We start from the raw sequence: 72,089 nt of genomic DNA, 5'->3' as shown, positions 1-72,089 counted from the left end.
GCTATCACACTTGAGTATGTAGCTATGATAGACCAAACAGTTTAAAAAATGCAATTAAATTAAAAATGACTAAAAACAATGCAGAAGGAGTCTATTAGGCAGAATGAGGTAAAGAGATGGGACTGGGGGGAGTGTCCCAGATCAAATCTACAGTGGGGGCGGGCAACTACAAAAACGTCCAACTTTAAACAACAACACAAGAATAGAGAGGGTGGGTATGGGAAAACCAACACCTTCAGCAGAGATCTGAAAAACTATACAGTGAAGCAAAAATAGTGCACAACTCTGAAGTCAGCCAGCAATGATATAAAATTAGTCAAACAACAACTACCAGTACACAACTCTGAAGTGCCAGAAAAATATACTCAGCTCTGTATATCTCCAGATAGTTTGAAGAGCACTCTTTCAGGACACAGGAAGGCTCCAGCAATGATGTATTTAAAACTATAAAAATACAATATTGAGTTATAACCCTGCCCATAACTTATGCAGATGCATCTTGCACCTGGATGCCAGGTATATCTATATGATAAAAGTGAGAGAGGAATTAAATTTTGTAATGTGCTAGTGATAGTAGGACTACATACCTGGGGCATCATTAATTAAAATTCTATAAGGCCTATCCATCTCTACCCTGACATCCAGTACTGTTCTGTGGAATTCTGTGGATGTGGAACTACTTTTAAGTGATGCCAGAAACTCTTCTGTCTTAGTAAAGGGTGGTTCAGTAGATGGCCCATCACCTTTCATCCTCTGTTCTTATGCCATGGCCTCTGCTCTGTGGGTGGCACCACAGATCATATCAGTTGCTCTGCAGCAGAACATATCGTAAGTACAATCCTGACCACACACAGCATTAACACTGGTGACATCCTCCCACCAGACATGGTCACTAAAGTGTTGAATGGTGAAATGCGCTGCAAGGAGCCATCTACCATGGAGATTGAAGGTTTCTGGTACCACATCATTTTCAACCTGCATAAACTTGGGCTTTAGAGTCAATGTGGCTTTCTGTGTCTGTTTTTAGGAATAGCTCTGTCTGTATGGAAAACCTGGAATTAACAACTGTGGTTCTACACAGGTCTTAGAAATGCTAAAATTAATACTGTAGTAATATACAATCTGCTACACTTTAGTAGGACCTAACATTAATATATGTGTATCCACAAAATAATCTTTACCTTAATGTCAGGCATTATTGTGTCTTAATCACAATCCCTCACCTTCTATCAAAAATACCAGCACATGACTGTGACTTAACAAGCACACAACTTAATAAGCACAGGATAGTTAGCCATGACCTTTGTAAAAATGAAATTGTAATCACTGCATGTTTAATGTACACAGCAATATACTGGTGTATAGCACACTTCTGTTGCTACAACCTCCTGTTACATGCCTGCATGCTACTATGGCCAGTACACTTGCAATGCATTCCCAAAAGAGCTTTGGCCATTACACACAGGTGCACTGAAAAACTGACAGCACTTCTAAACTTTACAGTAAACAGAACATAAAAAACTACCCCTGTCCAAAGAAATAGCTGTAAAAAGTGCCACATATCTTATGTAAGCAGATAATCTTGTCTAGCAACAAATTGTTGTAGTAATAAGTTGGATTCAATCACACGTATGTCCTCTGTAGTGTTACGAGTATATGTGATCCCACTGCACTTATATCATGTAGATTACCACCTCCGGGAGTGATGATTATGCTAAGTAGGGTTCATCTCATTATGATTTCAGAATCACTGAATTGGCAAGATGAGCAAATCTGATAAACATCATGTTGCCTTTATACGATGCTGTATGCATGCCTGAGCACCTGAGGCTAGCTCTGCACATTCTTGGTAAAACAGGATTATAAGGACAGAAAAATTGTTATGCTCATACCTCTCAAGTATGGGTCATTATGAGGAATGTTCCTGAATTTATTTTTTAAAGAGCCATCATAGCAGTACTTTGCATTCATAAATTTTCCAGCTACAATAGATCTGTTTATAAACTATATCAGTCTCTCCCATGAAAAGGGTGGCTGCGGTGGTGCAGCAGTTAGCGTTTCTGACTCACAGCAAGAGTTTCTCCAGTTCGATCCTCGGCTGGGGTGCCTTCTGTGCAGAGTCTGCATGTCCTCCCTGTGGTTGTGTGGGTTTCCTCCAGGTGCTCTGGTTTCCTCCCACATCCCAAAGACATGCTGTAGGTGGATTGGACGCTCTAAATTGGCCATAGGTGTGAGCGTGTGCGTGTGTGTGCCTTCAGTGGAAAGTTGGGTGCCGGCCTGGCAACTTAACACTATAAAAAACTCCACTGCCACTCGTTCTGTGGACCGTTGTTCAGCTGTGATGACCCCTAACTAGGAAATGCTGAAAAATGAAGAAGACCCCACTAAACTTAATTAACTTCAGTGCTCATTCACATATACCCGAGTGAATTCTTATCTTCAGCACTTAGTTTTACTTCCAAAAATGTTTTTTTCATAATAATAATAATACCCATTTGTTAAGCAGATAGACCCACTGGACACACAGTACCTTTTCAGAGGCATCTTGGGAGCAATGTCTGGTTAAGTGAGTTGCTCAAGGTCACACATTAGGTTGAGGGAATCAAACCCTGTACCACAGGACTCCAGCTTAAATTAACCGTTGCTCCAACTGCCAGATAATTTTATTTTAACATACATACAGTTTCTAGTCTACCCTCCCTTTTTCATCTTACCTTAACAAAAAAAAAAAAAAACTCCTCAGCTGCTGTCTATCATCAGCAGCAATAATAAGGATAATCTGCCTCATTAAGACATTATCATGTTAGCACACAAGTTAAGTTCGGGTTTAGGTCTTGTGCTGGAGGAGAACTTTCACTACAACAAAATACCAGGAATGAAATGCAGCTATTCCAGTTTTTAGTAGCCTGAACACTGCCATGGCAGGGATCAGAAAGAAAGGCTCTTCCCACAGAACAGTACAAACCTCACTGCATTGCCACATTGGGTATTAATAAATTAAAGCCATGTTACAGCCTCGGAAATAATGTCTTGTACAACTCTGCTAGGGAGCATGCCTAAAACTCATCTATTATGCAATGGATAACTAATTGCACTGCCCTGCTAAGGACAACTTATGCAGCCCAACACATTACCAATAGTTAACACACTGTGATGTTGTTCTAATAATCACACTCAGGGCATGGTCCACAGCAAGATGATAGCACCTTGCTTTGCTATGAAAAAAACATGCATGAAACACATAAGGGTGGAGGGTGAGCATATTTTATCAGTATGTCAACAGTTATGTAACATGCCCCTCCATCTGTGTACTAGACAGCACACTGAATTGCCATACCAGGAATAAGAAATGTGGCATTTTCTCTTGATTTTAATGTACATATCAATTGTATTACAACATTTCATGTCACGCATGAAGACCAATGACAGAACTGCTCAGATATCAAATTTTCCTAATAAGTGTTGATTTCACACAAGGCTTCTCTATCGTTTAATGAGCAGTTAAGAAGGCCAGATTTTAGTTATCCTGACACTGCTTTTCTGTAAGGCCACTGATTAGGGTTCTACACAGTACATTAGAGGGTACTATGTGCCACCATGGCCATTTCACAAACAGAATCCATTTTAAGTCTTCCTTAGCAGAGCACTGCACTCCACTGCTGGTTATCTTACATAAGTACCATTCCACAGTTCAGCATATAGCAAATGACTTGGCATGTTAGTAAAGACTCATGAGGTAAATCTCATATTACCGTTTGTAATATGGATGAGAAGCTCAGACAATGGATGTTGAATGTTGTAAGAAAAGAACGATGCACTCCCATGGTGTCAGTATACTGACAGGAATTTGTCAGTCAGCAAAATAGCCATCCTTACCTAGGGGAAGTGATGTAAGTAGCTGGTCTCACATAGTAGAAAGTTATTGTGCTCAGCCTCTACTTTCTAATAAAGGATATATTATAGACACATATGGTCATGTACAAGTTCTACAGTGGATTTGTGTTAAATGCTTCAAAACTTCCCAACTAACCAACTAAAATTGCTCCAAACTACTGTTTCATAACCATATTCACTCGTTCAATCCTTCTACAATGCCTGCCATTTTTGACTACTAAAGGCCTTTATAATCTGTTTTTTTATTATTATTTCTAGGGAATGCTTCACATGATTCAATATTCAATATTATGTTTTAAATATCTTGTGAGTGATGTAGTTGATAATGGTTTACAATTCTGTAGATGTCTATTGCAGTTTAACTTATTTGAATTATTATTTCCTGGAAGAAGCACTACTAAGTTTGTTAGGTTCATAGGTTGGTACTAGGCTATCGGCCCTAGGGCCTATACAAGCCTAGCCATAACAATTACCTGGCTAGTTCTCCCACACTATTTACTTCCTTGGACTCCTGTCTAGCAAGGCAACTGACGTGATCCCCAGGGTGAATTTCCTTTCTCCCATCCAATCGTTAAGGTTCCTTTTGAAGAGGGCCAATGAGACGCTCTGCTTGACATGTATGGGCAGTCAATTCCAAAGTCTGGGGAGTCTCTGGGTCAGGAACCTATCCCTCCAGCATGTTTTCTTTATTATAATGACAAGGTTTAGATCCCTGGAGTGTGTGGCTCTGAGGGATTGGGATTTCTTTAAGTGTAGCATGTCCAACAGCTCTGAGTTTGACATGGACTTGTATGTTAAGCAGAGATCGCCTCTGAGTAGATGATATGCGACAGAGTATAGCTGGAGTTTTTCAAGGCGGTCAGCGTAGGGTATCTGCTTTAGGCCTGTGATTGTTTTAGTGAGGTATTTCTGCGGCCTTTCCAGTTGTTGTAGATGTCTTGAGAGGTACATACCAAATGGGGTGTTGTATTCTGTAATGGGTCTAATGAGGAATGAGTACAGTGGGACAATGACCTCCTTTATTCTGGATTAAAAGCCCTTAGTGATGAGGTGTGCCACATAGAAGGATTTCCTGACTGTTGTGGTGATGTGGTTATCGAAGGTGAGACCACTTCCACCTGTGTCCCTAAGTCTCTTATCACATCTCTTATCATTAGCTTTTGACTTCACATTTTTTTCCTCTCCTGTAAGAAAACAGACTTTTCTTTTGGTTTGCAGTGCTTGCATGTATGCCTGCCAGTGACCTGGGTCATAGCTGGAAACGATGGCTCATGGGGCATTCATGTGACAGGTTAATGAATAAATATAAATAAATATAATTTAATAACCATTGTTGATAAAAGACATTAGTAATACAACTCATTTATAACATCAGTGAACCCTGCTATGAGCATAAAATATTAAAACAAATTAAATGTAGTGACTAGAGGTAATAAAATGAAAACTAATACAAATATATTAAGCTTTCTTGTTAATTCATCTCTTTAGAATAATATAAATTGAATATAGCAATACATTTCACAGTGTAGTACCCATTTACTGATAATTAATTATAGAAACGCTTGATATTTCCATTGCTGTCGCATTCAAGTGAGACTCACCACTAGATATTACTTTTCTGTTATGTACAGCATTATATTATCTCTGTTAAATCCATCTGCAGACAGAATTCATGATGATGGCATCAATAAAATCTCTAAGGTCAAACAAAGAATGGTAACCAGATAAAAAACAAATTCTTTATTCCACAAACACTTTGAATCGATAAACAGTAAGCCCTTTCGTCTTTTGGCTAAGACTTCATCAGACTAAAGACATTTACCACTGCTCAACATTTATATATTAAAAATCACACGGTACAGTTAATCAATTAATGTTTGATTCTTTTTCTTTTAAGGAAAGCCTTAAAGTTTTCCTTATCATTAAGCCCTGGTGGTAAACAGGTATCCAAACAGACTTGCCTCTAAATGCAAGAATGGATGCCAACCACATGCAAGAAAGCTAAATAAAATAAAAAGGAATGTAGATATCAAGGCATATGCAGGCTAATACACCTCAGGTCAAAAGTTCTATACCACTTATTAGGCTATACATTAGTCTGTGGGCTATACCTAATGAATACATCTTACTGGGCAAGTTTAAACATTTATTCAAGCCTGCCTCTAAGCAATGTTCAAGTTCATATTTATCAAATCAGTGTGTAATAGCAGTATAAGTAGTATAGTTCGGGGGTTCCTATTACATCGAAGACGCATAATTTTGAATGCATCGTCGCCGAACTTAAAATCATGAAAACTGAAAACAGCGAAGGGGCATATGAGCGATTTCTTTCCCTGGGAAAGAAATCACTTGGCCGCCTCCAGTTGTTTGCTGTTTTGTAAATTGTAGTGCAATCTCAGAGTTGGTATATTTAGTTAGGGGGTGGGGGGCACAGCCCCCCACATTGCGGTGTGTGTGGGGGGGTGAAGCCCCCCACTTTGTTTTGTGTGTAGTGATATATTTTTTTTTTGGACAAGTGATTTCTTTGTCAGGGAAAGAAATCGCTCATATGTAGTTTAGCTGTTTTCAGTTTTCATTTTTATAGGTTCGATGAAGACGCATTCGAAGTAATGCATCTTTGACGTTGTGATATAGACCCTAGTTCAGGACTGCTAAGAAATCAGCTCTTCTGTACCTGTCCCAAAAGACGGCTATCAGCATTGACAAGAGCTAGTAAAAAGGCTCTTTGTGTGTGTATAATACTTACTCTGTAGCATAAGATCTAAAAACAGATAACATGTTACTCAGTACTGTCTGTCCCATCACCCAGTCATTATTTCTTTCAGGCCCAAAATAGGTTCCTATCATCACTTTCCTTCTTTGATCTCATATCCCTGCAACTGTTATGCCCATAATGAATGGTGCACAAATTGTCAGCTACTATTAAATAAAGTTTTTAGTAATAATGTCTTTACCATAAACAGTTCTTCAATTATGACAGCAAGAAAAAGTGTTAGTCTATGTTCCTTCATCCATCTTTATCACAGAAAGTGTTTGTTCATATTTATACTACTACTACCAACCAACTACTACTTAACCCTAAGAAAACAAAACTTCTCCTATTCCTCCCTATAATTCTACAACATTATAAAGCCATCTTTTCTGTCTCTTCCCTCAATAACACACCCATCTCCGCCAAACCTCATACTAAACTTCTTGGTGTTCTTATTGTTGATCAACTAAAATTTGATCTCCATACTCAGCAGTGTATTAAAACAACACACCAAAAGCTAAGCTTGCTATACAGACATAAAAGATTCCTTAAAAATGCTTCAAGATTCTCCCTTGCACAAGCTTTCCTATTTCCCACACTTCTCTGTTCTGCCCCAATACTCATATATCTCTAGTGCAATCTTCTGTACAAACTTGAACTCACCTACAATAAAATAGTACAATTTGCCTCCTACCAACCCTATCATACCCACCACTGCATAGCTCTAAAAAGCCTACAGTGGCTGGACTTCCATCACTGACTTCTACTTCCCCAGCTTATCATGGTCCACTCTATCCTCCATGAGCCTTCTTCCTGCCCTTCCCTCTCTACCTTAATCCAGCCCTGCACACCAAACTGTACTCTCCGTAGCTCTCAACAGCACCTACTGCAAGTCTATAAGCCTAATAAGAATACAGGCAAACTGCTCTACAGTTACTCCATAGCTAATGCCTGGAATAATCTGCCTTTAAATGTCAGATCTATCACTGATCCCAATGCCTTTAAAACAGCCCTGAAGGAATACCTCTGTAAATCATGGTCCTGCCTGTGTATACACCCTACTTAACATTGCCTCCTTCCTCCTATAATATTTTCTTCCTCTACAGCCCGTCTCAGTATATCTTTCCCTCCTTACAACTTAGTCTCCTATTCTCTCCCAACTCTGTCTTATTATTTTTGCCTACAGTCTTCTGTTTGTACTTTACCCTCCTAAACTATTGTCTGGCTGCCTGTCTTATATATATATATCCTGTAACCCCCTTTGTATATCCTATGCCTCTAATATTCTAATTTTTTTTTCCTATAGCCTCCACTTGGCCACCTGTCTGTTACATGTCCCCACAGTGTATATTCTATGCCTCTAATATTGTTCTATGTAAATTTTTTTGAGACAGTCTGGCCAGTTGTATATTGTCAATTGTATATTACACATCGTAATTTAACTCTGTTTTCAGTATGTATTGGAGCTTTCCTCCTCAAGTCTCTGCTGAAAAAGTGCTATTTTGCCAGTCAGACTAACCCGGTCAACAAATATCAAATAAATAAAATAAAATAAATAAATAAATATTCATGAAGGTTTAAGGCTTTGATCAACTAATGAGCTTCCATGAGTGTTTCACTTTCAGCCTAGATGGACAACCCAGATAATAAAATATTGAAATACTTCATGCATAATTAGTCATCTCAGTTTATTTGCCTATATGACTGCTTAAATTAATTAATCATCAGAACTAGCTTGATCTAGCGTCTGCACAAATCTTTATATAATATATAACCTTACTCAACAAAGTCACAGTGTCATGCTTTCAGGCAAACTGTATTAAACAATAAATAGTTTTTATCACTAGGGTGGTTTTGAAAATTAGTTATTTAATTTTACACAGTTATTCACTATTAATATCAAGTAGCTCAGAAACTGATTTTCCTCTACCCCCTCTATATGTAATGATAAGTATTTAATACTTTGGCTAAAACTGTACATTTTCAGTCTGGGGTTTTTGAGCATAGTCTTCTATCTGGAAAGCCCTACTCTGGCAGGTTTCTCACAGTTGCATTTTTAGAGTCACAGTTTTAACACTGCGGTCTGCATATTCTAGGAAGTAACAAACTGTGAATATCACATGTTAAACCTGTATTTACCAGTTAAATTCCAGAGCCCTGAAGACTTCTGCTCAGACAGAAGCTAGCAGCAGAACCCAGCACTGAATCTTACCAAACTAGCTAGTGACAAACAGTGAGTATATTGCAATTAGCAATACTGTTTAACTTTGATTGGGTTTTAGATGGGGTACAGAAAGAGTCATTTACAGACTAAAACTTTTATGTTATTAACACTTGTTGCTTATGAGAATTAACATATGAAAATTGTAAACTTGCGACTGATGCTGGAAAAATATAATAAATTTAAAATATATGATCAATAAAAATTCACAGTTTAGCAGGTTCTTGATTCATGCTGATAACTATTGGTCTTCGAAATAACATGATATAAATAACCAAAAGCTAAATAATAAGTTAGACTCGCAGTGCAATAAGATGAAAGGTTGACTGCATACAAGTCATTATTAAACATCACTTCTACAGCATCCATTCTGCCCCCCCCCCCCTCCAACAGTTACTGGATGATGTAGTATTGATTAATTTATTGTCATTGTAACAAAGTTGTGGCTGCAAATAGTGAGCATGCATTTAAAGTTCACAGATGGCATAGAGGGTCAATAAAAGGGAGACATCATCTAGGTAGCTCATAGAACAAAATATTTAGTAAAAATATTAACCAAGGAGCAGTTTAAACAACTGCAAAAAATACAGCCATCATTTTTATAATTAGTAGTGAACGTTTCTCTCCAAATGTTATCCTTAGAGCATTATGCTTTCTGGAGTTCAGAAGGGATCAAAAGTGCATTCACTTTTTTTTTTTGGTAGACTATGCGGTATAATGCTAAATACAAGATCAAATGCCATTATCATCAAGCTGGAAGCTAGGAAAAGTGCTTTATTTTCCAGAACACTAATAGAAACAGGCAACATTAAGACTGAGTTTTATGCAGGTCAATTACTTTCAGCCTTTGCTAATTGAATTAATATTGTCCCAAACTGTAGATTTCCTGAAATACAATACATTTTATCCCTAGACAACATCTAATAGTGGGAACTCTACTGATAGCTATCAGGTAGATTCGAGAAGTTTGGCTGTGACTGACTTTGCTCTGTTCATTAAGAATCTTGCAGTCTCTGAAGCCATAAATTGTTGATTAGAATGTGCAGAAATACATTCAGCTAACTGTGACCACCATTTTTATGAAATTAATGGAACACATATTGCCAAAACCAATGTTGATCAACAGGTTAAGCAAAACATTTTAATCTAATCTATTGTTGCTCTGCTATGCATGTTTATTTACTGACTCACAGGAGAAACACTATTCACAGACAAAATAACATTGATGTACTAAGTTAAGGATCTTGGCTTAATCTTTGGATGATAACAATGGGTTCCACAGAAAGATGGTCAGCTATACAGTCAGTATTATTTTTTTGGTGTGATACTTTTTTTTTATACAAGATCTCTCTAAGACATAATATAGTAAAACTCTAACCCTGTTTACTTAACTGCATGCGCTTGTGATGTTTTCCATATAGGCACCACATCATCGGCTTGCAATACATGTCACTCACTGAATATTTGTTTATGATAAATAAAAAAATTAAAGAAATGAAATGCAGTATATCAACATATATGCATGAACAAATCAGGCTCTCGCTTTATGTTCCAGGCTGCTAAGTGTGTGGAGTTCATCATCACTGGTGGAAGCAAACAATTTAGATAAACAGAATAAAGCTATTTGAGTAGTACTGTAAATGTTTAAAAATTCCCAGAATGATAACATTTTTGTGCTAAACCTTTTAATGAAATGCTGTTTACCATGGATGAAATACAATATATTTTATTTTTTTAGTTGTCTGTTTTGAATGTGGTCATTTATAGTGGCTGATAGTTAAATACTGTAAACTAGTACATGTTTTCATTGAACCATTATGCATTTACATGAAAAAACAATAATTGAAACATATTTTTAGAATGGAAAATGATTAGCAGCAATTTTAGTTTTGGACCTACATCAAGGTTTTTATTATAATGGGTGTTGTTGGATATGATGAATGATATCATGTATAAACTAATCCCTGGTTAATTCTGAAGACTTACTGTTAACCTTTTATCTTATTCTTTCATGCATTTACCTCCAGGGTGAGATACACGTCATCCCTGATTTATTAGTTTTAGAGTATTCTCAGTGACTGACACTCTATTTGCTCAGAAAATGACACAGCTGCCCTAGAACCTCTCACAAAGCATGTGTTCTTATCTCACGTGTCAATCTTTTTAACTATTTTAGAATATGCCTAGATGTTTTCCAAACTGTTTTGAACTAGTTTTTTTGGTCTGTATTCTTTCTTGCTAACTCATTTATTGACCTGTATACGTTGGCACTATACTTTTTCAAAAAGAAGTGCAACACTTAAAAACATTCTTAAAATCCTCAAGAACTGATAGATGGCCATTATCATACAGCTATTTTAGTAGCTGCTTGCTCATTCTTCACAACAGCAACAACAGTTGTGCCACCATCTTTTAACTCACTATGTGTGTAAAGTCGAAACCTAAAAGGAACGAAAACTCAGAAGTGCGAAATTCAAAATCTCGCACACCGGAGATTTTGAATTAGTGCTTCTACTCCACACACACACACACACACACACACACACACACACACACACACACACCTTCCTCCCCACACACAAATACAAGCTCTCTACTACATAATAGCAGGGGGGCAAGCTCCCCTGCACCCCCCACACCCCCCCTACTGAAATATTCTAACTCCGAGGTCGCACTACATACAAACACACACAAAACACCACCACACAAGCTACATTCTCCTCGCACACACACATCACAGCAACAAAACACACTAACACACACCACAGCCCCTACCCAAAACCCTTAATACATAAACACTCACCTGAATCCACAACCACAGCGAAACACCAGAAGCGCTAATTCAAAATCTCCGTTGTGCAAGGTTTTGAATTTCGCGCTTCTGAGATTTCGTACTTTTCAGAATTCCACTTTATGGGCTCAAAATACTGAATTTTGACATTTCAGTATTTCGAGCTTCTAAAGTGAATCCATCTATATGTATGTATGCATACATTTGTATGTGTGTATATGCAAATGCACACAGACACATCACAAATGAGCAATAAAACTGATGGTACAAGTCAGATATCTGTTGATAGCCCCCCCAAAATGAACAATGAAACTATGACAATAAAATTATAAGACTAGCATAAATATATACAGTGCATGTGCAATAAATGTATAATGAGTAGGGCAGTTGGTTATATCTGCACTCAGAATGAAGTGTAAAGCAGGGGTGTAGCCAGGCATACTCTTTGTACTCTAAAGAGTACAATTTTTTTCTGAACCTGTAGAAACATCAGGGCTTTATGAAATCATATGATGTCTAGAACCATCTAAATTAACTCTTCTAAAACATGTATATAATTTACTTACAGAGAGGATTACAAATCTAAAACAATACATCTAATAGTTTTTGACTGAGCAGCTGAAAATCTTACAGACATTAAGTTTGGGGTGGGGTGGGGCAGCAGCTCAAGTGATATGACCACTTTTTAAATGCCAGATAGATGGGGGGTAGCACTAAGCATCTGTGAGCACACAATGGAATTCACTGGCTACACCTCTGGTGTAAAGATACAGCTATAATTGTATAGATTGCAGTGGATCATTAGATGAATGAACATTAGCAGCAACAGTTGTGAAACAATGCAATGGACATAGCCAAAAAATGTTAAACGTCAAGTCGCCAATGCAGAAAGTTGATTTTAGCAAAAAATATATAGTGTTTCTGCAAGTGTCAGTTCACTTGTATCCTTCAGATCTCATGTTTCCAAATATACCAATTTCAAGACTACATAATCTTGGAAGGGATAAAGAGTAGATTCCTTTTCCCTATTCCCAAAGATCCAGTATGTCACTTAATAGACTATACACTCTGAATAAAATTGCATATGTACATTTTTTGCACAGCTACAGGAAATGTAAACCTATACAGCAATAAAGTTGAGACAAATTGAAAATAGAAGGCCAGGCCAGGCAAAAAGTAGACAAAAACAGCAAGAGGATAGACATAAATTTACATTTCATGTTAACACCCCAGCAGTGTTACTGCATTCCACCTTACATTTAAGAAGTCCGCACATCTCTGCAAATATGCCCATCAGCACCTGATACATAAACACAAACTTTTTAACTTTCAACCCTAAAAGCACCACACATATAAATGCATAATGTTTAACTGCTGACTCCATAACAATAGCATTTATTTATGTATTCATTTTACCCATAGATGTGTAGCCTTACTTCTATGTCCAGCTTCAATGCAAATTATATGCAGAGCACTCTTGTATGCATTAGCTTAGGCAACTGTAAAAATGTTATGACATATACAATTCAAAATGTACTCACTCAAGTACATATAACATGTCTGGCTATAGCCTTGGATACTACAAAGCATAATGCTTACAATACCTTGAAGGTGCAGGAGCATAATATTGGAACAGCACAGAGAAAACCTGCAACTAAATGGATTGTGCAGAAGAGTGAGTATAAATCCTGGGACAGGCACAGAAACAAAAATTAAAATTCTAGGAAGATTGCAATTATTAAAGTATATATATGTTAGAAATACTATTGTACAAGTGCATATTTAGAAGAATAGATGCAAGGGTTCATTTTAAAACAGTTGTAGAGGGGCCAGGTGTGTGATAACATGTGCTTACAGAGGTTTATATTATGTGTGAGTGGATATAAAAGAGATATCATTTGAATATTGTAAAGTGATTAGAATATTAAAAAAATATTCACATTGAGAGGTAATTCATCTCTGTATGAAACCAAAGCAAACACAGTAGTTTTCAATGATTGGTAATGAATATAAAAATTTTATGTACTACATAATTTTGTATTAAAGGCAAAACAATGCTTGAAAAATGCTTGAAAAAATGAAATCTTAAAACCCAGTAGGCATTATTTTTCCATGTGAAACCAATTATATTTGGTTACTGAGATCAGCTGCTGATTAATTAAAACTGCAGGCATGTATTGTGTTTCATTAACAATTTATCACCAGTTGAGATTAATCCATTCAGTTAAAAATAAATAAAATGTTTTTTTTAAACATTGTTTAACATTCATACTAGACATTCATAAAAAGTAGACTTTTAGAGACCAATAACATTAGTCCAGCATATTTATATATGTATGTATGTATATATAAATATGTAATGGACAGGAGGAAATGGATGGAACACTCGGAAGGGCATCCAAAAAAATCAAGCCACAACTTACAGGAAGGTTCTATACAGGGATGCCCTGATCTCTTTTTTTTTGGCAACTCTGTTACTGTTAAGGACCAGGGACATACAATTAAAACTGGGTGCATTCAACCTGAAAATAAGTAATCTAATCATATGTAGCATTAACAACAAATGGGCAAAACTAGAGCGTGGAAGAGGCATCGTGACTCTAGTTCATAATAAACAGAAGGATCAGCATCCCTAAAAGTAAAAAAAATAACTCGACCAAAGACACTGACCCTGACTAGATAACTATATTAGCATCTACCAAAATATATATATATATATATATATATATATATATATATATATATATATATATATATATATATATATATATAGGTCTAGGACATTTCACTGAATGCACATTTCACTGAAAGTCAAATTAGTGTGCACTTTTCACTGAAAGCTCAATTCACTGAAACACATTTCACTGAAAGTCATATATATGGCCTTTTCCCCACTGTAGTGCAACCCTGGAGTTAGTATATATAGTAAGGGGGTGTGTGGAGGGCATAGCCCCCCACATATTTTCAATATTTTAAACTATATACATGGATACTTGCAATTCCAATATATTACTCTTTTCTGAACATAATATATACTTTAAATATGTAGGGGGGCATACTAACTCCAGGGTCGCACTACAGTGGGGAAAAAGCCATATATAACTTTCAGTGAAATGTGTTTCAGTGAAATGAGTTTTCAGTGAATTGTGCTTTCAGTGATTTGTGTTCAGTTATTTGAGTTTCAGTGAAATGTGCATTCAGTGAAATGGCCTAGACCCATATATATATATATATATATATATATATATATATATATATATATAGGTATATATTTTGGTGGATGCTGATATAGTTATCTAGTCAGGGTCAATGTCTTTTGTCTAGTTATTTTTTTACATATATATATATATATATATATATATATATATATATATATATATATATATATATATATATATATTGTTAATTCTACCTACCACGTGTATTATAAAACTAAAATCTCTCCTGGATTCCATTCTCTGTTAAATTAAGAAAACAAATTCATCATTTTAGAGGACTATAACCTCAATATATTTAAATCATGTAAATACAATTAAATAGACTTTAATTAATGTGTAACCTAACAAAAATAATTCAAGATAACGCAAGGACAAACATATCTAAAAAAATAATGTTATTCTTACCACTTCTGTACAAAACTTTGATCTGCCAGTATACTAGTCAACTTCCTCAATGATTGTAACCATGTAGTATCCACATGGTCTTTAGAAACACCTGACCTCCCCCCTGAACTATATCACCACCAGGAAATGTAATTTGTTCTTCAGAAGGAAACCTTATTAGAGAACTCAGATGACACTCTGTATATAAAGTCATTAATCTGGACAAGGTTCTAATAATCCTCACTCCCTCATACCAGTACAAGACAAGCTTTATCTGTTAAAAACACAATGACTATAAGGAACAAAAGTCCCATAGCTAGCCATCAACTCCCTCAACAAATCAGAGATATGGGCCAGACTTGAAGAATCTAGAACACCAATCCTAAAGGCAGAAAGAAATTAAGCAGGTATAAGAACCTGCAGAAAAAGACTAGAATCATAACAGCCAAAGCTACATACTGTAGAGCACTCCAACAAAAAACATTAGCTGGCCTAAGAATTCTTGGAACACCATGAAGACCTTAGGTAGCAATGAATTATTTTCCATATCATCACATCGAAAGACCTTCTCCCAAACATACTACAAAACATGGTCAAAATCTGCAATCCACTCAGGCATGTTGATTACACATTTCAAACTACACCATCAGCAACCTCCATCAAACTATTACGTTTCACTCCAGACTATCTCCCTTTCACTTCTCAGATATAACTAAGAAAATCAAAGACTTGCTGACAAAATTCCACACTTTAAAGACAGTTCAATATATAAAACTTAGCTTATTATTTTAAAATTTGAATGCAAAAGTTGTTTCTTCCAATTAGTACACATCTTCAATCTCCCACACAACAAAGCTAGCACCTGATTTCTTGAACACCCCCCCCTCCATAATTCCTGTGGCTAAGACACTTCACAACTGACTGCTGACTACTGACCAATGGCAAATATTGATCCTAAGCTACTTGAGACCCTCATTTACAACCAGATATTGGACTACCTCACCAAATATGACATACTCTCAATAGACAACATGGATTCAGAGCTAGTTAAATAAAGTACCCCAATAGCTGCCTTAGTACTAACTAAGCAAACCTGTGCCAATACAAACAAATGGCAACTTTCCAAGTTCTGCATTTATAAATGTTAAAAGAGCTTTGCAAATATGTTAAACATGACATCTTTATAGGAAAAGAGACGGACGGACACCTGGTGTCAAAGTCATGGCCTCAAGCTAAATGCCAAAAAATGCATAGTCATCCTGTTTGGGAAAAACAAAACACCCACAAATTATCACATAGGTGGCAGTTCCCTTAATACAGAAGAGGTAATAAGAGATCTAGGGACCCAGGTAGATAGTAATTTCTCCTTTGACAATCATATTGCCAAGGTAGTTAGGAAATCCTTCTATGTGGCCCATCTAATTACTAAAGGGTTCGCATCTAGAAATAAAGAGGTTATAGTGCCCCTCTACTCATCACTCATTAGACCCATCATAGAGTACAATGCCCCATTTGGGATGTACCTCACAAGACACTTCCAACAGCTGGAGAGACCACAAAAGTACCTCACCAAGAGGATTACTGTCCTCAAACATATGTCCTATGCAGCCTGACTGAAAAAACTCCGTCTGTACTCAGTGGCATATCGCTTACTCAGAGGCGATCTCTGCCTGACTTATAAAGCCATGTCCAACTCAGAATTGATGGACATACTCCATCTAAAGAAATCCAAGTCACTGTGAGCCACGAGCTTTAGTGAGCTAACCTTACCACAACAATAAATAAAACATGCTGGAAGGATAGATTCCTGTCACACAGACTCCCCATGCTTTGGAACAAAATTCCAAACTACATTAGGCAGAGCCCCTCACTAACACTCTTCAAGAGAAACCTTGACGAGTGGATGGGTAACAGAAAATACACCCCTGGGATCACTTCATTGGCTCTGCTTGACAGAGGATCAGTTAATTAATCAATGGGGCGGCGAAAGCCGACACACTCTGGCTAGGCTTATAAATGCCCTTGGGCAGATAGCCTAGTACCTACCTATGAACCTATGAACCTATGAAAAGTTACAAAATCTCAATTTTCCAACAATGTCTGCCTGTGGTTTGCCAACCTCCTCCATAACAGACAATATTCCATTACTAATAGCCAAACCCATAAACTACTGGCTACCATCACTTCAGGTATCCCACATGGATCGTTACTGGCACCTTCCTCGTTTTCCTCTTTTTTAATCATCAGTACTGGAGTCTAGATCAACTAAAATGCCTATTATGTGCTGATGACATTGTCAGTACTACAGCAACCAACATTGTCACTAAACTTCAGAACACTCAACAAACAGACTGTGAAAGTTTCTGCAACTGGTTACTTGCTAACACTTTAACACTAAATATGAAACAAAATATTATCATGTTATTTGGCACAAGTAAAAGAGTTACTAACATTCCTCCACTCACATAAGTAACCCACAGAGTCTCCCTTTACCAATAATCACATCACAAAAATATTTAGGGATAACTCTTCACCTAACCTTCTCCTTCTACCTTTACATCAAGGGTCATGTCAACAGTACCCTCATCCAACTCAGAATAGCTCACAAAATATCTCACCTTCTCATATTTGAATGTCAGATGAGGTACTGCCCTAAATATACTGCTGCCCCAACTAGACTATATCTTTCCTGGTGCAGCTATACATTTCAGTTGCAATATGGACATACTATAAAAGACTAAAAATAAAGTCTTCAGAATTACTTCGCCTCATCCCTCACAGTCAGGAGTGGCCTTAGGTCAACTGGTGCTCTAGGCAAAAGGGCTCTACGGTGTCCCCCCACACCACTCGGTGCCCCCATCCTGGTCTACCTACACCAAATAAATACTGGAAAAGTGACCCTGCTACAGTGGTACCCTAGGCGGCCGCCTAGTTGGCCTATGCCTAAGGCCGGCTATGCAAACAGTAAACATCGATGCATCACTATCTCAAAGTCCATTTGGCTTCCAGTTTACACCAGGCTATCTTTCCTCTTCAACAGACTCACCTTTTATGTTAATCAATGTCAGCCACTGCCCCCTCCAAAACATTTAAAACATGTTTGTTTTCAGAAGCACATCTTATTTTCTGCACAATTCCAATGATATTGTTTTAGCTGTAACCCCCATTCAAGTTAACATTTATCATACTTACAGTGCAGAGCCTGGAACTCAGTTCCACAAAATATCACATCAGAACATAGCCATCAAAGCTTCAGGAAACAACTCATAAAACACCTCAAACAAAGCTCATGCTGCACTTGCTTTGATATCCCTGGATAAAAACACCCCTGCACTCCGCTATCACACTCCTGATGTAAACACATCACTAAAAGCTGCTAAGTATTAAACCTCCTCACTGCCTTCTGCAGAGTCATAGCTGGCTCATCCAGCACCCAGTGCCACTTCTCAAAGTAGCACCCCTTCACTCTTACTTGAAGAGCAAAAACAAACAAAACAGGAGCACCAGGTCCTAAGTTCTCCTCCTCATCAAGTAAAGAGCAAAAAAAGCCTTCTTTTTTACAAAGACTGTAGCAAATAATTACAACTTAAAAACACTTGCAAAATGGTGAAGCAAATCCTTCACTCCTGGCCCCAGAAGTAGTATTGTTTCTGTACTGGCATTCAGAAATGCCAGCATGGAAATTAATGTCCTAACTACAACTGGCATAATGGTTAAGGTCTTCACCTCTCATTCACAAGGTTCGACCCTGACTTCTAGCCAATGCCTGTATTGAGTTTGCATGTTCTCTCTGGGGCTCTGTTGTGATCCTCCCACTTCCCAAAAACATGATGAGTTTTTCCACCTCAAATTCACCCAGGAATGGAGTTATGAGCAGCAGCACAGACTCAAGACATTTGAAAACAGATAACAGACTGTTCCCTGTGTCAGGACCAGCCACCTAATGGTGTAAAAAATAGATGTGATTGTGTTGACTAATGTCACCAAAAATGGGTAAGGATATTTGTCATTGATAAGTGGGTTAAGGACCTGGCCTTCTCGAACCTACACAAGGGACCTGTGCTAACAGTCAAAGGGGTGTGTTCTATTATTGGCCAGTGTATGTCTGTCATGAAGCCCATCAGCCCTGGGTCAATAAACTACTGGCCAGCCAGTGCAATATCCCAGATTATGTTACCTGTGATATCTCCCTTGAGTGAAAGTTGGATTTAAAACCAGTCAACCTTTCAAACATGACATAGGGATTGCCACACCCAATGTAGGTTCACTGACAGGGTGTGTGACATGATGATAAGAAGGAGGCTGGGTATCGACTCTACCCAGGAGACAAGATAGAAGGGCAGGCAGCAAAGCCAGTTGGCTTCCATCCGTAGTCTACTACTCATAAGTTGGACAGACTAGAAATGGTTTGAGGACTGTGGTGAGGGAGAGGCTTTAGAAAACAGTGAGGGATGTCATCAGAATTTGTGATACACTCATGGTAATCAGACTCCAGTGTAAGGACAGGGTACTATTCATCATCTCAGCCTGTGCCCCACAGCAGGGGTGTGACAGTGGGGAAAAGAGTGAATTCAAACAGCAGGTGCAGGACCTACTAGATAAATCAGGACAGCATGAGTTGGTGTTGATAATGGGTGACCTGAATGCACTTATCAGGACAGATAGAGCAGGATATGAGGACTGAATAGATTCACATTGGTGAGGCAACAGGAATAAAGAAGAAAAGGCCATTCTAGAGTTCTGTCTGGCAAATGGCTTGATGATGGCCAACACATGGCTCAGCAAGAGACAGTCACAAGATCACAAAAAAGACCATCTAACATGCAACTCAGGTAAACCTCCTTCTCCTAGTAAGGAAAGGGTATTAGGGTAGAATCAGTGATTTCAAAGTTATCCCCAGTGAAACATTCAGCCCACAGCATAAACCACTGGTTGCCACAGTCAGCTGTAAGCAGTGGTCAGAGAATGTCTATGGTTAACAGAGACTAGGCTGAAGACCTCGAGGTTGAAAGGAGAGAAAGCACAGAAGTTCAAGGAATTACTCAGGGGCTCTAGTACCTCAAGAAGAAGAGCAAAAATGTGGAGGTGAAGAAGAATGGCAGTGCCTCAAAACAGCATGTGTAAAAACTATAGAACAAATATGTATCTGAGCCAGGTATGGAAGCAAAGTAAATAAGGAAAGCTTGCGGTGGAATGCGAAGTCCAAAAAGCCATTAAAAGAAAGAAGGAATGCAGGAAAAAGTGAAAGATAGAAAAGACAGACCAAATTAAGAAGGAATAAGGGTTGGCTAACAAACAAGAAGGCATTAAAGGCACTCTACTAGCTTCTGGAAAATAATTCAGTAAATGGCACAGAGAAATTGTATCAAGATGCAAGGCAAAGACAGAAACATAAAAAAGATAGTCAGACAACCTTAATAAGGGAAGCTAGAAAGAACCTGCTCACCAGTCCACAGGAAGTCAAAGGCAGATGGAAGAAGTACATCCACCAGCTTCTGAATGAAGAAAACCCCACAGAAGCTGTACTGCCTCAGACACAGAATTCAATAAAAGGAAAAGACGAGCCCACCCTAGATGAATTAAGGACAGCACTAATAAAATGAAGTCAGGGAAAAGCAGCAGGCTCAGATGAGGTCACAGCAGATATGATAAAGGTACTAAGTGAGATGGGGTGAAATAGCTCCTGAGGGTATTCTTAGCTGTATGGAAAGAAAGATGTATCCCATATGACTGAAGAATAAGCATACTAGTGCCAGTGTGCAACACAAAGGGGACATCCACAACTGTGGACAGTATAAAGGTATCAAACTCCCATCACACTGCATGAAAGTTCAGGAGACGGTGACTGATAAATGAATGCATAGAGTAGTAGACAGTAAGATGGGACATGAGCAATTCAGATTTAGATCAGGATGCAATACAACCAACGTGATGTCTGAGGTGAGACAGATAGTTTCTGAAGAAGCTAGAAATGAGCAAAGAGTCAAACTGGGCATTCCTAGACTTAGAGAAAGCATGTGGTAAGATCCCAAGAAAGTTGATTTGGTCAGTCCTGCTGTGGCTTAAAGTCCCTGAGACATTGGTAAAATTAGTGCAGGCTATGAACAAGGAAACAGTGGCTTAAGTACAATTAGTGTTCGGACTCACAGAGAGGTTTCCAATGGGAGTAGGTGTGAATCAAGGTTCAACTCTGAGCCACCTACAGCTCATACTGGTGATGGACTACATTAACAAATAGGTCAGAGGGAATAGATCAACAAAGTTGCTGTATGCAGATGCTGTAGCATTACAGGCAGACTCTGAACAAGAACTTCACCAAAGGATAGGGGAATGGAATGCAAAACTGAAGATGTGAAACTCAGTACAGGTTAGATACTTATAATGGCAGCAAATGGAGGGAATAATAAGAAGGTGAGAATTGAGATAGAAGGCAAAATAGTGGAACAGGTTAGCAGCTTCAAGTGTCTGGGAGGGGTGGTTGAGGAGAAGAGAAGTCTGAATGAGGAGGTCAAAGCTAGAATCAGAGGGATTGCAGCCAACTGGCACAGAATGTCAGGGGTAGGTTATGATAGAAGAATGCCAGAGAAGCTGAAAAGTAAGATGTACAAAACAGTGATACGACCAGTACTACTGTGTATTACAGAAACCTGAGCAGTAAAGGTGAAGCAGTTGAGGAAGCTAGAGGTGCTGGAATTAAAGTGCTGGAGAAGGGTGGTGGGATGCATACCATGGGACAGGAGAGGAAATGATGACATCAGAGCAGAAGCCAAAGTAGCTCCAATTGCAGAGAGGGTCAAAGAAAACAGATTACGGTGGTTTGGGCATATGTGGAGAAACGCAGAAGACAATCTGGTGAAGAAGATTTGGGATAGACAGGAAGAATGCAAGAGGAAACAAGGGTGTCCTGCAAAGAGATGGATGGTTGTGCGAGAGATGGCTTGAAGCAGTCAGGCATGACTGCAGAAGAAGCTAGGAGAGTGGCACTGAATCGAGAAAGGGAGATGGCAACAGTTGACATGATACTCAGACGCCATGTAGAAAATGGGAAAAAGGGGGTCGTTAATGATGATGGTGATGATGATGATGACTGCAATTGGTCTCGCTAACACCTTGCACCCTGGGTAGCTGCTCTCTTTGCTCCACCCCAGCTGCAATTCTGGTCATCTGCATTCCCTTCTACTCTACCTCTCTGTTTTCTACTTTATTCACTATACTTACCCATTGCCTTCTTACTCCTACCAACTTTCCTTCTCTGTCAATAAATACTTATGTTGTAATGGCTCCTTATTATTACACATGACTTTAATGCAGAGCCTTTCTTTCTTATACAAGTCCATGATGTAATGTCCCTGTACTAGCTACTCCTCTAGCCCTTTCACATCTTACCCTCTTTTCACATATGAAAATATTTTATTTTTATTTGACTCTGAACTGGAAACATGGAAGATAAAATACATTTTTATATTGTGCAGTGTGTGTGTGTGTGTGTGTGTGTGTGTGTGTGTGTGTGTGTGTGTGTGTGTGTGTGTGTGTGTGTGTGTGTGTGTGTGTGTCTGCATGTTTATAGCTACAGATATAGATACAGCCAAATAGCTTAACTGCTGGGATGTAATATCAAAATTGTAGAATTTGAGAAACTGCCAGCAGCTGCACGTCAAGATCATGGTACAGCTGGGAGTAGGATTTCTTGAAGTTGCTATATATAATTAACAGGGGGGGTGAGAGATGGGGGGAGGCTTGCTGCACTGCATAAAATATTTTTAAATGCATTTGTTTTCTGTGTGCTTCAGTGCTTTGGCATCAGTGTTTTGTGGTTTGAACATGAGTGTTCAATCTTATAACAGGAATCCATAAATAAATATAGATAGATAGATAGATAGATTAGATAGATAGATAGATAGATAGATAGATAGATAGATAGATAGATAGATAGATAGATAGATAGATAGATATTGACAATGTAATCTAGTACCAGGGAAAATTGGAAGGGCGCACTTTTTCTTAAGGAGAAAAAAGCAAAAAAAAAAATTTAGAGAAAATTAGTTGTACAGAAAAGATTATTTTTGATTCTGGCATACAAATTATTAAAATACACCACTGTCACAACTTGCCAAATCACTTTGCATTCTTATTAAAAATAAGAAATCGGGATTCAAGTTGGTACTGATTTATATATATATATATATATATATATATATATATATATATATATATATATATATATATATATATATCTGTGTGTGTGTGTGTGTGTGTGTGTGTGTGTGTGTGTGTGTGTGTGTGTGTGTGAATAAAGCTGTGCATGCAGATGCCAAAACTACTGTCACATACTGCATGTTTGTGCTGGAAAAGGGTCGTCGGACCAGTGTACTTATCTGACAAATAAACAAATAAATTAATTTTGGCACTTGTGGACTTTCACTAGCCACTTCTGATATTTTCTATTCTAAATATCAGGTGGCTAAATGCCAGTATTTGTTTTACAGCATTTGAATTGGAATGCAGTTTATTCAGTACCCATTTACATGTATTGAGAAACATTAATTTTCCTTATGGTATTTATGCCCTGATTAGTCACATTTTGCTTTATCTTTGGGGTATTTAATGGAGTTCCCAAGGTTGCACAATTGGGAGAAGAGAAAAAAAGGTGAAAGTCTATTTATTTTTAATTGACTTCCTTTTATCTAAGACTGTTTGAACGGAGTAGGCCTATACAGAGTCAGCCAACACTCAAGGAAGGACACAACCAATACTAGCCACATCCTGCTAGATGCATGTGACACCCAAGATGCAAACCCTCCACTATATAAATGAAAAGATTCAGTCCTGGCCACTACATTACCTTACATCTACATGCCAGGAGGAGAATATAAGCCCACTCAGTCTGCCCTTGTAAATAATTTGATATTCAACCTCCCCTGTATCCCAGCCGTCTACTCAAAATTGTTCCACCTCTCCCATGCCCTCTTGAATGGCTCCACTGATTCTCTCCCCATCACTAATTCTGGTAGTCCATTCAGTAGTTCTACAGCCCACTCCCTGAAGAAGTACTTCCCCATATCCAGAGTGCAGTTATCCCAGGAAATTGCTGCCTCTGCCTCCTCCTTCACCACTCCAGTCTTCTTGTTCACACTGACCACCTTCACATCTCCCTGACATGATTTGATACATGCATGTCGTATCCGCCACGCTTCTTATTCTCTTTAGTGAGAACAGATCCAGTTCCTGTCTTCTATCACCATATCTTTCCTTTGTACCATAAATCCTTCTGGAAACTATTCTCTGGATACTTGGCAGCTTGCCTCCTTTTATGACTTCCAAACATTGTTCGCTCTCTGTCCTTTCAAGAATAAGAGACAAACTCAACCATAATGGAGACAAAGGTCCTAGATCAGGGACACTTTACTGCTACTGATCAGTTGGAATGTTGCTAGAGTAACAGAATTTTCATTTGCATGCATTTTCTAAAAAAGATGAAGTCTTGAACCGCATTTCACAACATTTGCTTATTCTAATCATTTCTGTTCTATCACAAATTCAGAAATTTTAAGAAAGATAGATCAAAACTTTTGAACCGGCATCTACACCAGCTTCCAGAACTGCACACAGTTCTCAAGATGTGGTTTAACCAAGACCCACTAGTGCATGGCCATTGCCTATGTTTCTAGAGCCTATTGCCTGAGGATACAATCTGGTATTCTACGTGCGATTGCTACAGCAGTTTGACTGTTCATTCAGGTCTAATCTAGCTGTGGTCAACACTCTGAGTTTCTTTTCCTGTTTTTTTGCTATAATTTCAATTCTACGCAGGCCCAGCTGTTATGTCAAGGCAGGTTTATTACATTTCATTGAAGTGTCATAAACCCGAACAACCAATAATCAAACCCAAATGGTCAATTATAAAAATATCAACAGAGAAAAAAAAAAGCACTGATGTTTTCAGTGGAGGAAAAGCCCCTCCCCCCTCCACTACTAAATATCTCTACCAACTTTCAGATGTCAGTATAGTAAAGAAAGGGCAAATTTCCCAATCCCTGCTGTACCATGGTCTTGCTCAGGAAAAGTTAGTAACATTCCATCAGCTGACTTTTGATCAACTCTACTTTTTTTTCCCCAGAGTTAGTAAAATAGTTGCCCAGTTGTCACTATGTAGCCCTGGAGGCAGGCTTGCCCACCTGCAAAAACAGAGATTTCTTTTTCATTTTTGAAGTAGATAAGATTGACAATTAAGGTTTGATCATTTGTACTTCAACATTTTGCAACTTTAATGAAATATCATATATCTGTCAAGATATCTCTGTTGTGGATTAAGGGCAGCAGTTTGTATTAGTCATCCCAAGCTGCCCAAATTTGTACTACTTCTTATCATCAGTGAAGAAGCTGATCTTATTCTCCCCTCCCTGACAGCCTGAAACTAACACTTTACCCGACAGGTTATCCTTGTGACACCTCATTGCTCACCTTTTCTTTTCAGATGTTGCTTGCACTACATCTTACTGCATCATACTCCACAATCATGTGGTAATCCAGTTCTTTAGCCATGGTCTTACTGTCAAACCATCCATGTTTTTTAAGCATCTGTTTGTGTGGATAAGTAGACCATCACCAAATATTCTTATATCCTGTTCTTAAGACTGCATCTGGTTTGACTAACACATCATTCTATTCATGAACGTATGCCTTAATGACTGCTGCCCTCTAATAAAGTATATTACCTTTCCCTCAGGATTCTCTGCACACCTTTCTCTGATGTTCTTGTTAGGCTGACATGCTTACAGTTCCCTTGACTTTTCCTGCTCCCTCATTGTAAAACAATACATAACTTACTGTCTCCCAGTCCTATGGCACGTCTGCACTGGAAAGTGATATGTTAAAGATCACCACTGAGGAATTTGGTACCTCACTTAACAGATTCCTGATGTAACTGGGAGGTAGCCCTCCCTTCCCAGTGCTTTATTCTCAGTCAGAGTAGCCAGTTTCCTCTCAACCTCCTCTGTATCCATCCTAGTCTCTGTTCCCTGCTTTCCTCAATCTACCTTACATTCCACCCAGCATGGCACCATCTCCTTGCTTTTTTCTGTAAAAGACTGAAGTGAAGTAACCATTAAGTATATCCATTTTTTCTGAGTTTTCTATAAACTTCGTTCTGCTTTTGATCAGACTGGTCAAGTTTGTCTATACCTTACTCTTTTCTGCTATATAGTTCTACAAGAGTGAGAAGTCTTTTCTTCACCTTCTTGGTCCATTTTGCCTACCTGTATTCAACTTGCACCTTTGTTGCTTTGATCTCATTTGTTGTCCTTCTGTTTACCACCTTATAATGGACCTCCTCCACCTCTTCATCCCTCCTTTCTACCTCAAATATACCTTATCTTTTCCTCAGTCAGTAGCTGTACACACGATAATCAAAGTAAAAAACTGGCCAAAAGACCACTGAAACTAAGAAAAAAAGAAACAAAATACCAGTAAAAGCAACAGGCTGTTTATAATCCACTACAAGAACAACTAAGCACTTCTGCCAGACAACAATAGGCTTCTGGAGAGTTGCTCAAAATATAACATCCTGGTGTTTAAATACTATCCCCGGATGATCTTCAGCGAATCAATTAACCAGACATTGAAATAACATGCATTTAAAGACACACTACTTCCAATACAAATATTAGTCTAAAAATAATCTTATCTAGATTTTTGAATATAAAAAAAATTCTTACATAATATTAAACATTATTAACATGAACATAGTATAACAAACACTCAATTCAAGAAATGTGGTCATGCCTTAATTTCAAAAAAGGCTTGATGGAAATAAAATCATTTAAGCCCAGAGCCTTCATGGCATTTAAACGCAACTGCCACTTTGACTCCTTTACCTCCAATAAAAATTTTCCATCACTACCTCGTTAATTCACAAAACTTTATTATAAAAAAAATGCAAATTTTTTGAAATTACTACATTTGTTGGTATGCATAAATAGGGCATTGTGGACATCTTTATTTTTGATTGCCCTCAGATGCTCACCAATTCTGCCCCTCAATCTTCGGGTCATCTTTCCGACATAAAACCCAGGACAGGACAGACAAGATGCCACGTATACCACCATTGTTGAGTTGCAATTACATTTGCCCAGACATTGAATAGACAACTCATAACTAGCTATGGTCACATAAGGACCATTATTGATGTACATGCATATTCTACAAACCCCACACTTTGTCATAATTGATTTATAAGAACCCTTTTGTCCCTGCCTCTATAAAATATTCTTTATATTCTTACCCTTACTCAACACTACTTGGGGCTTAGGTCCTAACATAGCTATCATATCTGTCTCAAAACACAAATTCCAACATTTTTTAATAATGTCCACTATCATGGAAGAAAATTCATTATAACAAATAACCATAGCATTAGATTTGTCCTGAACCTTTTTGTTCACTTGAATTCCCTTTTCTAATGTTAAAATAGGGGCAAAGGACGTTGATCTTTTGTGCATAACTTATTTTTTAATATTAATAAGTAACTTCAAAGGGTGCCCTCTATAAGGAATAACTATCAACTTATAAATTTCATTTTTAAAAATTTCTTCAGCACTAGTAAGTCTTGAAATTCTAACCATCTGGCCTTTGACCACACTATGCTTTTGAAATTGGGGATGGTTACTGCTGTAATATAAGAATGTATTTGAAAAAGTAGGCTTTCTATAAACTGAACTTTCCAAAACCCCTTCATTTTTAGATAAATAAATATCCAAATAATCAATCCCATCCTGTTTCCATTTACTGGTAAATCTAAAAAAAATCAATTGTTTCATTTAAATATTTCACAAATTCAAGGGCTTCATATTCATCCCCTTTCCAAAGAATCAGGATATCATCCAAAAATCTGTTGTACAACAGAATTTTATCCTGAAATCTTGAACTGAGGACAAATTTCCTCTCCCAATCCAGCAGTACCAAGTTGGCAAAAATGGGAGCACATTTGGCTCCCATTGCCACTCCTGCCACATGGTGAAACAGTTCACCTTCAAACATTAAAAAATCATTGTTGAGAACAATGTCCATGAATTCAACCGATAATTCACTTTTTTCAAAGTCCAACATGCCAATACTAACAATACTCTCCCTAAACATTTCAATGCCTCTGACATGTGGAATGACAGAAAATAAATTTACGATGTCAATCGTCAAAAAACTGTACTTAAAGTTGTAAATATTCCTAAATTTAGCTAATCTTTCTAGACAATGCCAAGAGTCTCTAATAATGTATTCTACTTCCTTCCCCAGAGGTCCTACTTGTCTGTCTACCCATGCTGCCAGGGGTTCGGTCTTTGAAACCCTGGCAGCAACTATGGGTCTAAACAAGGGATTCATTAAACTTTTGTTGGTCTTAGGAATCCCAAAAATATGTGAAATTACATTCCTAACTGTTAAAAACTGTAGATCTTTTTCATCAATTCTTCCTTTTAACAATTCCTGTTATAATATTATATCTATCCAGGCATATACCCTGTTAACTTCATGCCTAGATACTCTTTCATAAGTAGTATAGTCATTTAAGATGTCTTCCATGCTAGCCGAATAATCAATCTGATGATTGACGTAAATTTATTTTCAGTCATTCCACATGTCAGAGGTGTTGAAATGTTTAGGGAGAGTATTGTTAGTATTGGCAAGTTGGACCTTGAAAAAAAATTAATTATCGGTTGAATTCAATGACATTGTTCTCAACAATAATTTTTTTAATGTTTGAAGGTGAAATGTTTCACCAAGTGGCAGGAGTGGTAATGGGAGCCAAATGTGCTCCCATTTTTGCCAACTTGATATTGCTGGATTGGGAGAGGAAATTTGTTCTCAGTTCAAGATTTCAGGATAAAATTCTGTTGTACAACAGATTTTTGGATAGTAGGGGAGTTATATTTGATGATATTTCCTGAGGGAAGGTTGAGAGGGACAGATGAGTAAAGTTGGAGCTGAATCTATCATCCAGGAGGTTTGCGATATCTTCTGGCTCAGTATAGGTGGCTCCATTTACAGTGAACTCTGCACACAATTGTGTATTGCCTTTGAGGTTGCGGACATAGCTAAAGGATGCTTTTGGTTGTCCTTGACATGGGAGGCCAAACTTACCTCAAATCTGGCTTTGGTAGACTTTATTTGTCCTCTGAGTTGTTTGCTTAGTTTAATGAGAGTGCTTTTATCCTGCTGGGTGCTGCACCTCCTAATTTTTGCCATGATTTTCTTCCTCTTGTTATACATCCAATTGATTTTGTGATTCCACCAGGGTGGCTTGTTTTTTGAATTACTTCTGTACTTCTTTCTGGTGGGTACAGCTGCCTATATGCAGCTATTAGCATGCTTGTACAGGGTTTCTGTGAACAGTTCTGCATAGGCAGAAGTGTTCTCAGGGCTTGAAATTTTGCCAGGTTCTCACTTAATAGCAGGAGGTTAGCCTTAGAATAGTTCCTAAATATTTCTGGTTTAACTGGGAGTCCAGGTTTTATTTTTACTTCAAAGGAGACCATTTTGTGGTCTGACCTTATCAGGAAAGGCATTACAGTAGGGGGTGTGCAGCACTCTCCCATATAAGTGAGGACCAGATCCAGTATGGTGCACCCCTGGTTGGTGTACTGACTATCTGGTCTGGGGAGTTTGTGTTTTCAAAATCCAGGAATCTGTGCATGTACGTTTGATGTCGTATAAGATTCCCAGTTAACAGTGGCATAATTAAAGTCACCCGTGAATATGGTATGGTTGGATGGTTAGTGTTTCTAATAAGTTTAAATGCATGGTATGGGTTTCCTGGGTCAAACAAGGAGACCTATAGCTTGCAAGGAAGTGGTATTGGATTTTATCTATGGTGATTTGAACATGGAGCAGCTCAAGTGCATTGTCCTGTTTGACCAGCCTTGAAGTATATTTATTTTTGATGTAAACAGAGACACCTTCACCTTTAGTCCCTGCCTGTGAAGTAGCTGGTCTAAATGTGTGGAAGGTATTATAACCCTGCACTGTTGGTGTGCTGTCTGCGGCTTTAAACCACATCTCAGAGACCATACAGACATCAGCATTCTCTAGGGTACAAAGAGCTTCCAGGGAGTGGATTTTTTTGTTTAGGCTCCTAGCATTGAGCAGTAATACCTTTAGATTTTCTTGGTTTTGATTTGCTATGTCAGAAGTACTTTCAGTTTGGCATTGCCTAAAAAAGGTACTATGGAGGAAGACAATGTTTTAGCTAATATTTGAAAGCCTAGAGGGGAGAGGTGCAAACCATCCCACAGGAGCGTGGTCTGTTGACTATTTCCTTCTATGCTGACAAATATTGCACCCCCTTAGAATGGCACCAGAAACTAAGTCAAGTATTAAAGTCAATTATCTTTTGTTTGTATTGTGGCATCATCCTTGGAGAAGGTAAAATCCTGCTCAATGCTAGGCTCGTACCAGCCTGAGACACATATTCCAAGAGCTTTATGATGTCTCTCTTCATATAGTCTAGGGAGGTACGTCTCAGGTCATTTACTCCCACATAGACTATGACTGAGTCATATTGGTAATTATGATCCAGTGACTTGAGTGCATGTGTAATGTGGCGGATCCTAGCCCCTGATAAGCAACTGACTGTAACTTTCTCCTTATTCAGCCTGGATGGAGTCTCCAATGACTAGAATGTTGGATTGTCTGGTGACTTGCTTTATGGGATTAGAGGTAGAGGCTCCATGAGCTGTAGCTCTATGTGTTGATGTGGGTGTTATTTTGAAAGAGTGTGTCTGGGGCTGCTGAGTATATTTCTTATGTGCACTTTTTCTAGCAGGTCTTTGTGGTTTAGGAAGGTTACATGTAAGTGCCTCAGTATATATGGGTCTATATGTCTGCTTTGAATTGTGCGTGACAGGTGCAGCATGTGTACTACTGACAACCTTATTGACATTAGGAGTCCTTTTATGTGAGAACTTTGCCTCCAGAGATGTTGTGTAAATACATCTCTCACATACTGTATCCATTTGTTTGAAAATGAACTGGTTGTCAGTAAACATGAGGCAATTTCTACATTGCCTCAATATGCTCATATCCACCAAGCCGGTAATGGAAGACAGTAGGAAAGTTCATATCCATGGCAAGAGAACCTTTTTTATTGATTAGACTGTTGGAGTGAGAATATCAATCATGGTTAGGAGTATCTGGTTTACAACTATGTGGACAGTGTTTGTCACTGCAAACTAGTTGTCCTGTGTGCAACTAGATATAGGAGAAATTTCAATTGTGCTTATACTGGAAAAATGTCACCCAAGGTGTCTAAGTCTGTACAGAGCACTGCCAAACACTTGAGGGGAAACTAACACGCAGACCCTGAAAATGTAAGGATGAAGTATTTAGGCAGATATTCTGAAGTTATAAACAAATCAAGCAGTACTTACTGAAAACAAAGAATTAGCTGGTCAAGAATGATGAAAAGAGGGGAGTCACATGAATGGTTACTGCCTGGCTACTACTAATGCTGGTCTCAGCACAGCTTCACTCTGTTGGGATACAGTACTCCTTTGCTTCTCCTGTCACCACAACCAAAATGTTAGCACCAATCCCAAGAAGAGAAGCAGGCCATGGCCTGTTTGGTGATCCAAAGTTTTGTCCCAGATGATGCAAGGGTCTGCAGGTTTGTAACCTTTTTCTGGTAGATGCCTCAAATAGCAACCAGACCAATCAGGTACGTTAAGCACAGACTCTCATTCTCCAACCAAAAAGAGTCAGAAGTCAATGCACTCTGCTCCTACTCTTACCAGGATCAGAATATAAGCTCAGATTCCAAGCTGCCACCTATAAAGCAGTTAAGCTTTCTGGTGATTAGCAGTCTCCAGGAAATAATGTAACTGTACTCCTTCTGTTTTCTGCCTTTCTCTCTCCCCTACCTTTGTACATATCTTCCTATCAGTTGACCTTCTGTTAGAAACTGCACACTGGTCCATTTCTGCCCTTTCTCACCCAAATTAGTCAATTCATTGCAATTTCTTACAAACACATTCTCCACAGAAACCTTCCTATTTCTCACATCTCCAAAGGTCCCTGAGCCAAACAGCTGCCCATATTCAGAGCACTTCACAAAACTTTGACTTTTGTTCTTTCTATCCAGTCTGTGCTGTTCATTTTATACTGTCCCACATTATATATTTTGGTAGTACAACTACAACTGCAGTACTCCACATCATTAGGGTTTCATTTGCTGCCCTGGTTATCTATTAACAGTTTAAACAAAGTGGTGTGTATTGCACTTATCTTCAATTATCGGTCTTTGCATCAGCTTGGATTTCAACACTGTCTGCTATATCCTGCATTCCCTGCCAGACACATGAAGTTCTGCAGTTATTGTCGTGTCAAAATGCTGCAAAGCAGACAACACAAAATACATTTATTTATTAATGGCTTGGTTCAGCTAGATTCTGCAAATATTTCTTGTCGTTATTCTGACCCCAGAAAAGTAAGTTTTGTCATTTTATTTTATTTTATTTTATTTCAAGTCACAAAGCAGATGGATAATGAAGTGCACACATTATTTTTGTCTGCATGAAGAAGTTTGTTGTCTGCCTGTCACAGCAGGAATTTGTGAATTACAAAATATGAGAACTGTCTGCCAAAGATGGTAATTACTTCCACCTGCAGTATAATCAATTGATAAATGCCTTTGTTAGAAAATAGAAAATGCCTCTGTGTTAGAATAGTGTTTATATAAAAACACAGCAGCAACATTTGGTGTCACTAGAGTGGGTGTATCAGGCTTAACATTTCAATTCCTCTCCCACCCAGAGGTCCTCAAATCTCATTCTAGTCTATGGCTAATTACTTAAACTCAAATTTTCTTGTCTGCAATTTAATTTTTAAGTTTTCGATTTACATTGCAAACTTACACACACACACACACACACACACACACACACACACACACACACACACGTGCACATAAAGTATATGTGTATGTATAGATATATATATAGATATATATATAGATACATAGATATATAGATATATATATATATACATATATACATATATATATATATATATATATATATACATATATATATATATATATATATATGTATATACATATTATATATATATATATATATATATATATATATATATATATATATATATATATATATATATATATATATATATATAAAAATATATATATATATATGTATATGCACGTGTGTGTGTGTGTGTGTGTGTGTGTGTGTGTGTGTGTATATATAAAATATATATACATATATATAATATGACTGTGGTGGTGGTGCTGCGGTAGCCTTGTCGCCTCACAGTAAGACACTGTCCGGTTCGATTCTCAGCTAGAGCGTCTTCTGCGTGTGTATATATATATATGTTGTTCTTCTTCTTCTTTTGGCTTTTCCCAGTTAGGGGTCGCCACAGCGGAACTCCGGTCCACTAATGATTGGCAGTAGATTTTTATGGTGCCGAGGTGCCAGCTTGACGCCCAACCTTCAAAGAAGGTACACTCATTTACACATCTTTTGAAAGGCCACTCAACCACGGGGAGGACATGCAGACTCCACACAGAAGGAGCTCCAGCCGAGAATCGAATGGGAGAACCTCTTGCTGTGAGGCGACAACGCTACCACTCCACCACCGCGGCTTACACATATATATATATATATATATATATATATATATAGAGAGAGAGAGAGAGAGAGAGAGAGAGCTTTTCTCCCCGGGCCTCTACTGAAAATGGACATGTATCCAGTTAGACTAGCCCGGTCAACAAATGTAAAATAAAATAAATATAAACAAGTGCAAAATGGCAGACATTCAAATGATTGACTTTTTGCACTGTTCTTTTAAGGTGAAAACATAACAGAACTGAGCGACTGCAGTAGGCTGGTTTCAGGTAGTGATCATGCATACTGGGGTCCTTTTGGCATGTGCAGATTGTCGTAGTATTGGAAATCATTGTCAGTACAATTTCTTAATATGTGCCAGCAGGGATTCCTGATTGCAGAGAGCTATCTTCCTTCATCTAATTGGTGCAACCATGGAGTTGGTATGTTTAAGTCTAGAGGGCCCCCACATAGGGGTGCACCCTTCACATGGGAGTACAGGCAGGCTTTTCACTGTAATTTACTATGGTTTAGGTATTTTATAGTGGTGTCAGTATTTAGTATGCCGGGCTAAGTTTTTTTTTTCAGTTACTTGAGGTTCACTATTTTTAGCAGTTGATATTCACAAAATAGTGGCATAGAACCTTCTAGAGCTGCGGTTTCATGGTAGCGCTGGAGGAAGGTAGTAGAGGAAGCCACACTTCCTTCATATAAAAGGCAGGGTCAAAGAGGAATGACAGCGAGAGATGTGAGCCTCTGGGGCAGAGGACTGGAGACTGTAGGGAGTAAAAACAATGGTCAAAGACTTTCCTCAGAATTTATTAACCAGAAAAAGACTGCTAGACTGTTTTTTTCATAGAGTTTTTGAGCTGACAAGTTGTAATATAGCAATTATTCCTGGTAATTTCACTGTAAATAAAAAACACGAAGTATAAAGGAGAGTATTACTAATTTACTAGTGTGTGTGTGTGTGTGTGTGTGTGTGTGTGTGTGTGTGTGTGTGTGTGTGTGTGTGTGTGTGTGTGTGAGTGTGTGTGTGTGTGTGTGTGTGTGTGTGTGTGTGTGTGTGTGTGTGTGTGTGTGTGTGTGTGTGTGTGTGTGTGTGTGTGTGTGTGATTTAGCAGATCGAGAACACTAATTGTTGAATGACTGACTCTGTTCCTCTCTTTGTCAAGGATTATATTAATCAAAACTGGTGCTCTCATTATATCAAAAGGTACCAGTTATTTTTTCGGGTTGGTAAAATATGTTTATTGTTTTAGACATGAGCTACCAAGTGTTGCTTAGTTTATAATAGAAATGTTTAATTATTTCCTTACTGCTAGCTAACAGCTGAAGGCTTAGGTGCCTGCTTTTACATGTTCAAGATTGTGGTACATAGCAGTTAGGCATATGTACCCTCCCCGCTATTGTGTGATCTCAGAGATAGTTATCTATAAAATATGTGCACTGCAAAAAACACTGTAAGTGGTGTTTTTTATGTGTACCTGGTGTGTGAGTGTGTGTGTTTGCGTGTTCCTGTTTTGATTGATTGTTGTGTGTATGTTAGGCATGTGTATTAGTTTGTAAGTTATTTTATTGTGTTTTTATTTTCATTTATTTATACTTTAATACCTGGGTAAGTGAAATGGTTCAGTGGCCATTTTCAGTCATGTCCTGGTCCACAAAGGAATGCAAAAATTTAAAAAAATGCTATTACTGTATTTCACAAAGATTATATGTACACTACATAGCCATGGTGTCAAAGTTAATAAGTAAAGCATTCAACACAATTTTCAAAAATGTATAGGTTCATAGGTGTGTACTAGACTAATGGCCCTGGAGCCTTTACAAGCCTAGCCCATAGAAGTACCCTGGCACCGTGCTGCCTGACGTTAGTTCCCAGTGCCTCTATCAAGTAGAGCCACTGGAGTGATCCCCGAGGTGAACTTTCTATTTCCCATCCACTCATCAAGATTTCTCTTGAAGAGGGCCAGTGAGGTGGTCTGCTTGACATGTATGGGAAGTCTATTTAAGAGCATGGGCAGTCTCTGGGTTATGAACCTGTCCCTCCAGCATGTTCTGCTGATTGTGGTAATGAGGTTGAGGTCTCTGGAGCGTGTGGTGTGGAGGGATTGGGATTTCTTTAGGTGTAGCATTCTAACACAGCTGGGTCAGACATGACTTTGTAAGTAAAGATGAGATTGCCTCTTAGTAGACGATATGAGACAGAGTTTTTTGAGTCTGTCCATGTAGGACATGTGCTTAAGGCCTAGGATCCTCTTCATGAAGTACTTCTGTAGCATTTCCAGCTACTGCATGTGTTTAGTGAGGTACATGCTAAATGGGGCATTCTACTCGATGATTGGCCTAATGAGGGAAGAGTAGAGAGAGATGATTACCTCTTTCTTCCTGGATGCAAAACCCTTGGTAATGAAATGTGCCACATAGAAGGATTTTCTGACCACAGTGGGAATGTGGTGGTCGAAGGAGAGTTTCCTGTCAACCTGTGTCCCCAGATCTCTTATAGCGCCTTCAGTGTTCAGTGGGCTCTCATCAATGCGGTGATTAGTGGGAACTGAGTTTTTCCCAAAGGGGATGACAACACATTTTTTTGCATTAAGCTTAAGGCCATGTTTTTGACACCAGTCATTGGTCTCAGTGAAGCCTTTCTGTAGGATGTCTACATCACTTGGGGAGTTAATAATGGCTCCCAGCTTGCAGTCGTCTGCAAACTTGGTCAGCCAGAAAGTGTTGGCCTGGACTTCTGAGAAGTAGATGCCAAACAGGAGAGGACCCAGGATCGATCCCTGTAGGGCTCCACTCTTGACTGGCCAGCAGTCTGACTTGGATTCCGCTACTTTCACACTGTAGGTTCTATCTGTGATCCAATTTGCAACTCACCTAGTGATATAGGAGTTTTATGCCTAGTTTGGTGAGTTTATCAATAATTCCTGAGTGGGGAATGGTATCAAAGGCCTTGGCTAGATCAAGGTAGGCTGTATGAACTACCTTGCCCTCATCTACAGTTCTGGTGACTGACTCAAACAAGACAACCAGGTTGAGCAGGGATGATCTACCTTTTACAAAACCAAATTGCGTGGGATCTAGAGTTTGGAGACTCCCTATATCCTTGTTAATTAGGTCCATGATGATGCACTTCATAGCCTTACATATCAGACTCATCAGGCTAATGGGGCGATAATTCCCAGGGTCTGTAGTCACTCCCCCTTTATGGAGAGGGATGACTGTAGCAGTGCACCATTTGGTAAGGACAATGCCTGAGGTGAGGCTGTGATTGAACAGGGCACACAGATGTGGTGCCAGTTCACTTTGTAGTTCATGTAGAACACATCCAGGTATATTGTCGGGTCCCATGGAAGCTGTATTCTTGGCCTTGGACAATGCAGCTTTAACCTGTGCTGCAGTAATGCTGGGTACCTGGCCCTCCCCTGGTATTGTGATTGGTCCTTTGGGGGGAAGGGGAAAAGTTGGCACTGAATCTCTCAGCCAGTATTTGTTGGCTCAGTATAGGATGTACCATTGTGCAATAACTCAGAGCAAACCTGGGTATTGCCGTTGAGAATCTTGATATAACTAAAGAAGGTTTTGTGGTTCTTTTTAGTGTCTGCCACAATTCTGCCTTCATAGCTGGCATTAGAGGTTTTGATGAGGGATCTCAACTTTTTGTTGAGGCTAATAAGGGAGTTTTTTCAATCTTGGGACTTCACCTTTTTCTGCAACAGTTTCTTCCTTCTGTTGTAGAGTTTATTAATGGCAGCTGACCACCAGATTGGTTTCCTTTTTTTTGGAGGACAGCATCTTGGTTCTTTTGGGAATGGCGAGTTCCATGCATTTATATATGTGTTCGTACAGTGCATTGGGGTATGATTCGGCAGTCATGCATCTATTTTCCATTGACATGGGTGCCATGAAGTTAGCCACCTCTGTTTTTAGGAGCCCAAAGTCAGCCTTGGAGAAGTTTTTCATGGTGGTTACCTTTGTGGGGGGTGTGGGTGAGATGCGGATTTCCATGGTGATAAGTTTGTGGCTGGATCTAATAAGGAAGGAATTGACTACTGGTGTAGAGCAATGGTTGCTCATGTTTGTATACATCATTAATGCTTAAATCTACAACATAAACTTCATTATGAATACAGAATTGTATGAAAGCATATTGCACAGCTCACAGTACAATATTATTTTAGTTTAATGAACTAGGAATCAGCTTTTCACTGTTGCATGGATGTAAAATAGGGGTAGGCGGATACTTATATTTGCGTCATTCTTGTTGTTCTAAGGTAGTATCAAGCAGACTAAACATGAACATTTTGGAATGGAACTATCATTACACTAGAACTTAAGAACTAGTGTACTTCGGTGTTAGCTCATGTCTCTATAGCACCTGCATTTACTTTCTTTGAACAGACTCTGACAGTTTGAAAGTCAGGTCTGTATTTTAAGATTCCCAGTGAGATTTTTCCAAACAGCTGGAATTATTTTGGACAAAGCTTTTTTTGCACATACCAGGTGTTAATGGGGGCTTTATAACTGAATATCATCATTATTTCTAAGGAAATGAGATTCATTTCTAAATTGCTGTCTGTTGAAAAGAGGTGGGCATTAGCCATCATTTAATATTTTGTAGATGGGTGTACAGAGCACTAAAGTAGATCTAGCTGTAGCAGGTATCCATTTGTTTGCTGTGAGAGTAGCACAGTGGTGCCCATGCTCATTAACTTGATACATAAACCTAAGTATATTCTGTGCATAGAGAAGCGCATTTAAAGGGAGACAGTATTCCATATTAGGAAGGGGTAAATTTATGGCAATGGCTCACATAGCTTCAGAAGTTCCTAACCCAGAAGACAATGTGATGCAAAACCTGCTATATTGCAGTTTTAAGTAAGTTAGGGCTTTCACTATGTGCTCTCTATTAATATGAACATTACATGTTTTCAGGGTAAGGTAGTAATATATCAGTAATGATCCAGTAGCTCAGGATGAAAGTTCTACTCAAAACAAGAGTAAATCCAGGAAACAAAAGTAGAGTAGAGCTAAGCAATGCCTCCAGGTTCAGATAAAAAAGCTTTTATTACAGCACATAAGCACTTCAGTTTCTATATTAATCTTGTCTGTCTGGCACATTGTCTAACATGTCAGTCGTTTTATATAGGCAGACGGATAGACATTTAAAGGATAGAGTAAGAGAGCACCTTTATGACATAAAAAAATGAATAGAACTAATGCTTTAGCAAGACATATTATTGAGAAAGACAACACACACCATTTTAAGTTTATGGCTGTGAAAGGGACTAGATTAGATGGAAGACTAGGAGATATCAGCAATAGGATGGAGGTTTTGGAGACAAGATGGATCATTAGGATGAGGGCTGACACTGGTAAGGGTTTAAATGATAAGGTTCCCATTAGACCTGTCTTTAACGCTAGACCATCACATAGGTAATTTTAGTCAGCTAAGCATGCCCACTGCATGACTGTAGCATTCATTGAACTTCTTACTTAATATACCACCTTTCTCCATTCCCTTTCCTATCTTTCCCAACTACCATAATTATTTCTCTTTAGTTGCTTGGCTCCACTTATACTCATAAATGCCTATATCTTTACCTCATATTTTAATACCTCCTATTTTGTTTGTCATCTCTTCTCATTATTTGCTCATTTATCATTCTCCAACTTAGTATGTTGCCTTCAGGAATTGTTTCCATGATAATCCCTTGTATTCCTCCCTCCACTCTAAAGTCTGTTTCTCTTTCCATAGTGCATGGCTCCCCTCTAGAGGCTTATGACTTCACTATCTCACTCACTATTTTTATATAAACACTGGTGAAGCCCCAATCTGCTTAGCCATGTTGTGTATGGCTTTGCTTCACTTCTCTGCCTACCCCCATTCCCACCCCATTTTATCAAATGTATCCCTAGCTAAGCAAACCCACAATCTCTATTTCATCTAAATAAAGTCTCAAACCTTACAAATCACAAGACCAATCATATGTCTGAACCAGTGTAATAATAATAGTCAATAACCTAAAAAGGCCTTCTTAGTCACATTCATCAGGATCTGCATCAGCCATCCTTGACTCCAAAAACATTATTCCCCCTAAAAATACTTCACATAAGTATGTTAATTCCTGAGGCATTTAGGTTAATCCCCCCACTTCCAAGAAAATACGCCAAGTACCACCACAGCTCTTAGATTCGCAAATTCTTTATTAAGACAGAGATTTTAAAACAGTAAGCGCTTTCGGGCTACTACCAAACCCTTCATCAGACTTAACTATTGACATTTCTTTTTCATTTAAATATGAAAAAAGGTGCGAAAAATTCATTTAATTAATTCTTGTAACATAATGAAAGTCTGATGAAGGGTTTGGTAGCAGTCCGAAAGCGCTTACTGTTTTAAAATCTCTGTCTTAATAAAGAATGTGCAAATCTAAGAGCTGTGGTGGTACCTGGCGTATTTTCTTGGATATTTTTATTTGTTGCTGATGCTGCAGGTACCTTTGTCCTCCAACTGCTTATTGGATTATCTAATCCCCCCACTTCCTTCTCATCCTTTCAGTAGATACCTTACCTTCAGTGCTATCCATTTTTTATCCTGTTCCTTACAGGTAAAATAACAGACAGGCTTTTCTTTTCAGTGTTTCTCTAGAACCTAGATGTTACATAAACTCTTAATCTCATTTCAGTCAAGGTGGCAGACAAGCTAAATTCACTAATTTAACACTGAAGTTGTACTATTACTAGTATCAGAATCTTTACCCCTAAACCTTTTCCTGGTTTAGATTCCTTTCTGCTCCTAACTATCTCCTAGTTGGACATAACCAGTACAGACTAGGAGTCAAATTCTCTGTTACTGTCAGCTAGTCTTGACACCCCCATGCAGACTAGGAGTCTAGCTGACCATTCCCACTCAGACTAGGTGTTAAATTCTCTGTTTCTTTCAGCAACCCCTCTTAGAGCCTAGATGGCAGAGAGGTTCTTAATTCATAAATAATCTCATCCCCCTTGTATCCTTCTACTTAGCAAATAATTTATTTCTTCAGCTATTGCACTATGACCTTCACAACAAAATACTAAGTAATATAGCTTTTTCTTCTAGCCACCATTAGTTGCACTGTTCACCTATACATGCTTCCTGGTCTTCTTACCTATACTACTTATTAATCGCAAAGTGGCCAGCTGACAACTAGTCTTTTATTCCTTTTACTCCCTCACAGTGCCTGGGTAACAGACTTACAAGCTTAATTGTTTCCATGCTTGCAGTTTTTTACATATTCATGCCTGCTTAACATTCTTACCCTTACTAATGCCCATTACCATTACCAATCCCCATTACCATTAATTATCAATCCCCTTTACCATTATCATTCCCCATTACCATTACCAATCCCCACTATCAATCCCCATTACCATTAACATTCCCATTACCATTACCAATCTCCATTACCATTACCAGTCTCCATTGCCATTACCAATCCCCACTATCAATCCCTATTACCAATCCCCATTACCATTCCCATTACCAATCTCCATTACCATTACCATTCCCATTACCAATCCCCATTACCATTAATTATCAATCCCCTTTACCATTATCATTCCCCCTTACCATTACCAATCCCATTATCAATACCCATTACCATTAAACTATCAATCCTATTACCAATCCCCATTACCATTCCCATTACCAATCTCCATTACCATTACCATTCCCATTACCAATCCCCATTACCATTAATTATCAATCCCCTTTACCATTATCATTCCCCCTTACCATTACCAATCCCCGCTATCAATACCCATTACCATTAACATTCCCATTACCATTACCAATCTCCATTACCATTACCAGTCTCCATTGCCATTACCAATCCCCATTATCAATCCCTATTACCAATCCCCATTACCATTCCCATTACCAATCTCCATTACCATTACCATTCCCATTACCAATCCCCATTACCATTAATTATCAATCCCCTTTACCATTATCATTCCCCCTTACCATTACCAATCCCCACTATCAGTCCCCATTACCATTAACATTCCCATTACCATTACCAATCTCCATTACCATTACCAGTCTCCATTGCCATTACCAATCCCCATTATCAATCCCTATTACCAATCCCCATTACCATTCCCATTACCAGTCTCCATTACCATTCCCATTACCAATCCCCATTACCATTAATTATCAATCCCCTTTACCATTATCATTCCCTCTTACCATTACCAATCCCCACTATCAATCCCCATTACCATTACCATTCCCATTACCATTACCAATCTCCATTATCATTACCAGTCTCCATTGCCATTACCAATCCCCATTACCATTGCCAATCCCCATTATCAATCCCAGTTACCATCGCCAATCCCCATCATCATTACCAATCCCTTTTACCATTACCAATCCCCCTTACCTAGTATATACCCCATCCATCTTTCTGCACCTACCACCCTTTACACCTTCCTTCCTAACAGTCAATAATACTTTTCATTATTAGCTAAATCTTTGCTGTCTAAGAGCAGTCTTACAATTCCTCTAGACTGAGATCCTCAATCTGCTAATTTGCCTCATAACATCTGTATTAACCTGCTATTTATATATTTAAGTTACTATTCCACTAAATTACATACAACTAAAGTTATAAACCAACCCCCATCACTATAGACAAATATAAACACTCCTACTACTCAATGAATATAACAATAAACTCACTTATGTCAGTAAAAGGCAATTTCTCATACAAACCTGCCTCTTACAAAGTTCTCCTAACAATCTGATAAAACTCAAAGATCTCTACCTAAATTATACTATAGCTTATTAAAACTGGCTCGTTTTGGTGACATTCAAACAAACCCTGACCATCTCAGGCCAATTCAGCCAGTCAACAATGTCACAGAACACATTAGAAAAAAAATAAATAAAATTGGATGTCTAAATGCTTGTAGTCTAAAAATAAATGGACAAACTTGTAGGCTTGTTTACTTTCTGAAAACCCACACTTTTTAGCTATATCAGATACCTGTTTAAAGATTATGACTGTCCCTCATCTTTCATTCAGGACAGCTATTACATCTACAATAACAAGTGCAGGAATGAGATGTGGTGCAGGCACTGATCTGCTCATAAAAAAGAATACATTCATTACATTTCTGTATATCTCTAAATTGCTAACTAATGATTACAAGAGTTCCATTTGGGTGCTCTCCTACATCACACATGGTGGTCATGCACATCCGATGGTTGCAGCACTATATATTCCTCCACCTTCCACATTCTCTGTGGTCCAAATTACCATGTAAAATATATTCCCTAAGGATGTCAGTAACAACCCTGTCAATCTAGCTGACATCATTAACAAAATGTTTCAGCACTTCAGTTTAGTACAAGTAATACACCCAACCACTTGACTTGTTCTAAAACAGGTAACAGCTCCTGCCTTGACCTAATTATAACAAATATGCAACATAGGTGCCTTTGCACTGAAATTCTCTCAAGTTCTCTAAGCAACCATTCACCAGTAAAATCTGCTTGGTCTTTCTGTACACAGAGAAATCATTCTCACATAGATAATGGAAGATCCTTCCCATCTGCCAAACTACTGTACCTTAATCAGCTGCACTAGATTGCTCATCTCTCTGTCTCATGACTGACCCTTCTGCTGCTCCAGAATTCTTCTTATCTAAACTCAGCCCAATGCAGGACACATTATTTGCTCGTACAAAATGAAGGCTTAGAGCACTTGTGTGCCCATAGCTTAATAGTGAAATTAAAGACAAAATGAGGTCCTGGGACCTTGTCTAGAAAGCTTCCAACTCTATGTACATTAGGAAAAAACAGGAAACCAAATGGTCAAAATATAATTAGTTCTAGAAAAAATGAAACAAGTGACAAGCATATTAAATAAAATAATTCCTCATCCACTAAGGATCCCCCTCACAAATAACCTCTATATTCCAAGTGACTATGCGCACTGTCTTCAGTCCATCATAAAAGATATAACAGACAGCTTACCCTCACAATACTAAGCCACATGGGCATAGGAGGATCTATCCTCTTCGACATTATATCCATTAACCTCCTTTGCAGCAGTCTTGCACTTCTCCCAAACTACAGTCAGTCAGAATCAATGCTTACTATTTAATCTTATTAGTTCTGGGAATAAATTCTCCAAACTTTATCCTTCCTTAAAGATTATTGCTGAAAAAAATGCAAAATCCCATACTTTTATCTTTAACCTGTCACATGTGTCAGCATTTGCCCCATCAACATTCAAGCATGCATGCATTTTGCCACTTCAAATAATCCTTCTGAAGGATTATAGACTCATCTCTAATTTATGCCCCCTGACAAAGATATTTGAAAAACTACTACAGGTTATATGATATATAGCAATATATGTGAAGTATACTGTTTGTTACATTAATTATTCTGTGATTACTTTTCTATGAATGTAAAGGTGCCTATGTCACAAATGATAATTCAACTTTCTGAGTTTATAAGAGCAATATTTAAAATCTATCCCTGATTTTGAACCTTTGCCCCACACCCCCATATTTTTGGCTTTGCCCCAGGATTCTTGCTTGATGTTGTTGAGAGGTATGTGATGTATCCTTCTAGCAGACCTCTTACTCCACCACTTCAAGTAATTGAAAAAATAACCAGCGACATTTCTGCTAAGCAATTTCATTTTCAAGCTTTTAAAACAAGGCTAGTAACCACCCTTGAAACAGAAATTCCCTATTCAGTATGATTCCTGCAACCTGCATAGTTTACAAGGCGCTCATTTCTCCCACTCCAGGTCACAATTCAAACTGCAGTAGGAGAAAGATTTTCCAGACTGGGACCTGCTACCTGGAATCACTTGCCTTCTGAAATCAAAAACTAAGAAATATTAAAAACTTCAAGGACACTCTTAAAGAATACCTCATTTCTGAGTCTACCTGCAATTGCTACTCTAACGATGATTAATAACTGTTTTGCTTTTTTCAAACTCTGCACTTGGTATTTTACTATTGTATCTTATAAAGATTATTGTACTTCTGTATCTGTACATAACCAAATGTATTATATATTGCTCTCAGGGCAGCCACGGTGGTGCAGCGGTTAGCATTGCCACCTCACAGCAAGAGGTTCTCCAGTTCAATTCCTGGCTGGGGTGCCTTGTGTGCGGAGTCTGCATGTCCTCCCTGTGGTTGTGTGGGTTTCCTCCAGGTGCTCCGGTTTCCTCCCACATCCCAAGGACATGAAATAGGTGGATTAGACACTCTAAATTGGCCCTAGGTGTGAGTGTGTGCATGTGTGTGTGCCTTCTATAGAAGGTTGGGTGCCAGGCTGGCAAATCAACACCATAAAACTCCACTGCCAATCATGAGCAAATAAATGATCCGCTGTGGCGACCCCTAACCGGGAAAAGCCTAAAGAAGAAGAAGATTACATATTGCTCTCAAGCTATTGTATTTCTAATTAAGTGTGCTGTTTGATGCATATGTATTGTGTTTGATGCTAAACTGATATAGTCATTGCTCTGTGAGCCCAAGTCATGACAGAAAAGGGTCAATAGACCATCTCACTTACCTTGTAAACAAATAATGATGAATAAAATGAATAAAGAGAGGATTGGAGGCATTTCCTATTACAGGTTGTCCATGCTTGGAATGGTTACCTCCTAACACCACTTTGTTTCTTTCTGTACTACCAACCATGGCTGGGATTCACAGATGTTACACAGTCCACAAGGGTGCAGTGATTTTATAAAGCCCTCACTGTTAAGTAGGGCAGTGATATACAAATGAGCAGTGAATGTTTTCAGTGCTGCATGTACATGTGGCAGTCTGTGGGCAATGACCTATATAAGCCAGGCATTGTTTTGCATATGAGATGCTTATTATAGTGATTCATGGATGTGCTGCACAAGATCCCATGACAGCAGTGTGGGAAGTAAACAAGTGTATGCAGTTATTAGACTCTCACACCCATTGTTGTCTGTCGTAATATCTGAGTAGAGGAAGCCAAGTCAAACAGACTGACAGAGTACAGCAAGACTGCTCTACTCATCTTTTCTTGTTTAGGTACCTGTTCAGGTATGAAGTCATAAGCAGTGTCTGTTTGGGTGTGTGCACATTTGTATCTCTGTGTGTGATTATGCTTGTGGGTAAGCGCATGCATATGTGTGTGTGTGTGTGTGTGTGTGTGTGTGTGTGTGTGTGTGTGTGTGTGTGTGTGTGTGTGGGGGGGGGTTCTTTGTAGATGCCCAAGCTGTGCTTTTGCACAAGTTGGTAGGGTGCCCACTTGTGGTTGTTCGAACTGCTCAATTCCTAGTTATGCATATTAGTTGTTAAAGTGATTTTGAACCAAGCAGTGCATGCATGACTATGAATTGCATTATTTCAGAGAAGCATAACTCTTTATTTCTAAGCAGCAAGAGTTATAGTGTTGGAAATACTTTCATGAATCTCAGTCAATATGCATGTATTGCAAATACCTCATGCATCATACTCTCCTAATTTTGCTGTATACCTCCTGTGAGGTTTTGGATTCATGGATTCTGAATTGTCTACATGCCTGTTCCATTTGCTGTCATATACTTCTCTATAGTCACCTTATTAAAGAATGAAACTGGTTGAACTGGCCAACAGTACTACAGCCCATAGAACTGATTTTTTTAATTCACTATCTCATAGCTCAAACACTCCTGAAACCTGCTAGACGCTGCCATGAGGCTGGGTGTCTTCTTCCTGCTGGTGGTACCACTTGCTGATCTGGTGCAAGCCATAGACCAGAATCTTCTGTTAGGAATAGATGAGAAGTAAGTGCTACACTAGTATTCATATAATGTACATTTTGTTTTATTTTATTTTTGAAGCTATCTTATTGTTTTCCCCATTGTAACTTGTCACAGTACTATCAAGTCACAATAAGGAAACCATCTGCTTTTCAGAATAAGATAATGTTGGTATTCATTGCATGGATCAGTCCTGAAACCACTGTGGTTGTCCCTTTAAGGTCTGTGGTTTAACCACCCCCTGTCTAAATCAGAATATAAAGTCTGATGTTACAGCAGATGATTTAGGTTAAATGTCTGCTGCTGTTGACACAGGGTTGAATGTATTTACAGCTTAGAATTTGAGGTAAATCTAAGTGAAACTACAATATGTTTTCCTGTTAGCAGCTGCCCCTAAGCCCACTTTATTTTCCTTTCTTTTTCTTTCCTTCTTTCTTCCTCTTTCCTCTTTTATTGTTATGCTTTGACTTTCCAACAGTTGTGACTTGTGCAAAGTGAATTTATATTCATGTCTGCTTTATCCTTCCTATTATTCTCATCTTAGATAAAAATTATACAGCATTTCTTTTCATTTATTCATGTACTCAGTGCTACTTAAAGTAAATATTCTAACACAATTATAGTTTAAATATTGGGCAGGTTTTAGCTAGACTATCTTCTAAATTTCATGCAAAAGAATCTTAAAGCAGACTATTACTTCCAGTTTACTAAAAGAGAACAAGACCATATTTTTCATTGTTGTATATTCCCTGACATGGGCTTGGATTCAGAAATGCTTAGTGTAATGGGGAAGCCTTATCTCAGGAATGAAATTTGGGCTAAGCCTTTCTGATTCAGATGCCACTCGACCACTCTACATCTAAGGTTTTCCTCTTGCATGGATCTCAGCGTGGATGATGGTCATGTGGACAGAGCTACACATTAATGCAGTAGTCTGGGGGAGTGGCTAATGCTAATTAGCCTTGTGGTAATTCCTGGAAATGTTGGTGACTCCTGAATCACTCCAAGAAAATGTATTCTAGGAGGAAATAATAACTGTTAAAACATAGCAGTCACCCATTCAGTCCTTTGGACTACTTGCAGTGCAGTTAAATTTAGCAAAGACATGGGGGTATGGGGGTGTTATTGCATAAATCTGTGTGGATATGCACACTTGTATGGGGCGTGAATAAAACTATATGAGTGTGTGTGTGTGTGTGTGTGTGTGTGTGTGTGTGTGTGTGTGTGTGTGTGTGTGTGTGTGTATGTATGTGTGTGTGTCTAGGTGTGTCGTGATAGTGCTAGTGTGCAATTCAAGGACATGCTAATGAAATAATAATGAGGGCTTTCTCATTGAATCCATAGCTGTCTCTAAATATCATTTTGCCTCTGTTGTGCTAATTAATCAACTAGCATTTTCTGAATCTTATGGGTGGTGCTTTTGAGGATGATGCCACAACAGGAGATATTGTCAGAATAGCTAGCCGGAATCTTATAAATAATTATATGTCATTTGTGAATATCAACATGATTTGTATAGAAGCTTGACAAAGAGGGATACTGCCAGCACAGCTGTCCGGAATTGTGTAAATAATTATATGTCATTTGTGAATATTAACATGATCTATATAAGATGCTTGTGTTACAACTACATTAGAACTGTATGTCATGTGTATATCAAAGTGCTGGTACAGAAGTGCGTGATGGAAAGTTTTTTTGCAAAGTGCTATTTAAAATGTAAATACAGCGTGCCCTGCTAGAACAGAACAGAAATGTACATGCAATATTGTAACTGTTTAAATGTATATATTTTAACAGTGCATTGACACCCTTTTGTAAGGGCCTTAAAGCAGCTGATAAGGATTTGATAGACATGGGAATGAGTTGTTAAACCTGATTAGTGTACATTATCAAGAGACTATTAATGAGTTGAATAAGGAATTATCCATTTTAGATGAAGAGATAAAAACTGATGTTTGTTTCCCAAAGTATAGATTTGAATATGAAAGGTCATATACTAGTATTGAACACTATATAACAAAGATTACTTCAACCAAAGTCAAAAAATTACAAAGAGACATTAAGGCTTATAAGGATGGTGTGGCATATCCAAACCCCCCTAAGTCTCAGGGTAATTTTCTGAAAATTAACCCTAATCTACCGAAACATCCAGTGAGGTCCTGTGGAGAGGGCGATATAACATCAGTTATTGAGCAGAACAAGGGGGCCAATCAAGAGAGACTGTGTCTAGAAGGAGTGGATGGAGCAGGGGAGCAGGGAGATAATATTGATAATCCAAGTCAATTTGATACAGGGTTGGTCGGGGTAAATGTTCAAACGCAAGCCTCGTCTCCTCAACAAACATCGAGCAGAATGACGAGAAACAAATACAAATCGAGGAAGAACTGATGGAAGATGTTAGAATTCCAAATACCCGATCAAATAAACCCTTTGAAGTGATATATAACATGGGGAAGGACTTCAAAATATATAATTATTCAAATTTTGTTTTCAACCCAACCCCTTGCTGACATTTTAGCCAAGGGCTTAACTTTTATACCCTCTAGACGTGCTAGTGTTGATAAGTCAATTTTAGACCTCAAACTCTTTGTGAGAAAGTTGAACTTGGCCCTTTTATTGGGAGAGACGGGCCAACCAAGGCCTATGTATCATATTCCAAGTACATATAATCCACCTTTGGCCCCTTACTTGGGAGTGCTTGAACATATGTGTGATGTGGACATTAAGAATTTGCTTAAGAGTAAACGACAGACCCACTTCAACATTTCCAAGATCGAATTGGACTCATTGGAAGCTCTCAGTTCTTCTTCTATCAGAATAATGAAACCTGACAAAGGAGGGGGATTAGTAGCTATGGAGCAGGATGAATATATAGATAGACTTTTAGCAATACTTTCTACAGAGACCTATAGAGAAGTATCTAAGAATGAATTGAATATTAGTATGAACCGTGTGCAGTCATACTTTGAAGACATGTTCATCAGTGGGTCTCTGGATATGAACATTTACAATTTTATTTCAGTACCCTCACCATGCATTCCAGCATTATTTGGGAATCCTAAGATTCATAAAAGTATTAGTGATCCCCCTATGTGCCAATTAGTGAATGCGAGGGGTAGTATTATCTATGCAGCAGCGAAGGTAGTAGACACCATCCTCAAACAATATGTATCGCAGGTACCACACATAGCCAGAAATTCTTGGTCCTTTTTGGAAAAAGTTGGACTAGCTACCTTTGAAGAAAATGCCTATTTTCTGACCATTGATGTCACTGATTTATATTCTTCAATTCCCCATGAGGTAGCACTTGAATGGATTCAATTGGAGATGATTTATTACCAAGCACCATCCAAAGAGATATCTATGGTGAGCGAATTGTTGAATATTATTTTGACATGTAACTATTTCACATTCAATAACAGATGGTTCCATCAGTTGATTAGTGTACCTATGGGGTCTCCGTGTGGTGCCAGTGTAGCTAATTTGGTCATGACTCATTGGGAAAGAATGCTTGCCTTTCCCAATAATATTATTCAAGAGAAAGTCATTCTGTACATAAGATTCTTGGACGACATTTTTATCTTGTTTAATGGCTTACTGGAAGAAGCCCAAGACAAAGTGATTGGCTTCAATAATCTGTCTGACTTTTTGAAATTTACTTGTACAATAAACATGGAGAAGATATCCTATTTATATGTGGAACTTTACAAAGACAGAGGTCTAGGTCAGTTTGGAGCCAGAATCCATCGGAAATCAACCTTTTCTAATTCCTATCTACATTATGTTAGTGACCATCCGTTTCACCAGAAAAAGGCTATAGTCAAAGGACGATGGTGTCAAAGGATAGTGAATTTTTGGAAGAGTGTGATTTCATAGCCAATTTATTTCTGGATCGAGGTTATCCAGAAACCTTGGTTGATGAGTTGTGTCTTGAAGTTAAGACCAAAAGAGCTAATGGCTATTTTTCTTCTATCTTGAGTCATGTTGTTTCTGAATTGAGTCATTCACCATCATCTGTATGCCCTGATTTTCAGAGAAATATGTCCAGGTCCAATTTTATTTTAACTTTTAATACAGATGCCAATGACATTGTTACTATAATTAAGAGGAACTGGCAATTGCTATCCCCTGAGTTACTTGGAGGTCCAATTTTTGAAAAAGCCCCATTGATAACATACAGAAGGGGCCCTAACATCAAAAATATTCCGGAATCTACGCGAAATTTAGTAACACCAAGAAGAGGGATGTATAAATATAATATGTGCAAGTATTGCAGATTTGTCCAGGCAGGTACAGCCTTTACAGTTAAGAATATGAAATTCCTTATCAGGGGACATTTCACTTGTTCCAGTACCCAAGTGGTATACCTTGCTCAATGTTCATCATGCCCTAGTTTTTACATTGGCAAGACTGAGAGGAAACTCCAGGAAAGAATGTACGAGCATTTGTATGCCATAAGAAGAATGAAAACGGACAATGCTTTGGCTATGCACATCCAGAACAACCCAAACCATGAGTTTACATTTATGGTTATAGATCAACTGTATAATATGAATTCTTATGGACATGAGACATATAGATTAGAATGTAAAGAGCTTCTTTGGCAATTAAGATTGGAGGCATATCGCCCCCCTGGTCTCAACAGCTCGTTATCCATTAGTTGTTTTTTAAAACTGCGAAAAAAAAAGCCTGATATTTTGATTATTAAACTGTATGGAATAGATAAATGTATAAAATATATAAAATAACATAAAAATAACGGTGTTCAACCTACAGCATAAATACTAAAAATGTTATTCGTTATCCATTAGTTGTTTTTTTAAAACTTATAAGTTTGAAGAGGTGACGAGCTGTTTATTTCCACAATTTATAAAATGAGAGTCGACAATTTAATGGTTTCATAACTCTTTATTAGTCGACAGTGGTGGAGGGTTAATAGTTATTGGTTATTGTTATGATTACATATCATGATTATTATTTTACAATATATATTATTGATTCATATTTTATATTTTAGTAATTTTAGGTCTAGATATGCTAACTTTTAGACCTGTTTTATTTAATGACAGTATTAAACCTATACTGAGTAGCCTAAATTTATGTTATATTATATGTCACATGTCACATTTAATTATTTTTATTATTTAGTGAGATATGATTAATAGTAATTTTCTTGGGTAGCTGTTCTAGTTATTTGGATGCTTAGGACAGTATGTATTAATTTCATTACATTCATCATATTCATTATATCAGTTATGTTACTTGAAATTAGCCAAGATATAATGTATGCATAGGTAATCTTTAATTTGGAAGCGTCTTGCTTACATTTTTAGTATTTATGCTGTAGGGTGAACACCGTTATTTTTATGTTATTTTATATATTTTATACATTTATCTATTCCATACAGTTTAATAATCAAAATATCGGGCTTTTTTCTTCAAAGCCTGCTATTATTATAGTTTCGGTGTATGAATTTTTTATTATGTTAATGGAGAATTGCAAATGCACTTTAGTTAGCTGTGATCTGTACCTTTAAGGAGCTAAAGGGAGAGCAAGGGGCGTGGTTAAGTGTTTCAATGCTGGTATTTAAACTCATTTGTAATGGTGTGAATGTTTTGATTGTCTGAAGAAGTTAGTGCAAGGTACTAACGAAAAGCTTTTATAGTGGCTTAATAAAATTTGTTGTTTTTATGTTTTTTACGTTTTGGACTGGCCTGAGTCGAGTTCTTGGCTTTTGAATTAGTGGTGATTTTTCGCTAGTTTGCATTATTATAGTTTACTATCAAAACCTTGCAATACACTTGTGTAAGTGCTTACTTACATTAATTAAGACATTGCAAAATCCAAATACCAACACCACCAAACGTTAATTTCAGGAAATCAACAATCGATATTATCGACATTACCCAACCTACCTGGACTTCGAGTTATGTCCACCCCTCACACCTCCTGCTAATTATATATACAAACTCCAAGATCGCACTACAGTGAGGGTAAGTGTAAATTTCCCAGTCTCCACTGTAGTGCGATCTCCATTCAAAATGTTGAACCACAACAGTGAATGCACACTAGCATTCACTGTTATGGATTCAAACATTTACAAATCAATGTTATGAAACCTTGAAACCATGATATTCGGCCTTCCAAGGTTTGTGCAACTGTTGTGTGAGATTGTGATGGTAAACCAATGGATTATTATATGCTATATAATATGTACATCAGATATACTCTAACCACTAACATCATATTCTCCCTCTAATGTATTTAACTTCTACTCACTTTCCACATACCTAAAATAGTGTTTTTTATACAGTTTTAACCTCCCAACACTATTACCCCATTTTGTCTGTCATTCTGTTCACTTCCCTAGTGCTGTATTTTAGCATCTCAGTTCTTATATTTTCTTTCCATTTAGCTTATATCATGATTTTATGACTTCAGACCAGAGACAAGTGGAGTACCACAGGGTTCAGTCCTGGGTTCTCTCCTGTTTGGTATCTACTTCTCTGAAGTGCAGGCTAGCACAGAAGGTCTTTGGCTAACGAAGTTCGCAGATGACTACAAACTAAGAGCCATAATCAAAACTCCAAAAGATGTGGACATCCTACAAAAGGGCCTCGCTGAGACAGATGCCTGGTATCAAATCCATGGTCTCAAGCTCAATGCCAAAAAGTGCATTGTCATCCCTTTTGGTAAAAACTCTGTACCCATGAACTACCACATAGGCGGTAGTCTACTTAACACTGAAAGTGTGATAAGAGACCTTGGGACACAGGTGGACAGTAGTCTCTCCTTTGATAATCACATCGCCACAGTAGTCATGAAATCCATCTACGTGCCACATCTCATCACAAAAGGTTTCTCATCCAGGAAAAAAGAGGCCATTGTTCCCCTCTGCTCATCACTCATTAGACCCAGTATAGAGTACAACACCTCTTTTGGTATGTACTTCACAAGACATCTACAACTGGAAAGGCTGCAGAAATACCTCACAAAGAGGATTACCAGCATCAAACAGATGCCCTACGCAGACCGTCTCAAAAAACTGCAGCTTTACTCCGTCGCATATCGCCTATTCAGAGGCGATCTCTGCCTAACACACAAAGCTATGTCAAACCCAGAGCTTTTGGACATGCTCCACTTAAAGAAATCCCAATCCCTCCGAGCTACACGTTCTAGGGACCTAAACCTTGTCACCACAATAAACATAAGATGCTGGAGGGATAGATTCCTGTCCCAGAGACTTCACATACTCTGGAACAAACTACCTATCTATATCAAACAAAGCTCTTCATTAACACTCTTCAAGGAAAATCTTGATGATTGGATGGGAGATAGGAAATTCATCCCGTGGATCACTTCTGTGGCACTGCTCGACAGTGGCACAGGAAAATAATTTTCTTGGGTGGCGAAAGCCAGGGTACCTTTTGGCTAGGCTTATATAGGCTCTAGGGCCAATAGCCTAATACCTACCTATGAATCTATGAACCTATGAACCTATTTATTTCCTCATTTAATCTTGTTCATTAATGTGTATGACTTTTTTAAATTTATCATAATCAGTCTAATTTGTATCCAGCTTCATTCTCATTGCATTTTTGTGATTTTGTTTGGAAAGTTTCTCCTCTAAAAAGCTGAAAAGGTGCCTTGTGTGGCCCACTGAGATGTTGCTTGTAAATAATCGCAAATAATGCAAATAACAATAATAATTAATAATGATATATATATATATATATATATATATATATATTCATCATAATATATATATAAATAAATATATATATATATATATATATATATATATATATATATATATATATGGGTTCCATACACTAGATCGAATTTTCACTATCCCTTTACCCTAAACCGTGCCCTAACCCTAAGGTCCGTGACTATTGCACCATAGTGGAAGACATAGCTTGTTTTTTATGTCCTCCACTGTGCTGTGGTGTTTTCGGTGAAGTCCACTTACGCAAAAGTTCACTTTCGTTAAAGTGAGCTTTTGCAGAAGTGGGGCTTCCTATTACAAGTTCAAAGTAGTGAACTTTCGATCTTGTAATAGGAATCAATATATATATATATATATATATATATATATATATATATATATATATATATATATATATATCTATATATATATGGGTCTACTTTGTTTGATGGAAAACACATTTCACTGAAACTCATTTTGTCAAAGCCTCATTTCACTGAAAATGAATTCCCTGAGCACAATTCACTGAAAGCTCACTCCACTGAAAACTCATTTGACTGAAACTCATTTTGTCTAAACAGGTATTTACCCTGTTCTGTACGGTAGTGCGATCCTGGAGTTAGTGCACATAGCTGGGGTGGTGGGGGACACAGCCCCCTACATTGGGGGGTGTGAAGAGTGTAGCCCCACCACATACTTTGGGTATATATTATTTTCTGGAAAGAGTTATTCATTTGACTTGTAAGAGTCCATGTCTATGGTTTACAGCATTTAAAACAGGTGGTATATCTATCTATTTATCTATCTATATATATATATATATATATATATATATATATATATATATATATATGTTTTTTTTTATATATATATATTTTGATAGATAGATAGAGTTCCCCTGCATTTTGTCAAAGGTACATTTAGTTGACAATTGCAGGGTTGGTGTTTAATGTCAATAGTACAGAGAGCCAAGTGGTCCTAATGGTGATGGTGTGTTTCACCAAGAGGGGTGAGTTGGGGCAGAGGGGTTTAGAGTGTTTGTCCATGTGTTAGTGAGTTAAAATTAGAGGCAGGGATAGGTGTTGTATCTTTATGTGCAAGTGTGAAATTTACGGTTAGGGTAAGCATTAGATAAGGTGATAGTTTTTAGTTTGTGTTTCTGCATACTCATGTGTCTGAGTTTGTCTTGTGTTGTGACATCGTTACAGGAAGATTTTTAGTAAAGTAAGATACGGGGGTTAAAGTTGGGAGAAAGGACAGCTTTAGTGTTAGGTTTAGCACCCATTACTAAGGTGCTGTGGGGGGGGGCTGGCTATCCATAGGTGTAACAGTCACCCTTTATTAATTATTTTTCTACACTTTCTTCATTCTTTCATGTTATCATTACAGCCATCTCTCAACTCACTGACTGGTTAATTCCATGTTTAGTCTCAAAGAAACTACTCAATGGACAGCATACTGGTACTGGGCCTCCCTGCATCACATTTACTTGGGTTATACGTCAGTATCATGGCACCTTGATTACGGCTAAATGAATAAAATGAATGCTATTAGAGTGATTATTGTAATAAATGATACACAGTCAAGTATGCTGACATCTCTTTCCCAGGGACTCAGAAATGCCATGTTGGCCAACCCAACAGTTTTTACATTATTTGCAGAATGAGACCCAAGGCTCATCATATGCATGCAGCCAGGCCACTATGCACGATGAGGAGTTTCTCGTCATGGATGTAGAACAGACTCACAACCAGATCATAGTAGAGACTAGCTCATGACCACATTGATAAATTTGCAACTGGGGTAAACATGGGTAATGTACAAGCAATAATGACAGTCAATGTGAGTTTGCACACGCGGATGGCAAAACTGTGTTGCTGATATATTCCTGTAAATTAAACCTATATATATATATATATATATATATATATATATATATATATATATATATATATATGGAAATGTACTTTGAACAGAATAATGTCATTGATGGCTAAGTGTGGAGTGTAGAGGTTTCTGTATAGCAATGTAAAGCATAGAGACAGAAAGGAAAGGAAAGACGCACAAGAATAGGGCTACAAAAATGGCAATGATTGTGTGATAATACAGCAAGGCAGAATTAAGTGAAACATGCACACAAGAGATGGGATACAGTAAAGGAACATGATATACAGACCTACAACACTCCTGATAACATCATAGGTTGATCAGTGTACCTGTACTATAATGTGAATGTCATAAAAACATGAAAATATGAAACCTGGGAGGACATTGTTGCAGTATCTCATTTCCCTAACAAGGCATCTTATAGAAGCACTCCTAAGGAAGGCATTGGTAAAACACATTTCAGGGTAATGGAATATATGCTAACAAGAATAGAAAAATACACTTGAACAAATATGAAGCTATGCCTTTGTGAGTTATACCGTCTGTAACAGTACAATGACAAGGCATGCCACAGAATCAGGTCCAGTCGCCCAGACTTTTTTTCCATTACTATATCTCATAAAAGTTTTACTTTTCTTTCTTTTATTTTAAATATATTTACAACACAAGACCATAAACAAATGAGGGAGATGGCACAGAGAAAAATAAGAGGATAATCACGTACACTCTGAAAAACTAAATAAACATACCTGATTATCCTTTTATTTTCTCTGTCCCCTGTATCCCGAACATTAAACGTCTCCCAGTTTCTTTTTTCTGAATAAATAAATAAATAAATAAAAGCACTAGAGAGCTTCCTTTCTCTGTTGCTTACTTTACACAGCAGTGATGCACTGCATAAGCATGGGAACGCAAGTCCCATACGCATGCGCAATACATCAGGAAAGCCCAAGGATACCGGAGAAAACATGGAAGGGCACCAGGAAGGTGTTATACAAAGACATTAATTAAGAAAAGTAAGTTTTTTTTTTTATTAAATAATGTCATTGTATAATAGCAATAACCAACTCCGCAGTGTGGTATATTGAAGATTTACCCATGGTTGGCTTTATTTAATGCCTCATGATTAAATCACACCAGCCATGGGTAGGTTTTTAGTATACCACACTGACGTCATTGGTTATTGCTATATTAGTATAGGATTACTAAGGCCCATGTAGGACCATGGCTGTTAATTCCACTGCTTTCCATACCAATGCAGTGATGCATAACAAGCAGGTACAGAGAGAAAAATCTACTGCATCTGCTGGTGCTTCCATGTCCACCCACAATTCCAGGTTTATGGATGTTGAAAATGATGTGTCACTAGAGGCCCTCTGTCTCCATGGTAAATGGCCCTTTTTAGCACATTCCACCAACCAACCTATCATGACCGTGTGTGGCATGAAAATGTCAACATAGCTAATGCTGTGGGCATTCTCAATTGTAATTATGAAGTGGTCTACCGCAGGGCAACATACATGATTTATTCTGCCATTCACACAGCAGAGTTCCTGGCACAGCAACAGAGGGCAACAGATGGTGGGCTATCTACTGAATTACCCCTTACAGAAACAGAAGAATTCCAGGCCTCTCTTTAAAAAAAGAACTACCTCCTCAGAGTCCCACAGCACTGTGCTGCATGGAGGGACAGAACTAGACTGGCCCTAGAGACATTCGTCTGCAAATGCCCCAGGTATGTAGTCCTAGTATCAATATCTGCAACTCATCCAGAACTTTTAGTCACATTATAGTTTATAATAGTTGACTCACTTATGGCTTACAGGTACATCTGGTATCCCAGCTTCACGTCCATCTGCACAAGGTATGGGCAGGGTTATTACTTGTTATCAGATTGTTATAGTTTTAAGAATATTAGTTGCATTTGTAGTTTTGGTGTTGAGTTCTACTTACACTGGATATTTTTTGCGTCAGTGTATTCAAAGGCGATTATCTAACACCAGCATTGTGGAACTGCTCCATCTGATTCCAGAAGACCTATAGCCTCTGGTAATGATGATGGGGATGAGCTGACACATTGTGGGAGTGCAGACTGTATGTTGGACACAGAGAGCATGAACCCCAGATCACCTGCTCAGAGTTTCAACATAGTCTCATGCCAGGAACACAACCATCAAAGTGGACTGGTTGATGGGTAGACCATTGATTGTGGAAATGCAGTGGCCCACAATAAAGAGAGATGCCCAAATCAGTCCCTGAGGTGTGTCTACAGAGGAGGGATTGGTAATGGTGCTCACCAGAAGTATGGTTATCAATCTCGTAGTAAGGTTGTGGTGTTAGTAGCTGTCACACTGCAACCTTGATGATGGTAATTGTGCCCTGCTCTTTCTACAGTGTTACTTGGGTTGCCTATGTTTGATAGACAAACAATGTTTTGTAAAAAAATTTCTCCCCCTCTACCTTTAACCTATTATTTCAACAATGTGACTGGACACTGCTTAAATGCCTCCATCTAGACCTGGCTGACCAATATTTTAACAACACCTACCTTAGCATACTTATTGGTCTTGCTACCACTAAAAAGGTTTGCATAAGAGCCAAGCAACTACCAAGCTATCAAATAACACCAAACTGCTACTTAAACATAGAGTTAGAGCATGGTCAGCTTACCAGACTACCAAAGATACATCCAACCTCTTAGCATATAAATAACTTCATAATTTAGATAACAACAAATCAAAAAGGACAAACAAACCTACTTCCAAAGCAGTCAACAAAAACACCTAAACAACCCCCAAAAATTCTGGCAGAGCATTAACTACCTCCTTAGCCCTGGCCATACCCCAACCCCTGCCCCTGTCTCTTCCAACAACACTGACCCTATAGCTACTCAATTCAATTCCCACTTTATTAAATCCATAACCACCCTACCGGGCACCCAGCCATCCAGCTACTCACCCTTCCTACTCCTACCCCAGACAACCCCAACCGCCTAGCTTTTAATACCATTCAACCTAGCTACATAAAAAAACTCCTAACCAAGCTAAAACCGTGTTATCTTGCTGCTGACCAACTCCCTTAAGAATTTCTAAAGATTACTACACCTTCTATCTCCTACCCCATATCCATCTTGCTGAATTGTTCCATTACAGAACAGTACATCCCTCTTCTCTGGAAAGTATCCCACATCATTCACCTCCACAAAGGCGGACCCTCCAGGGAACTAACAGACTACCGTTCCATACCCATCCCCTTCCCCCTCACAAGAATCTTAGGAAAATGCATCCACAATCAGCTCCTTCACCACCTTCTTAGTCACAACTTGCTATCTAGCTCTCATCATGGCTTTTGACCCAAACATAGTACTAGCACAGCTCTAATATCTTTCACCAACACCATTAATCATCTCCTAAATGAAGATCACTGTCTCTTCCATCTTTCTCGATATGTCCAAAGCCTTTGACACTGTTTCTCACCAACTACTTCTAGACAAACTCACATCCTTTGGCCTCACTACTGCATCCCTAACCTGGTTTCATAGTTATCTTTCCTATCATCAGCAAGCAACCAAATGGGCAAACAGTCTCTCCCCCCTACTCCCTGTCTCAGTAGGTGTACTCCAAGGTTTCATTCTTCGTCCCCTCCTCTTTACCATATTTACTAACAACCCCAGCTCAGCAACTCAACTGGCACACATGTCCAGTACGCTGATTCCACACTTATGTGCTCAGCCCTCTCACCACAAGAACTTCAAATAAAAATGCAAACCTCCTTTCAAGGCATAGAAAAATACTTCTCAGAGCAGCGACTCATACTTAACCTAAACAAAACTAAGATTATATTCTTCAGAAACAAAATATCCAAACTTGGTCAGTCCCCTCTCACAATCCTGCCCTCAGACAGAACTAAAATAGAACCCACTAATCAGACTAAACTACTGGGCAACACAATTAACAAAATTCTAAAATTTTACAAGTATATTTCTCAAGAAAGTTTACGCCAAACTTGGCACCCTCTATAGGGCTAAACTATACTTTACTCAGAGCGCCAGACTAGCCACTGCTCAGTCACATCTGCTTTCTACCCTCCTATATGGATCTCACATATTCACAAACCTACATAAGACTGAGCTCAATAACCTAGAATCCTGATACAACAAAATCGCCAAGCTTGCCACTAATCAGCCATACAGAAATCACCACTGCACTGCCCTCTCCCAGCCCAACTGGCTAGAACTCCCTAATCTTTTATCCCTCAACCAAATGACAATGGCCCACAAAATAATCTACCAACCCAGTAACTGCCCTGCTCTCTCTAATCTTGTCCAGCCTAGTACTAATACCCGGTCCCTCAAATCCTCCAACAAGCTAATGCTAAAGGTATCCTGCTCCCACAGCTACCACGGTGACTCCCTTTACTCCCAAAAAATTGCCAAATTATGAAACACTATTCTATAGCCCATCACACAAAATCCTCACTACCATGAGTTCAAACAACTCTTAAGCAACTATCTAGACAAACACTGGATTTGTTCCTGCTATTCACCAGGCTAATTTTCCATACCTCCCTGTATCTTACCTTATCCTCTGCTCTAACCTCCTACTATACTCCTTCCATCTCTCTGCAAACTCTGCTGACTCATACTGTACATACATCTAGAATAGTAACTAACTCCGTCATTAGTTCGCTGATGATATACATACAGACTGTCTGAATTTATATTGTGCACACTGTCTTTGTAATTGTAGTTCTGTATAAGTTTAACAATGAATTGCCCTTCCATTTGAGACTCTGTATACTGTTTACACTGTTTGTGTTCTGTACTAACTACTGTATCATAAAAGTATTGCTATTGCTTTATGCTGTGAGTCGCTACAGACACACATGTGGAGCTTTTCTCCCTGGGCCTCCACTGAAAATTACTTCTGCCCCAGTCGCACACTACCCAGTTAACAAATGGAATAAATGTTGTTGTGTGTTTTGGCTTTTCCCGGTTAGGGGTCGCCACAGCGGAACTTCTATCCGCTAATGATTGGCAGTAGATTTTTACGTGCCGAGTTGCCGGCCCTGTCGCACAACCTTCAACAAAGGTACGCCCATTCACGCATGTCTCCACACAGAAGACACTCTAGCTGAGAATCAAACAGGACAACGTCTTACTGTGAGGCAACAATGCTACCACAGCACCACCACCGCAACAAATGTAATAAATAAATAATAAATAATAAAAATAAAAATATGTGCAGTGCCATCATGGGAGCACAGCTAGTTCCACCAGAGCCATGGCAAAGTCTGTGACTAAAATCCAGGCAGTACATGCTGACCTTAGAGAGTGCATGTCCTGTAATTATAATTCATTAGGTAGACTAAATCACATCCGCAGTGTTGGTGCTGCGGTAGCGTTTGTCGCCTCACAGTAAGATGCTGACCGGTTCGACTCTCAGCTAGAGCGTCCTCTGCGTGGAAACATGCGTGAATGGGCGTACCTTCATTGAAGGTTGTGCATTAGGGCTGGCAACTCAGTATGTAAAAATCAACTGCCAATCATTAGCGGACCGGAGTTCCGCTGTGGCGACCCCTAACCGGGAAAAGCAGAAAGACTCAACAAAGGCAGACTAAATCACACATTGAACCATGCTGCATCTTCTATGAGTCATCTGCCAGAGGTGAAGAGCCATCCTTGTAGCCTGTCATCTGCTGCATGTATTGATGTTAGCCAACCTTGTTGAAGACAGGCAGGATTCTGCTCATGCAGTGCTAACATTTCCACAGCAATATTGGCTGTGGAGGTGTCTACACTCATGAGAGGCCTTTTCTGTGGTTGTGGCCACACTGGCACATCCTCAAACAGACACTGGTCATGGTCAAATAGCACAAAAGAACCTAGACCATGTTGTGGTACAACCATTGCAACTGCTGATACAGCCAGGTCTCATGGGTGGGGGCATTCATGGGAAGTTGAGCCCTCTGTCGTGCATGCCCTGGACTTGCCTAGTAGGACAAGCCACAGTGCCACACCATATGCTGAGGCTGAGTCCCTACAGACACACACACACTCCCCCATAGCCCACAGAAAATTACACACATCCACTGACCTCAGCCCTTTAACACATTAATCACTGCAATGCAATTATCACACTACATAAAAAAGTACTTTTTCTTTTATTACACCTCAGCGCTCACACCCATACTCTTACTTCCTTGTGATAGACATGCATTCCTGTACTGCCTTGTCCACAACTACAAGTGATAAGAATTGTGACCTGCTCTTTATACATAGTTAATTGGGTTTCCCATGTTTGGTGAACATTGTGGCCAGCCTATGCATGGATAAGCACAGTTTGCATTTTTGTATCCATCATTTTTACTGTAGTATATCTACTTAGGTTTTGTATATTGATGTTGCAAAACCACTTGCAATGTGCTGCCTCTTTGCTAGTGCCACAACATACTGTGCCCACTTCCATTTGGTATAGTCATTCCCTGCTGCTGGCTCCTCCTCTGATGCCTTGCCTGTCTCAGCTACCACAATCTGTGATGCAATAAGTGACCCTGCTGTAGCTGCTTCCTAACTATAATGTTATGTAACATAGCACACATGGTCATTATTTTGCACGGATAACAAGGTCATACTGCAAGGCACCTCCAGGTGTATCCAGACAGCAAAAGCATGCCTTCAGAAGCCCTAACGCATGCTTTATATTGTTTCTGTTTTGTGATGGTGCATGGTTGTCCCTCTGAGCAGTTTGATTGTTTGGATTTCTGATGAATGTCATGTGCCATTCCCCACAAGATGCCCCTGTGGGAATTCACCCCTCACAAACCATTGATACAGATTACATGTCTCTCATATGTGGGAGTTATGAAACTTGCCTGGGGGGCCTGCACACACATTGTAGATGATACCTAGTGCTTTTCAGACCCTCTGGCAGTTGACAGAATTATGTCCTTTGCGGTTTATGAATTTCCTTCCCAGTTCACTGGGTGGAGCCTTTATTTTGATGTGGGTGTGGTCTATGGCCCTAGTACTTGAGGGGAAATGGGCCAAGGGATATAAGTGCCATGTGGCTTTGGCTCTCTCTTGTGGGATATGTAGGAATGACATGTGCTCCCCCTACATGCTGAAACATGGCATCAAAGAAATGGTGGAGCATTCTCAAGACAGATGCCTAAGATACCCTGACTGTTTCACCAGTGAGTCACTGAAAAATCCTTGTAGCTAATATAAGTAAAGTCACATATACCTTAGTATCTATTGAGATGGCTACTACATGACCCCACAGGTCTGCAGATGAGGCAGACACATCCACTGTTTGTTATATGGTGTCCCTGTCAACCTGAATGCAGTCTATTATGTCAGTGTCATGGAGTGGATGAAAGGTTAAAGTGGGGCCAGAAGACCCAGTGTCCCAAGTGGTGACATCACACATTGTCGACAGCAGCAGCTACTGTAAAACCCTCTTGCAGATTCAGGTTTACAGTTAGAGCAGCAACCCCTAACAAATGCTTGGTTTCTCTTCTGCCTGAACATGAGCATATGGTCATGTTCTTTGCTAATGCATGTGAGGCAGCACATCATTTACACTTTTCTGTATCACTCTGCCATATTCTTTATTTCATTAGCATGCAGCACAGCTCATTATATGGTCATTAGCTTATATCTCAGCTGTGCCTTCTTTTCTAGCTGGCTTCATCATATAGTTGTGTTTCCTGACCACTGTGGCAATGATTCATTGGTGTGTACTAGGCTAATGGCCCTGGAGCCTTTACAAGCCTATCCCATAGAAGTGCCCCTGGCATTGTGATGCCTGTCGTTAGTTCCCAGTGCATATATCAGGTAGAGCCACTGGAGTGATCCCTGGGGTGAACTTTCTATTTCCCATCAACTCATCAAGATTTCGCTTGAAGAGGGCCAGTGAGGTGCTCTGCTTGACATCTATGGGAAGTCTATTCCAGAACATGAGCAGTCTCTGGGTTATGAACCTGTCCCTCCAGCATGTTCTTTTGATTGTGGTAATGAGGTTGAGGTCTCTGGAGCATGTGGTGCAGAGGGATTGGGATTTCTTTAGATGTAGCATTTCTAACAGAGCTGGGTCAGACATGGCTTTGTAAGTCAAGCAGAGATCGCCTCTTTATAGACGATATGAGACAGAGAATAGCTGGTGTTTTTTGAGTCTATCCATGTAGGACATAATTTTAAGGCCTAGGATCATCTTTGTGAGGTACTTTTGTGGCCTCTCCAGCTGTCGCAGGTGTCTAGTGAGGTACATGCCAAATGGGGCATTATACTCTATGATTGGTCCAATGACGGAAGAGTAGAGAGTAATGATGACCTCTTTCTTCTTGGATGCAAAACCCTTAGTAATGAGATGTGCCACATAGAAGGACTTTCTGACCACAGTGATAATGTGGTGGTCAAAAGAGAGGATGCTGTCAACCTGTGGCCCTAGATCTCTTATAATATCTTCAGTGTTCAGTGGGCTCCCATTAATGTGGTAATTAGTGAAAACTGAGTTTTTCCCGAAAGGGGATGATGATGATGATGACGCATTTTTTTGGCATTAAGCTTAAGGCCATGGTTTCAAAACCAGTCAATGGTCTCCATGAGGCATTTCTGTAGGATAAAGCAAATATCATATCCAGGGACTACAACCAGCAATATGAGAGCTGGAACCAGCAAATAAAAATAGTAAAAACAATCGTAAATCCAACAGTATATGCCGGTTCCGGATGTGCCAAGAAACACCCACGAAATACACTGCTCGTAATGCAGACTTCAGTAAAGAAATGTGAAATGAAATCAACTCCTTTTTACTCGATGCAGTAAAAAATGCAGAACTTTATTGAAAGTAAGCGCTTTCACCGATTAGGCTTCTTCAGACTTTTTACACTCACTGCATTACTACAGTTTAAATAAGCAAGGATATCTTAGTATTGGTTAACTGAAAAGAGGCTTGAAGCACTACGCTCACTTTATACAGACATACACTTAAAACTTGACTAACCATATTAAAAAACTTCATTAAAAGACTTCAATGCCCATGTTGGAAAAAGAAACGTACATGAAGATAACATGAAAATGAACTTTTTCATATACAAAGACACACGTATACAAAAATACGCATGTGTATGCATAAGCAAAAAACAGACCAGCATATCAATACTTGTGTAATCACGTATTGACAGCTAAATCCATGTACGTTCACACAAATGACAAACAGTGCATAATAATATTACATAAAAACATGATATGCTTTACCCAAATAAATCAGATTTTTGTGCAGAAATTTCATTCAAACTATTCAGGGTGTGTCACTAAAAGTAATGCAATCTGTTATGCGGAAAATTATTGTTTCACATTTTACCTACTTTGGTAAAATGATTCCTTTTAGCACCACTTCCATGGCATTTCTGTTTTATCATATATGAAATCACACCTCATGCACATTTTACCTGTATCATATTTTCTCTGTGTCTCATGGCACCTGTTTCTTATGTTGCAACCACAAAAATTATGTTTGCTGTCATATGCAAGCTTACATACATCTGATTCGTATGCTAATTCCTTTAGCTGACTCATTCTGATCTTATTCTTTCTTTCTACATATTTTTTACTGTTGTTTGACTCCTCACAACTGAATATCAGCTGCCACCAGTTCCTATGTTTGTTTGCTGGCTCTACCAATCCTGGCCAAGGATTCCGTGGGCTGTACCCAATCCACATCTGGGGCTTTTGAGGGGATTGCAGCCTCTGACATAGTATCATACTGCTGCCAGAGTGTTTTTTCATGATGCCTAACATTCTTTTCTACCACATGCACTCATTGGCTAACAGGGAGAAACGTGCACTGAAGGAGTACTGGCATATTATCAGACCTCAGTGGTAGCTCAGCTAATACTGTCTATTTTCCCTTCAGAAAAAATGCCCTCTTGTATGTATTTAGCTTCCACTAGGGATCAACAGTGAGATGCACCCAAGTACACACCCTCATTCCCAGATGGGCATACCCACCCTGCTAGTGCCTTAGGTGCCAAAGCTGTTAACTGTTAACTGAATTGCAGGTCACCTGAGCCATTGTCAGGGTTTTATCCCTCTACACCATGATGTTGACCTTTCCTCAGTGCTAGCTTTCTCTGTCTGAATCTTGTGTTTTACCTTTATGCTAAATCAGCTTTTTCTGAGTAACCTGCCTTTCCTTTGATTATGCCTATGTAAAATACAGTTTTGTCTTGTATTACTGAATCTTATAACTCCTCAATCACACAGTTTCTGGCTTAATTTGTTACAACTATGTAACATAATCATTTATGCATTCTGTAAGACTCTGTGCTCCGTGAAGAATAAATAGTAAATAAATATGTATTCCTTACACCCAGCATATCTGTAATAATCTAAATTGCCACAACCCTGCATGGAAATAGGACTAAGCTCCTCATAGAAGAACTTAGAAAGTATGTACAACAGCTGCTAATCCTTGTATTATTATTAAAGAATCCTAAAGCCCTGCTAGGTATTCAGTACGCTCCCTTGCCAGGAAACCCAGCAGCCAAATGCTAATTAACTCTGTACCTCCAATACTAGCCCTCCTCTAGGCCACTTTTTGCTCTACCAGACTCTCTCCCTATTACACAACCCAGCCTTGGGATCTACCTTGGGGAAACCACAAGTGCATTTCAGCATTTGTCCACTAGGTGGCACACTCTCCCCACTACTCCTGACTTCCCATATCTTTTCCTTACTCTCCAGTATCTCATACATGTTTCAACTCCTCTATCTTTCTTTTTCTCTCTCCCTCCTCTAAACGTTGTTGCCAACTCCTTCCCACTAAATCTCTGGTCCCTTGTACTCACCATCTCCATTCATCTGTTTACTGATAGATTCTCGCCCTCATTCTGTCTTCCTTGGTTCTTCCCGCTCCATTCACCCTACGGGCTCACTCTGCTCCCCTACCCTGCCTCCAATTTCCACCCGCCCCCACTACATTTTCACTTATACCTCCATAACCACACCTACTATATCACCTATCCAATCACACTCCCAACTCTCTGTATATCCACTCCCTCCCCTGCCCATTCTAATCATCACTCATCCTCCTAGAAAACCCTACCTCACTAATCAGTCTCCTCTACTCAAGCCTACACACTCTACCTAACTCCACCCATATAACCTTACTCTATACTTCCTCCCACAATTATTCAGAGACAAACCTACTTCCAGTAGACAGAACCCTCCTAACTTTACTTGCAACAACTTAGCAACTCTTTACTATCATCTTCATTTCTTTGCTTTTCAGATCCATCTTTAAAATGCGCCCAAAACCGTTGTCCTCCTCCACTCTACTACTACTTCTCCTCAATATAGTATACATTTACTATCTCACCCAGCCCAATTACATTAACCACTCACAGGCCTTTCACATAACAATACATCTCAACTCACCTCCTTTAAAATCACACACCAAAATATCTCCCCATCTTTACCCTATACAAAGCCATCTACTCTTTACTTGTAAACTCATCAACACTCAAATTAACCATACCACCATAGTAACTAACAAACCCTTTTCCTACATAATAAAGCCCAACCTAAACTTTAAGCACTCCAAATACCTCACCAACCTTACCCTATATCTAATAACCACTCTATTATCAGGAGATATCCACCCCAACCCAGGCCCCTCCACCTCTACCAACACAGATAATTCTATACTATTCACCTCTCTAAACTCCCAAAGCATAGTCAACAAAGTACCAAACCTCCATGCTTGGCTTTCACATAATAAACCTGATATCCTATCTATCTCTGAAACTTGGTTAAAATCCCACATAAAGAACCACGAAATTACACCACCCAACTACTCAATCATCAGAAAAGATAGAACCAAAAAAAAAAGGAGGTGGGGTTGCTCTACTGTACTCATCCTCCTTGTCAGTCACCCCTTATAACAAACCCATTCCCAGTTTCAATAATGCTGAACTACTCCTATTAGTACTTCAAGTCAATAAATACAAGCACATATGTATAGCCTCCCTTTACATTCCCCCCCCGGAGATAATATTACCACACTAGAGAATATCCTATCCTGGCTCTCCTCCAACATTAGCAATGAAATCATAATTTTGGGTGACACCAATATCAATTGGTCATCCATTCATTCTTCCTCAAACCCACTTAATATCAACCTTTACAACTTCTCACAACTAATTAATAATATTACCCGCCCCTCAAAATCTCTTTCAAAGGGTAGCATTCTAGACTGGATTCTAGTCTCTCACCCTCATTATTTCTCCAACAGTGGTACCCTTCCAGACTCCTTTAGTGACCACCTACCTATCATCACATATCGACTACCAGCACCTTTACAGAGAACACATAATTATATTACTACCCGCAACCATAAAAATTTCAACCCAATAGCTTTCTCCAACTCTCTAAAAGTAGTTGCTGGAACATTCTAAAAACTTTACCTCTAGACAATGCCATAGCCCACTTCAGCACAACCTTCTTGAACCTTCTAGACTACCATGCTCCTATAAGGACTAAAAGAATAAAACTAAAAACTAGCCCCTGGTTAACCAAAGACACACTAACAGCCATGCGACACAGAGACAAGGCCTGGACACTTTATCAGAAAAACTCCACTCACCCATAATGAATTCAAAACACTTAGAAACAAAGTAAAAAGACTTGTCATCACCGATCGGCAAAACTACTTTTCCATACTCCAAAACACTAACAACACAAATCCCCAAAAATTCTGGAACGGAATCTCTTCCCTTATCAATCCTGGCGAAATAGCCAACCCCAGCCCAGACCCCAATGTTTCTGACACTGACTTGGCTACACAATTCAACTCTTTTTTAATTAATTCTGTTTCCAAACTAACCTCCTCTTTCTCTGATACCACTACATCCTCAACTTCACCCTCATCCACCTCTACCTTTCCCTCCACTCCCACCACCACTCTTACTTCCTCTCCAATACCACAACCCTCAAATACCCTACCCCCTTTCTCAACCTTTATCACTTAAACCTATTCCCACATCTACCATAAAAAACTCCTCCAGAAACTAAAGCCATGCTCTAATGCCCCAGACAATATTCCTTCTTACTTCCGTAGCATAACCTCAGAAGCTATAGCCTACCCTATTAGTATTCTAATCAACCACTCTATCCAAGAAAGCATGGTACCCCAAATTTGGAGAAAGGCATTTATCATACCATTGCATAAAGGTGGCAATAATAACAATATTACAAACTTCCGTCCCATAGCTATTCTGTCTCCCATCTCTAAACTCCTAGAAAAATGTATCCATTTGCGGCTCCTACCTTACCTCTTAGACAATCACCTGCTGACTCCAACTCAGCATGGCTTTAGACCTACTATGACAGCCCTCCTCTCCTTCCTAGAAACTATAAATAAAGCCCGGGACTCTGGACACATTGCTTCTACCCTTCTACTAGACCTTTCAAAGGCCTTTGACACTATCTCTCATAAACTACTCCTAAATAAACTCTCCCAACTTAACTTATCTCCTTCCTCATTAAACTGGTTCTCTAGTTACTTATCTAATAGAGCTCAAGCAGTTAAATGGAAAAAAGCCACCTCCTCATTCCTTAATACCCCAACTGGGGTCCCCCAAGGTTCCATATTGGGTCCTCTTCTATTCAACATCTTCATAAATGACTTCAGTAATTCTATCCCATTCTCTAATATTACTCAATATGCAGATGATTCAACTATTATCTGCTCGGCCACATCCATCCCTGTACTCCAAAAGCTTACACAAGACGCATTCTCAATCACTGAACAATGGATGAGAAAAAAACACCTAGCACTAAATGCTTCTAAAACCAAATTAATGGTATTTACACCCTCTAAACACATCTCTATCAATCCAAACTCTTTTTTAATCACTAGTAATAACAACAACACAACCTTGGAAATGGTGCCAGAGGCTAAGTTACTTGGGGTTCAAATTGACAGTCAGCTTAAATTCAACTCTCACATACAACTTAACATAAAAAAACTCATCAAAAACTAGGCATGCTCTACCGACAAAATCGTTTCCTTACACCCTCTACTAAAATCACTCTCTCTTCCACATTCCTGATTCCCTCTCTTCTTTATGGAGCCCCACTCCTGACTAACCTACAATCTTCCCTCAAAACACAACTTTCCTCATGCTACAATAAAATAGCCAAATTTGCTACTAGTCATAAAGCATCTACTCACCATTCTTCTTCTCTCCACAAACTAGAATGGCTAGAACTACCCGACCAACTCATCTATTCTCAACTTACTCTTGCTCATAAGCTCATTTTCAAACCCTTCCTTTGTCCGTCTCTCTCCTCTGCCTTTAAAATGCACGTGCCCAATAGAGTACTCAGAACTAATAACCAAAACCTAATTGAATTACACAAACCAATACGACCCCCAGGTAAAAATCTCCTATCCTGTAGTCTAGCTCGTCTCTGGAACTCCCTACCTCCAGCTATTTGTACCACCTTCAACCATTTTACATTCAAAAAATCCCTTTACTCTCATCTACTAACCCAGTGGGAATGCTCTTGCACCCACCCTTCATAAATCAAGACTGCCTTTACCTCTTTCCTCCTACATACCAACAATAACTCAAGTCTGCCTTTACCTCCTTCCTCCTCCTTACCTACAATTTCCTTGTTTCTGCCTCTCCTATAGTATTACTCTGTATCCTTTAGCTAACTTCCTTACTCAAAATGGCTCTCAGTATCTCCACTGAAATGTTTCCATCTCCTAATCAGTTTCATCAGTAATTCCACCTAAATGTTATACTCTTACTATGTAATTTTGTAAATACTGTAATATGAATTGCTTCTATAGTCTGTACCATCTGAAATGTTGATCACCATTATAATGCTTAACTAGGTAATTTTGTAAATATTGTAATACATATCCAAAAACTATGTAACCTTGTTTCTGGAGCTTTTCTCCCCAGGACTCCATTGAAAATGGGTTCATCTTGGCCCAATGGACTATCCTGGTAAACCAACTGCAAATAAAATAAATAAATAAATCTATATATTGGTTTGATACAGAAATGTACTGTATTTGCTGCTCATTGAGCTTGGGTCATGGCTGGAATGGGTCAACAGACCAGTCTACCTACCCAGTAATAAAATAGTAAATAAATAAATGGCAGACTCGTAGTGATGCAGCAAGTAGTGTTACCACATCACATAAACAGGTTCCCAAGCTCAATTCTCAGCTACGCTGCCCTTTGTACAGAGTCTGCATATCTTCCTTGCATCTACTTGGATTTTCTCCAGGTGCTCTTATTTCCACCCATCTCCTAGGGACATGAGATAGTTACGTAAATTGCTATGCCAGCCAGTCCGACAGATGAAAAAAGGGAGGAAAATCTTCTCTTCAAAACTGAGGATAAAAAAAAGAAATAAAAATAATAAAACAAAAATCATTGTTCTGTATTACTTGTAACTGTAACAATCGTTACAATGGTGCTACAGTTGCAGAGTTACACAGCACTTAGATACACAGATTCATTTAACCATGGCTGCTTAAATAAATTAAGGCCAACAATATATATTCCATCTACTTCACTTTCTCCAGATCAGCATTGCTGATCATAGCCTCTAACAGTTCACAACGAAGCATTTGCCCTTTAGCCCACCCTAGATAAACTCTGCTTGGTATTCACTAATTTGCCATAGATGAATATATAATGTGTGAATTCTGTGAGAAACCAGTTCCCTATCCTATTTAGAATAGGTTTTATGGCTTATGATCTTTAACTTAGTTTAGGCTGGGGTATCCATGACACCAT

This window comes from Protopterus annectens, chromosome 9.part0 (genome assembly GCF_019279795.1).
Source record: "Protopterus annectens isolate FY-2018-M chromosome 9.part0, PAN1.0, whole genome shotgun sequence".
NCBI lineage: Eukaryota > Metazoa > Chordata > Ceratodontiformes > Protopteridae > Protopterus > Protopterus annectens.
The sequence above is the reverse complement of the archived record's forward strand: the minus strand, read 5'-3'. Positions refer to the sequence as shown.